Below are 72,089 nucleotides of genomic sequence, written 5' to 3'. Positions count from 1 at the left end.
CGAGCAGGTGGCGCAACTAAGCTCAAGGAGGAGCTCGATGAAGATCTTGTCCTTTGTGTTGTTTCGTTCTAGTTGATCAGTAGTGGAGCCCAGTTGGGGTCGATCGGGGATCTGTGTAGCATTTGGGGTTGTCTTCTTTTATTTTGGTACCGTAGTCGGACCTTGATTGTATCTGGATGATGTAATGTTTTATTCATGTATTGTGTGAAGTGGCGATTGTAAGCCAACTATGTATCTCTTTCCCTTATGTATTACATGGGTTGTGTGAAGATTACCTCACTTGCAACTTATCCAACCCAATTATTATTGATGATGTCTATTCTCTTGGGAAGGATAAGGTTGGCAATGTGGTTGCCAAGTTTGTTGGTACTCAAAGTGGTTTGAAGCAAAGAACCATTTGGGTAGCCAAGCCTATTGTGACTAACCTCTTAGGACCCAACTTGGTTGGGGACCAACAAGCTCAAACTTGATCAATAGGTGATGTAGGAGGTCATTGGAGACTTGGCTACATTATGAAGAATTAAGGGTACTTCATCATTCTTATTGTCTCAAGCCAAGTCAATTGAATCATCAAGATTATATCTTATATCCAATGTGCCTCCTTGCGGTAACTTGTACCTCAATTGCTTACATTGAAAGTTACTTGCCCCCTTGCATGTTTTGGTTTTGTTCCTTGCATGTGTTTGTATATGTTGTGCTTCCAACTTGATTATCTTGAGCAATAAAGTATGTGTGTGTTGGTTTGCACATCATGTACGTGTGTGTCATGCGTTGAGCCTTTTGCATCTTGTTTATTTCTTAGTAGGCTATTGTGAGAGATTAATGGAATATCCCATTATGGGGGAGTGATGTGCTTTATGCACCTCACAATCCTATAAATGTGCGTACATGAGTAATACCATCTAGTATTGATATTTCAAGATTATCTAGTCACTATGTGGTATGTCTTCTCATGAGAAATTCAAATTCTAAATAGTCCATTAATGATCTCTTGTTGGATCCTTTAATTGCCTCTTGTCTATCTTTAATTGGTATCACATTATGGGGGAGCAATATGCTATGTATATTACTAGCCTAGAAAATGTGTACATTTGAGATATTGTCACCTAGAGTTGATATTGTTAATTATCTTGTTCCTAGGTGGCATGTTAGCTCTACAAGTTGCAAGTTGCTTTTTGTTTGGTGTGAAGATGATGTCGGATATCCTTGTTATCTACCACCGGGAATTATTCCCAAATACTTCTTGTCTTGACAATTGGTACTCACTTTTGTGGTAGAAATTTTTGATCATCTTTACATTAGCCTTTGCTTTTATTTGCCCTTTCTCTTGCCAAGGTCTGTATCAACTCCCTTTGTCTTCCATACCACTTGTGGATCTTGTGTATTTCTTGATCTTGTCTAGTGTTTTCTAGATATAGTGAAAGTGGTGATCCCACCTTGTGCATTTTGTATTCAAATGCAAATTCTATATAATGCACTAGTCTTGGGGGAGCTATCCTATTTTCTATAAAACACTCATCTTGCGATCCTTATCAAGTGTGTGTTGGTGGAAGGCAAGCTGTTTTAGTTTTGGTACTTTATGCCATCATGAAACTTTGTAGAGATCTTGGTTTGTTTGGAACCATCCTCTCTTTTGGGAGTTTGATGTCTGTTATTTGAGTATATCAATGGATATCTCATTCCTTGTTGTATCCATTATGGATATCCTCCAAGTGATGATTTATTCATTTGGTATCTTTTCTTTGCTTGGTATTTCTTTGTCTTTTGGTCTCGGTTCTTGAAAGTCTTGAGCATGCATATTTACTTCTTGTAGTTTCTTTGGCATGCTTTCCCTCTTTGACCCAATATATAGGGGAAACTCCACCAAGTCTCAAATTGGATGAGATGTGCATGAAATTCAGTTTCATATCTATATGCACATATTTATGTGGAGTTTGTCCTATGTGTTGTTGGTTCTCTAACTCTTTGGTCCCAATGAGTTTGGGTACCATTTTGTTTGTGTTGTTGTTCTAGGAACAATTGGAGATACATTGGATGCTCGGCTCACTCACAAAGAAGGTGTTGTCATCATGTGCTTATTGGAGTCGAGCTAGGATGATCAATGAACTACTATCTACCTTCAATTGGTATCTACTACATCCTTCCAATGTTAACTCGGTAACAAGTATCTTCATATTCTTCATGCACACATTTCTTGCATCAACCTTGTGTAGGTTGTATCATGGCATGTTATCCATTCTTTATTGTGACACTTGTTTCCTTTCTCAAAGCATCCCAACAATGATGTCTTGCTGCTAGTTGTGATGTCTTTGATGTTCGTGTCGTTGGAATTCATTTATATACAATAAGACCATATCTAGCCATGTGCTATGCTCTCAAGCAAATATCTTATTGGTATATGTATGACTTCCTTTTGGATATCTTGTTCCTTCGTGTTGTAACTATTTTGGGTGTACATCCTTCTTAGTAGATATATCGTCTACCTAGAATCTTATACACTTGAGAGAAGTTGCATATCTAGATGATATCCTTTCTTTCACGTCCACCTTGTCTTTCTTATGTTATTTCTTTGGTGGCTCCGTGAAAGCTTTTGCCTTGAGTGCGTGTCTTCTATCGTTGCATCTTGATGCACTCTTGTGTGTGGTGAAGATTATTTTCCTCATGCTTATCTTTACGAGGCTTTTGCCATCTTAATTGGTATCCCTCGTCTTGATGAGGCTTTCATCTTCTATCTTCACTACGGGTTGTCACAAGCATAGGTTCTTAATATGCTTAGTAGTAAGCTTGTGAACCCATTTGCTAGTTGTGTGTGTGAATGATAGGCCTTGCACCGTGTGCCTCATTCTTTCAAGACTTTATTGATGCCTAATGCTCATCCGTACATTAGTCTTCTCAAGTGCAGTGCCTTGACTCTCACACATCATTTTGGTTGAGCCCATTCTTAAGTTGCCTCTTTCACTTGTTGCTCAACCATGTGTTAGTTGCAAGTACTAGGCTTAGTTTCCTATATGCTCACTTGCACTTGTTGTAAGTTTCTATTGATTTTGGGGGAGCTATGATCCTATTTTGTGCACTTTGTATCCAAATACAAATATTCTTATGTGTGCACAAATCATGGGGAGCTTCTCTAGTTTCTTTAGAACACTCCTTTGCTCATTTCATAATATCCTTTATTCATGTGGCTCGTAGGATCTTTGGTCTAGTTGGTTCAATTGATATCCGTTGATTGCTTGCTTCAATTGGTACCTTTTGATTGCTTGATTGCTTGTGTCTCTCTTTGTTATGTCCTTGTGGCATATCATTCCTTTAGCAATCTTGGTGCCTCAATATAGTTGGTCTCCCTCCAAGTATTACCTTTGGATATGTGTATGGCATTCCACTCTCTTGTTGAGAAATACACAACTTTTGGAGGAACACCTTTTATATTGGTCTTCTTAGCTTTTCACCCATTTTGGCAATCGATGCCAATGGGGGAGAAGTTTCAGAGAGTTTTGTGGAGAAGTCTTTAGAGTTTTCTCCTTGCTTTGGTTTTGTTCCTAAGCATTTGCATCTCATACGCATGCTTCATTGGTTGTTGCATTGCATGGTGATGCATAATTCCTTGTATTAAACTCTCTTGAAAGTGATTGTCATCAATTACCAAAATGGGGGAGATTGAAAGAACATGCGGTGCCCCCATGTTTGGTTTTGGTAATTGATGACAATCTCTATGGACTAATGGTTTCCTTGAGTTATATTTGAAGGTTTTGTCCATAGGCTTTTCTTGGAGTGCATGTGTTGATTTCAAGGAGAGTTTGTGTCGACCAAGGTGTTATTCAAGGAATTATCCAAAGATTGGTCATGTGAGAGTTGAGCTTATTGCAAGCATGTCTTGAAGAAGAAGATTGTGTGATCATTCATGTCTACCTTCAATACATCATTCAAATGAAGAGAATTGGAAAGGTTCAAGGTTGATCAAGACTAAGTCAAGAGTGAATCAAGTTGATCAACTCACAAAGCGCAGAAGATGTACCGAGAGGGATCAAGTGATCCCATGGTATGGTAAGAATTGTCAATTACGCTTTGTGTACTAACCCATGGTCTTCGTGAGAGTTCTTTGTGGGGTTAGGTTGCGGTGTGCAAGTTCAAGTGGAGCATCACGAAGAGATCAAATGCTTGAAGCTTGCCGTACTTTGTGGTTATAATGGACTTGTGAAGATGTGCGGAAGAGTGGCTCACCCATAGTGGAGTATGGGGGAGCAATCAACTAGTCTTCATCGAGCCAACACAATCAAGAAAGGTGGTCCAACTTGAGGAAGTCAAGATCGTCATCATCTAGCTCAAGTGGACTATGTGCAAGGCAAATGTTTGCCCTTTATAGGTTTTCTATTTTACCGGTCTCATAGTGGTAGTTGGGAGACCGGGTTGTAGGATCGATTGCCGTACTATCAAGGGGGGCTCTCTAGGGAGTAGCTTGATCGTATCATTAGTCGAGAGCTCAAACCATTGCATCTTTGCATCATCTTTCTTGGTTCTTGTTTGGTTCCATTTGTGAGTCTTAGAGCTTATAGTCATCTTGATGACAAGCTTGAGTTCATCGAAAACGGAGTTCGCATGCATCTTCTATGATGTTTTCGGTGTTGGAGGTTTTACCGATCTTATCCGAGGAAGGGTTCTCACCATTTTATTATGGTCCTTTTCTCATTTGCTTCTTATTGATATTTCTCTCAAGATTGTGTTAGCCCTTGTCATTAGCTTTCCAACAAACTTGGTTTCATTGAATTCGGAGCTCGTATGCGAAAGTTGTGGCTGTTTTGATATTGCCTGTTTTACACAAAGAGGTTGTACCGCCCCATGGAGAGGTTGTACCGCTTGACCGGTACAACCGGTGTTTGGAGCGGTTGTACCGCTCCAGAATTGGTCCGGAGGTTGTACCGGTCATGTACCGCTCTACCACCGGACTGGTCTCTGTTGTGGTGCGGTTGTGGGCCGGTTGTACCGCTTATTGCCTGTTACCGGTTGTACCGGTGCTCATAGAGGTTGTACCGCTCCTATGTTATTCTGTACATAACGGGCAGATTCGTGGGGACCTATTTAAGGGAGTCTTCTTCCCCAATGGTTCCCCATCTCTTGAGCTCGTTTTTGTCCCCATTGTTGACCTTCTTTGAGCTTGCTAACTCTCAATCCCTCCATGGATTCTTGCTAGTTTTTGAGGGAAAAGAGAGAGGAGATCTAGATCTACATTTCCACCAATCACTTTCTCCTCTATGTGAGGGGAACCCCTTGGATCTAGATCTTGGAGTTCTTGGTGTTCTCCTTCTTGTTCTTCCTCTCATTTTCCTCCCTAGCATTAGTTGCTCCAGTGGGATTTGAGAGAGAAGGACTTGGGCACTCCGTGTGCCCTTGCCATTGCATTTGGTGCATCGGTTTGAGTTCTCCACGGTGATACGTGGAAGTGAAGTTTGAGAAGCTTATTACTCTTGGGTGTTTGGGCACCCTAGAGCTTGTTCCTCTTGGGTGCTTTGGCGCCCTAGACGGTTGGTGTTGTTCGGAGCTCAATCATTGTGGTGTAAAGCTCCGGGCAAGCGTCGGGGTCTCCAATTAGGTTGTGGAGATCGCCCCGAGCAATTTGACGGGTACCGGTGACCGCCCCCAAGGGTTGCCAAAGTGTACGGGTTCGGTGACCGCCCCCAAGGGTTGCCATTTGTACGGGTTCGGTGACTGCCCTTAAGGGTCCCTTAGTGGAATCACGGCATCTTGCATTGTGCGAGGGCGTGAGGAGATTACGGTGGCCCTAGTGGCTTCTTGGGGAGCATTGTGCCTCCACACCGCTCCAAACGGAGATTAGCATCCACAAGGGTGTGAACTTCGGGATACATCGTCGTCTTCGCGTGCCTCGGTTATCTCTTACCCGAGCTCTTTACTTATGCACTTTACTTTGTGATAGCCATATTGTTTCTTGTCATATATCTTGCTATCACCTAGTAGTTTATCTTGCTTAGCATAAGTTGTTGGTGCACATAGGTGAGCCTAGTTGTTGCAGGTTTTGTGCTTGACAAATTAACCGCTAGGTTTATTCCGCATTTGTTCAAGCCTAAACCGTAATTATTTTAAAATGCCTATTCACCCCCCCCTCTAGGCGACATCCACGATCTTTCAGCCACATCGTGGGCATTACACATGGTCTAAGGAAATGATACTTGACATTAGAAAAGCTCTAGCGAACGAACTACACGATCTTGTGCTATGCTTAGGATTGGGTCTTGTCCATCACGTCATTCTCCTAATGATGTGATCCTGTTATCAATGACATCCACTGTCCATGGTCAGGAAACCACAACCATCTATTGATCAACGAACTAGTCAACTAGAGGCTCACTAGGGACTTGTTGTGGTCTATGTATTCACACATGTATTACGGTTCCCGGTTAATACAATTATAGCATGAAGAATAGACAATTATCATGAACAAGGAAATATAATAATAACCATTTTATTATTGCCTCTAGGGCATATTTCCAACAAGGCCATCACACTCTCCGCTTCTGACAACTGTGTCATACCGCCGCTGATGCCGTCGTCCCCTGTCAAGCTGTGACGCCCCCGATTCAACCGTACACTAATCATACACACAAATGTGTATGATCAAGATCAGGGACTCACGGGAAGATATCATAACACAACTCCAGACACAAATTAAAATAATACAAGATTCATATTACAAGCCAGGGGCCTCGAGGGCTCGAATACAAGCTCGATACACAAGCGTCAGCGGAAGCAACAATATCTGAGTATAAACATAAGTTAGACAAGACTATCTTAAGAAGGCAAACGCAAAAGCAACAACGATCGAAAAGGGAAGGCCTCCTGCCTGGGACCTCCTAACTACTCCTGGTCGTCGGCAGTCTCCACGTAGTAGTAGGCATCCTCCGGGTAGTAGTAGTCGTCGACTGGGGTGTTCTGCTGCTAATCTGAGTGTGTGGTCTGTGTTACCCCTTCAGTGTTCTATTAATGGTCAAGCCTTGATTCGGTTTTGATCTGCATTGTGCTTGTGCACCTGAGTAATGTAATTTTTTGATTATATAAGCATAACCCCAGGGGCCCTTAATCCAAGCATGACTTGCAACCTACCTACCTGCAATAGAAAAATATATAATCTATACAAATTGCAGCATAGATATGTGCAATGTGATCTATAATCCATTCTGCGGTGTGCCAATGTAGTTCTAGTATGCCAGTGTAGTTTAGTTGATGATGATTGCTTACTTAGTTCACTCATGTTCAAATTGCAACAATGTGTGTTCTCAATAGTCAGCCATGAGTTATTGAAAATGTTTTTGATGATTTGCTCCTTGTCATACACAACAGGTGTTGGGGAACGTAGTAATTTCAAAATTTTCCTACGCACACGCAAGATCATGGTGATGCATAGCAACGAGGGGGGGAGTATGATCTACGTACCTCGTAGATCGACAACGGAAGCGTTTGGTTGATGTAGTCGTACGTCTTCACGGCCCGACCGATCAAGCACCGAAACTACGGCACCTCCGAGTTTTAGCACACGTTCAGCTCGATGACGATCCCCGGACTCCAATCCATCAAAGTGTCGGGGAAGAGTTCCATCAGCATGACGGCGTGGTGACGATCTTGATGTACTACTGCTGCAGGGCTTCGCCTAAGCACCGCTACAATATTATCGAGGACTATGGTGGCTGGGGGCGCCGCACACGGCTAAGAATAAGATCACGTGGATCAACTTGTCTGTCTCTAGGGTGCCTCTGCCTCAGTATATAAAGGACCAAAGGGGGGAGGCTGGCCGGCCACATAGGGCGCGCCAGGAGAGTCCTACTCCCTCTGGGAGTAGGATTCCCCCCCCCCAATCCTAGTTGGAATAGGAATCGCGGAGGGGGGAAAAGAGAGAGAGGGGCCGGCCCCCTCTCCTTGTCCAATTCGGACCAAGGGAGGGGAGGGGCGCGCGGCCCACTATGGGCTTCCTCTTCTCTTTTCCACCAAGGCCCATTAAGGCCCATCTAGCTCCCCGGGGGGTTCCGGTAACCTCCCGGTACTCCGGTAAAATCCCGATTTCACCCGGAACACTTCCTATATCCAAACATAGGCTTCCAATATATCAATCTTTATGTCTCGACCATTTTGAGACTCCTCGTCATGTCCGTGATCACATCCGGCACTTCGAACAACCTTCGGTACATCAAAATGCATAAACTCATAATATAACTGTCATCGTAACCTTAAGCGTGCGGACCCTACGGGTTCGAGAACAATGCAGACATGACCGAGACATGTCTCCGGTCAATAACCAATAGCGGGACATGGATGCCCATATTGGATCCTACATATTCTACGAAGATCTTTATCGGTCAGACCGCATAACAACATACGTTGTTCCCTTTGTCATCAGTATGTTACTTGCCCGAGATTCGATCGTCGGTATTCCAATACCTAGTTCAATCTCGTTACCGGCAAGTCTCTTTACTCGTTCTGTAATACATCATCCCGCAACTAACTCATTAGTTGCAATGCTTGCAAGGCTTTAAGTGATGTGCATTACCGAGAGGGCCCAGAGATACCTCTCCGACAATCGGAGTGACAAATCCTAATCTCGAAATACGCCAACCCAACATTTACCTTTGGAGACACCTGTAGAGCTCCTTTATAATCACCCAGTTACGTTGTGACGTTTGGTAGCACACAAAGTGTTCCTCCGGCAAACGGGAGTTGCATAATCTCATAGTCATAGGAACATGTATAAGTCATGAAGAAAGCAATAGCAACATACTAAATGATCGGGTGCTAAGCTAATGGAATGGGTCATGTCAATCACATCATTCTCCTAATGATGTGATCCCGTTAATCAAATAACAACTCTTTTGTTTATGGTTAGGAAACATAACCATCTTCGATTAACGAGCTAGTCAAGTAGAGGCATACCAGTGACACTTTGTTTGTCTATGTATTCACACAAGTATTATGTTTCCGGTTATTACAATTCTAGCATGAATAATAAACATGTATCATGATATAAGGAAATAAATAATAACTTTATTGTTCCCTCTAGGGCATATTTCCTTCAGTCTCCCACTTGCACTAGAGTCAATAATCTAGTTCACATCGCCATGTGATTTAACAGCAATAGTTCACATCACCATGTGATTAACACCCATAGTTCACATGGATATGTGATCAACACCCAAAGGGTTTACTAGAGTCAGTAATCTAGTTCACATCGCTATGTGATTAACACCCAAAGAGTACTAAGGTGTGATCATGTTTTGCTTGTGAGATAATTTTAGTCAATGGGTCTGTTACATTCAGATCCATAAGTATTTTGCGAATTTCTATGTCATCAATGCTCTGCACGGAGCTACTCTAGCTTATTGCTCCCACTTTCAATATGTATCTAGATCGAGACTTAGAGTTATCCAGATCTATGTCAAAACTTGCATCGACGTAACTTTTTACGACGAACCTTTTTGTCACCTCCATAATTGAGAAATATTTCCTTATTCCACTAAGGATAATTTTGACCAATGTCCAGTGATCTACTCTTAGATCACCATTGTACTCCCTTGCTTAACACAGTGTAGGGTATACAATAGATCTGGTACACATCATGGCATACTTTATAGAACCTATGGTTGAGGCATAGGGAATGACTTTCATTCTCTTTCTATCTTCTGTCGTGGTTGGGCTTTGAGTCTTACTCAATTTCATACCTTGTAACACAGCCAAGAACTCTTTCTTTGACTGTTCCATTTTTGAACTACTTCAAAATATTGTCAAGGTATGTTCTCATTGAAAAAACTTATCAAGCGTCTTGATCTATCTCTATAGATTTTGATGCTTAATATGTAAGCAGCTTCATCGAGGTCTTTTCTGGAAAATTCCTTTCAAACACTCCTTTATGCTTTGCAGAATAATTCTACATTATTTCCGATCAACAATATGTCATTCACATATACTTATCAGAAATGTTGTAGTGCTCCCACTCACTTTCTTGTAAATACAGGCTTCATCGCAAGTCTGTATAAAACTATATGCTTTGATCAGCTTATCAAAGCATATATTCCAACTCCGAGATGCTTGCACCAGTCCATAGATGGATCGCTGGAGCTTGCATATTTTGTTAGCACCTTTAAGATTGACAAAACCTTCTGGTTGTATCATATACAACTCTTCTTTAATAAGTCTATTAAGGAATGCAGTTTTGTTTATCCATTTGCCAGATTTCATAAAATGCGGCAATTGCTAACATGATTCGGACAGACTTAAGCATAGATACGAGTGAGAAATTCTCATCATAGTCAACACCTTGAACTTGTCGAAAACCTTTTGCGACAATTCTAGCTTTGTAGATAGTAACACTACTATCAGCGTCCGTCTTCCTCTTGAAGATCCATTTATTCTCAATTGCTTGCCGATCATCGGGCAAGTCAACCAAAGTCCATACTTTGTTCTCATACATGGATCCCATCTCAGATTTCATGGCCTCAAGCCATTTTGCGGAATCTGGGCTCACCATCGCTTCTTCATAGTTCGTAGGTTCGTCATGGTCAAGTTGCATGACCTCCAGAACAGGATTACCGTACCACTCTGGTGCGGATCTCACTCTGGTTTACCTACGAGATTCGGTAGTAACTTGATCTGAAGTTACATGATCATCATCATTAGCTTCCTCACTAATTGGTGTAGTAGTCACAGGAACAGATTTCTGTGATGAACTACTTTCCAATAAGGGAGAAGGTACAATTACCTTATCAAGTTCTACTTTCCTCCCACTCACTTCTTTCGAGAGAACCTCCTTCTCTAGAAAGGATCCATTCTTAGCAACGAATGTCTTGCCTTTGGATTTGTGATAGAAGGTGTACCCAACAGTAACTTTTTGGGTATCCTATGAAGACACACTTTTCCGATTTGGGTTTGAGCTTATCAGGATGAAACTTTTTCACATAAGCATTGCAACCCCAAACTTTAAGAAACGACAACTTTGGTTTCTTGCCAAACCATAGTTCATACGGTGTCGTCTCAACAGATTTAGATGGTGCCCTTTTAACGTGAACGCAGCTGTCTCTAATGCATAACCCCAAAATGATAGTGGTAGATCGGTAAGAGACATCATAGATCGCACCATATCTAATAAAGTACGGTTATGACGTTCGGACACACCATTATGCTGTGGTGTTCCATGTGGCATGAGTTTGTGAAACTATTCCATATTGTTTTAATTGAAGACCAAACTCGTAACTCAAATATTTGTCTCCGCGATCAGATCGTAGAAACTTTATTTTCTTGTCACGATGATTTTCCACTTCACTCTGAAATTCTTTGAACTTTTCAAATGTTTCAGACTTATGTTTCATCAAGTAGATATACCCATATCTGCTCAAATCATCTGTGAAGTTCAGAAAATAACGATACTTGCCATGAGCCTTAACACTCATCTGACCGCATACATCAGTATGTATCATTTCCAATAAGTCAGTTGCTCGCTCCGGAGAACGGAGTCTTAGTCATCTTGCCCATGAGGCATGGTTCGCAAGCATCAAGTGATTCATAATCAAGTGATTCCAAAATCCCATCAGCATGGAGTTTCTTCATGCGCTTTACACCAATATGACCTAAACGGCGGTGCTACAAATAAGTTGCACTATCATTATTAACTTTGCATCTTTTGGTTTCAATATTATGGTTATGTGTATCACTACGATCGAGATCCAACGAACTATTTTCATTGGGTGTGTAACCATATAAGGTTTTATTCATGTAAACAGAACAACAATTTATTCTCTTACTTAAATGAATAACCGTATTACAATAAACATGATCAAATCATATTCATGCTTAACGCAAACACCAAATAACACTTATTCAGGTTCAACACTAATCCCGAAAGTATGGGGAGTGTGCGATGATGATCATATCAATCTTGGAACCACTTCCAATACACATCGTCACTTTACCCTTAACTAGTCTCTGTTTATTCTGCAACTCCCATTTCGAGTTACTAATCTTAGCAACTGAACTAGTATCAAATACTGAGGGGTTGCTATAAACACTAGTAAAGTACACATCAATAGTATGTATATCAAATATACTTATGTTCACTTTGCCATCCTTCTTATCTGTCAATCACTTGGGGTAGTTCTGCTTCCAGTGACCAGTCCCTTTGAAGTAGAAACACTTAGTCTTAGGCTTAGGACCAAACTTGGGCTTTTTCACTTGAGCAGCAACTTGCTTGCCATTCTTCTTGAAGTTCCCCTTCTTCCTTTTGCCCTTTTCTTGAAACTAGTGATCTTGTCAACCATCAACACTTGATGCTCTTTCTTGATTTCTACCTTCATCAATTTCATCATCATGAAAAGCTCGGGATTCGTTTTCGTCATCCCTTGCATACTATAGTTCATCACGAAGTTCTACTAACTTGGTGATGGTGACTAGAGAATTCTATCAATCACTATCTTATCTGGAAGATTAACTCCCACTTGATTCAAGTGATTGTAGTACCCAGACAATCTGAGCACATGCTCAGTAGTTGAGCGATTCTCCTCCATCTTTTAGCTATAGAACTTGTTGGAGACTTCATATCTCTCAACTTGGGTATTTGCTTGAAATATTAACTTCAACTCCTGGAACATCTCATATGGTCCATGACGTTCAAAACGTCTTTGAAGTCCCGATTCTAAGCCGTTTAAGCATGGTGCACTAAACTATCAAGTAGTCATCATATTTAGCTAGCCAAACGTTCATAACGTCAGCATCTGCTCCTGCAATAGGTCTATCACCTAGCGGTGCATCAAGGACATAATTCCTCTGTGCAGCAATGAGGATAAACCTCAGATCACGGATCCAATCCGCATCATTGCTACTAACATCTTTCAACACAATTTTTCTCTAGGAACATATCAAAATAAACATATGAAAGCAATAACGCGAGCTATTGATCTACAACATAATTTGCAAAATACTACCAGGACTAAGTTCATGATAAATTTAAGTTCAATTAATCATATTACTTAAGAACTCCCACTTAGATAGACATCCCTCTAATCCTCTAAGTGATCACGTGATCCAAATCAACTAAACCATGTCCGATCATCACGTGAGATGGAGTAGTTTCATTGGTGAACATCGCTATGATGATCATATCTACTATATGATTCACGCTCGACCTTTCAGTCTCCGTGTTCCGAGGCCATATCAGTATATGCTAGGCTCGTCAAGTATAACCCGAGTATTCTGCGTGTGCAAAACTGGCTTACACCCGTTGTAGATGGACGTAGAGCTTATCACACCCGATCATCACGTGGTGTCTGGGCACGACGAACTTTGGCAACGGTGCATACTCAGGGAGAACACTTCTTGATAATTTAGTGAGAGATCATCTTATAATGCTACCGTCAATCAAAGCAAGATAAGATGCATAAAAAGATAAACATCACATGCAATCAATATAAGTGATATGATATGGCCATCATCATCTTGCGCTTGTGATCTCCATCTCCGAAGCACCGTCGTGATCACCATCGTCACCGGCGTGACACCTTGATCTCCATCGTAGCATCGTTGTCGTCTCGCCAAGCTTGTGCTTCCACGACTATCGCTACCGTTTAGTGATAAAGTAAAGCATTACATCACGATTGCATTGCATACAATAAAGCGACAACCATATGGCTCCTGCCAGTTGCCGATAACTCGGTTACAAAACATGATCATCTCATACAATAAAATTCAGCATCATGTCTTGACCATATCACATCACAACATGCCCTGCAAAAACAAGTTAGACGTCCTCTACTTTGTTGTTGCAAGTTTTACGTGGCTGCTATGGGCTTAAGCAAGAACTAATCTTACCTACGCATCAAAACCACAACGATAGTTTGTCAAGTTGGTGCTGTTTTAACCTTCGCAAGGACCGGGCGTAGCCACACTTGGTTCAACTAAAGTTGGAGAAACTGTCACCCACAAGCACCTCTGTGCAAAGCACGTCGGGAGAACCGGTCTCGCGCAAGCGTACGCGTAATGTCCGTCTGGGCCGCTTCATCCAACAATACCGCCGAACCAAAGTATGACATGCTGGTAAGCAGTATGACTTATATCGCCCACAACTTACTTGTGTTCTACTCGTGCATATAACATCAACATATAAAACCTAGGCTCGGATGCCACTCTTGGGGAACGTAGTAATTTCAAAATTTTCCTACGCACACGCAAGATCATGGTGATGCATAGCAACGAGGGGGGGAGTATGATCTACGTACCTCGTAGATCGACAACGGAAGCGTTTGGTTGATGTAGTCGTACGTCTTCACGGCCCGACCGATCAAGCACCGAAACTACGGCACCTCCGAGTTTTAGCACACGTTCAGCTCGATGACGATCCCCGGACTCCGATCCAGCAAAGTGTCGGGGAAGAGTTCCGTCAGCACGACGGCGTGGTGACGATCTTGATGTACTACTGCTGCAGGGCTTCGCCTAAGCACCGCTACAATATTATCGAGGACTATGGTGGCTGGGGGCGCCGCACACGGCTAAGAATAAGATCACGTGGATCAACTTGTGTGTCTCTAGGGTGCCTCTACCTCAGTATATAAAGGACCAAAGGGGGGAGGCTGGCCGGCCACATAGGGCGCGCCAGGAGAGTCCTACTCCCTCTGGGAGTAGGATTCCCCCCCCCCCAATCCTAGTTGGAATAGGACTCGCGGAGGAGGGAAAAGAGAGAGAGGGGCCGGTGTCGTGGTTCTAACTCTGACAGTGATGTAGGGGGGTATGTATGGAGAGGCTAGGTCTCAGCTATTGGGAAGTTGTAAACACACCAAGATGTACGAGTTCAGGCCCTTTGCGGAGGAAGTAACAGCCCTACGTCTCGGTGCCCGGAGGCGGTCGATTGGATTACTGGCGTGTGAATAACAGGGGTGCGAACCCTTCATACTGAGGAGGGGTGGCTTATATAGAGTTCGCCGGCCCCCTCCTGCCCTCAGTAATGCAGGGTTTAAGGTACATTTAGGGTCGGGCGTTACTGGTAACGCCCCTAATAAAGTGCTATAATGACCATAAAGACTACTCAATAGCCGACCATTTGCCTGCGGAGTGACTTTAGGTCTTCTGGCAGTCGAGTGGTTGGCTTCGTGGTCGAGTGATAGCTTCTTGGTCGAATGTCTTGAATCCGTCGAGTGGGATACCTTCAAGTCGATTGAAAGGTGACTTCCTCTAGGGACGTCCTTGGGTAGGTCTCTTTGGATGGGTCCGTGCCCCTACCCTAGGTACGTAGCTTCATCATTAGCCCCCGAATGGATCGAGGTTTTGAGTGGGGAAAGAGTTGGGGAACTCCCCGACTGGCTCTTTGGGCTACGTGAGTGCCTCGCTTCGGGTCAATCGTCACGGATGACGTTGCCAACCTTTTTCAGTTGCCGTGATCCATTCCAGGCCTTTCGTCGAGTGAATTTCTTTACTTGTGACATACCGAGTGCCGGCGCGGGCGGGGTCTTCTGTTTTGACAAGTTGTTCTGCGGCCCGCGAATGTCGCGGGATTCGGATTTTGGGAAGCGCGCGGGACGGGAGTGGCCGCAGTAATCGGAAGCGATAAAGCGGAGGCTCCTCGATCCTCGCGACGCCTTCTTCGCCACGTACTGCGCGTGCGTCTGCTGCGGGATTTGACTGGATAGCCTGGGCCTACCAGTCAGCCACTCGGAAGCGGTCCCTTATAAGTTGCCGGCTCGGGGTTTCCAAGCCGTGCGCTCCTTTCTGCTTTCTTCTTCCTCTCTTCCTTCGCAAGCCCTTCCGCCACCTCCGTTCTCGCCCCAGCGCAGCAGGCCCGTGCGAGACTTCGCCGGCGACGATGACGAAGGGCAAGACCTCCGCTCTGGAGCGCGCGAAGAAGGCGGCGGCGCAGGGGAAGGGGAAAAGATCTGCTCGGGGCGGATCCTCCTCTAGGACTGCTCTGCCCAAAGGTTGGATCCAGGGCGACTGGATGCCGTCGGTGCTCTGGCAAGAGGACCTCGACGACATGGTCGAGGGGGGAGTCATTCCCCACAAAGCCGCGCGTCTCCCGGGGGGAGAGATCGAGCCTCAACCCCGCGATGGTGAGTGCGTGCTCCTAGCCACCCATATCGACCGAGGGTTTTCTCTGCCACCCCATCCTTTTTTCCGGAGTTTCCTGAATTTCTTCAGAGCACAGCTCCATCACTTCACTCCCAACTCCATCGTATACCTCGCCGCTTTCATTTCTATGTGCGAGGCCTTCTTGGGTTGCCGCCCCCACTGGGGACTCTTCAAGCACATCTTTACCTGTCGCTCTCAGTCGGTCAAGAAGGCCAAGTCGAGTGACGAGAGGACGCAGGTGATCCAGTTGTGCGGGGGCTTGGCGATCCAGATGAGGGGGAAGAGCTGTTTTCCATCCATTACTTTCCCGGAGTCGGTCCATGGTTGGCAGGCGACTTGGTTCTACTGTCAGGACCAGGCGACCCCAGGACAGTCGACTGGTCTTCCTCCTTTCTCCCTCGACCGAGCTGAAAAACCCGCTTCTCTGAAAGTGGCACCGGAGGAAAGGGCCCAAGTCAAAGTGTTGGTCGGTCGAGTGGTTGAGCTCGTCCGTGAGGGTGTGACTGGGATGGACCTGCTGGAGGTCTTCCTCCAGAGGCGCATCCAACCGCTCCAGGCCCGTGACCACCCGATGTGGTTGTACTCGGGTCTCGATGACACCACTCGGATCCACCCGGAGGAGGTCACCGACGAGATGCTGGAGGGGTGGCTGTCGAGCATCACGGGGAACAAAGACAACCCCCGAGGAGCCAGGAGGGTAACTCCACTCGACAGCTCGTATGAAGTGGACCAGGTATGTCTTTATGCTCCCGACTGAAATCTTGTTTTCTGCATTGGTCTTCTTTGTGTTGGTCGATTGACTTTCGTCTTGTCTATTGTTTTCCAGGCGACCACCGAGATGTACTCGACGCCCAACGGGGCTCAGGAGCCAACTGAGGAAGGGGAGGCGAGCGGAGGTGAGAGTGGGGACGACCAAGGCGAGTGGGAGTCCGACGGTGAAGGGGAGGGAGACGACAACGTCGACTCCAGCGAAGAGGAGGAGGAGGAGGTCGAACCCCCTCGCCCAGAGGGGCGGTCCAAGCACACACACGACCCAGCGCGGGAACGTGGCAAGGCGACTGCTTCTGTTGGGCAGTCGTCGAAATGCCCTCGGACCTCTTCCCCTATGCCAACTGGAAAGGTTCCCAAGCACCCACGCACGACGCTGTCCAAGCCGCCCAAGGCTCTGCCCAAGATGAAGATAGCTGTCCCTACCATTTCCGGGTAATAATAAAACTTGCTTTCCTTCGTCGACCATGGACAGATCCTTGGTCGATTCATTGAGCCAACTGACTAGCTTTCGGGATTTCCAGCGCTGCTACTTCTGAGGTCTCCGCCAAGGACGACGACCAAGAGATGGAGGATGCTGTTACCTCCAACCCTGGTACGATCACTAACGTTCTGCCTTGAGTCGACTGATCATTTATTGCAACTTTGGTCGATTGAATGTTTCCTTTGTAGCCCCTCCTCATGTTATCGACCTCCCGGATGACGACGACGATGGTCCGTTGAGGGTGAGGAGGCATAAGAAGGCGTCGGCTGACAAGGCCCCCCACTCCGCTCCGGCGTCCGAGCCGTAGCTCGGGATGGTGGTGACACCGCTCGGGCTTCTGTGACCTTCGCTGTTCCTCTGGCGAGTGCGCGGCCCTCGTCGTCGACTGCAGATCCGTCTTCGCTTTTTGCCGCATACCCCGTCCCTGAGGACCAAGCGGCTGCTGCCAAGGAGGCTATACGCCAGGCGGGGATCATGATGGAGCAAGTGAAGATGGCTCGGGAGGCCAGCCAAGCAGCCTATGACGCGAGTTTGGCTCTTCAGAGCAACGTCCAGGTCAGTCGACTTCAACACTTGTTCTGTTATGATATGCTGTTTGAAGAGTCTCTTTTCCGAAGATCTTTTGTATCTGTATCTGTACACCCACTGGGTGTGTCTGCCAATCCTTGGACGAGTGGGGGCACGCTGAGTGCACCCACTGGGTGTAGTCCCCGAGACTACGGTGGACTGCTGGCAGTCGACTGTAGTCTTTACATTGTGTTGCTGTAGCTGTATTTCTTCACTCGGTTTGGTCGGGCCAGGTCGAGTGGAACCTTTTTTTTGGTCAAACCAGTGGGGGCACGCTGAGTGCACCCACTGGGTGTAGTCCCCGAGACTACTGTCGAATGTTTTTTGATTCGGCTGTGGTCTTAGAAACGTCACCATTGTCTCTTAGTTACTCGGAAGCAACTTATCTTGGACGTCTGTCGACTAATTTTTCTTTTTACAGAAATCTTGCGAACTTGTAGCTCGCTATACTGAGTTGGAGAATCAGCAGATCCAGCTCAACCTTAGCTTGAAGCTTCCTCAGGAGAACTTGAAGAAGGCGCAAGAAGAAGCAAAAGGTATGGCTGGTGAGGTTCTCCATTCTTAACGGGTGACTTTTCTTTCTTGTCCATTCTTGATGTTCGTTCCACTCGACGCGCCACAGATAAACTGGAGGAAGCTCTGAAGAAGAAGGACCAAGATCTTGCAGAGGCACAGAAGGAGGCCTCGAGCAAAACGAAGCTCGCAGAAGAGAAACTGGCTTCGGTCGGAGCTCTTGAACAGGAGAACTCCAGACTGAAGACTGCTCTCGAGGCAGCTAATCGAGACGCCAGTCGACTGAAGAAAGAGAAGATGGCGCTGCACGACAAGGTGGGTGAGCTGTCGGGGAAGGTAAAAGATCTGGAGGCTTATCTCGGTGGACTCGCCAAGAAGCTGTTTGTCATGCTCGAAGGTAATTATTCCAACCCGGCTGTCTTGTAGTTGTCGAGCCTGCGTACGGCCACCGTCTTACCCTTGAATCGTGTTTGCAGAATTCTGCCAGAACTTTGAAGAGGAGACCAGTCGAGTGGAACCAGGCTTGGACCCTGTTAACTCTCTCGTGAAGGACGAGGTTGCAATGAACGTGCTTCGTCTGGAGTCTCGTACTGCCAGCGTCGTTGACTATCTGGCTCGGCTGAAAGTTGCGATGTCGCGGATCAACGCATCACTCTGGCCTGGGACGACGCTTCAAAACGACCTCGAGTCTCTGATGGCTCGACTTAACGAAGTCCCAGGTCGAGTGGCGGAATGGAAGAAATCTTCTGCTAGATGTGGTGCTGATGTCGCTCTGTCCCTGGTCCGCGTCCATTGCAAGGAGGCGCGAGAAGAAAAGCTGGCGTCCATCCAAGTTTCCAATACCAGGAAGCACAGCTTTCAAGACTTCATGGAGACCTTCATCGCTGCTGCCACCCGTATTGCCGATGGGATCGACTTGGATGAGTTCGTCGCCCCTTCCAGTCCTCCTCCTGAGGAGTGAAAACTTTAAATTTACCTCGGAATGCCGAGTGGATTTGTAACCGTTTAAACTCTACCTTAAATTTGCCTCGGGATGCCGAGTGGACTTGTAACAGTTAAACTCCGCCGAGCCGAGGGCTCGAGTACTTTGAGGTCTGGGACCTTTTAGGCTTTATCTGAACTTGATTTCTCATTGGATACCTTCATGTTTTGATTCGTCGAGTGGAACTTGATCTTCACTCGGAATAACCTTGTATTTGCGGCGCAACTCCGAAGGCGAAGGTAGCAGTCGACTTGCGCCTCATCGTCCTTTCGGATTGGGTTGTGTCTGTACTTAGGCGAGCACTGGGCAGCAGCTAAGTCCCCAAGTGGGAGGTTTGCTCTCACTCGATAGGATTTTTAAATACTTAGGCGAGCGCTGGGCCGCAGCTAAGCCCCCGAGTGGGAGGTTTGCTCTCCACTCGGTAGGGTTTTCAAACTTAGGCGAGTGTCTGACCGCAGCTAAGTCTCTTAGTGGGAGAACTTAGGCGAGTACTGGACTGCAGCTAAGCCCCCGAGTGGGAGGTTTGCTCTCCACTCGGTAGGATTTTTCAATACTTAGGCGAGCACTGGGCCGCAGCTAAGCCCCCGAGTGGGAGGTTTGCTCTCCACTCGGTAGGATTTTCAAACTTAGGCGAGTGTCTGACCGCAGCTAAGTCTCTTAGTGGGAGAACTTAGGCGAGTACTGGACTGCAGCTAAGCCCCCGAGTGGGAGGTTTGCTCTCCACTCGGTAGGATTTTTCAAACTTAGGCGAGTGTCTGACCGTAGCTAAGTCTCTTAGTGGGAGAACTTAGGCGAGTACTGGACTGCAGCTAAGCCCCCGAGTGGGAGGTTTGCTCTCCACTCGGTAGGATTTTCTAAACTTAGGCGAGTGTCTGACTGCAGCTAAGTCTCTTAGTGGGAGAACTTAGGCGAGTACTGGACTGCAGCTAAGCCCCCGAGTGGGAGGTTTGCTCTCCACTCGGTAGGATTTTTTCAAACTTAGGCGAGTGTCTGACTGCAGCTAAGTCTCTTAGTGGGAGAACTTAGGCGAGTACTGGACTGCAGCTAAGCCCCTGAGTGGGAGGTTTGCTCTCCACTCGGTAGGATTTTTTCAAACTTAGGCGAGTGTCTGACTGCAGCTAAGTCTCTTAGTGGGAGAACTTAGGCGAGTACTGGACTGCAGCTAAGCCCCCGAGTGGGAGGTTTGCTCTCCACTCGGTAGGGTTTTTTCAAACTTAGGCGAGTGTCTGACCGCAGCTAAGTCTCTTGGGAGAACTTAGGCGAGTACTGGACTGCAGCTAAGCCCCCGAGTGGGAGGTTTGCTCTCCACTCGGTAGGATTTTTTCAAACTTAGGCAAGCACTGGGCTGCAGCTAAGCCCCCAAGTGGGAGGTTTGCTCTCCACTCGGTAGGATTTTTCAAACTTAGGCGAAACGGATTCGCAGCTAAGTCACCCACTGGGGGATTTCGTATGTAAACAAAAGTGACAGCAATTATTGGAACACTCTTGCCTTTGATAAGAACGAACTGCAGAAATTTTTCTTATTACATCTCTTCCAAGGGAGAACTCAAGTGTAAAAGGGGCGGAGTAGTTCTGCATTCCAAGCTCGTGGCTCGTCGATCTGGTGATCAACATTGTAGAGGTGATACGCTCCATTGTGAAGGACTCTGGTGACGATGAAGGGGCCTTCCCAAGTGGGAGCAAGCTTGTGCGGTTTCTGTTGATCCACTCGGAGGACCAAATCTCCTTCTTGGAAGGCTCGACTCTTCACATTCCGGGCGTGGAATCGACGCAAGTCTGGCTGATAAATGGTCGATCTGATCATGGCCATCTCCCTCTCTTCTTCTAAGAGGTCGAATGCGTCTTGCCGGGCTTGTTCTGCTTCATCTTCGGTGTAAAGTTCGACTCGGGGTGCGTTGTGAAGAAGATCGCTCGGCAGAACTGCTTCGGCTCCGTAAACCAGAAAGAATGGGGTTCTTCCAGTCGACCGGTTAGGGGTTGTTCTTAATCCCCATAGAACTGACAGAAGCTCGTCGACCCAGGCACCTGCCGTGTGCTTGAGATCACGCATCAGTCGAGGCTTTAGTCCTTTGAGAATCAGACCATTTGCTCTCTCAGCTTGTCCATTCGACTGGGGATGGGCGACCGATGCGTAGTCGACTCGAGTGCCTTGAGAGGCGCAAAAAGCTCTGAACTTGTCCGAATCAAAGTTTGACCCATTGTCAGTGATGATGCTATGCGGGACTCCATATCTGAATGTTAGCCCTCTGACGAAACTGATAGCAGTGCAAGCATCAAGATTCTTGATGGGCTTAGCTTCAATCCATTTGGTGAATTTGTCGACTGCCACAAGCACATGAGTGAAACCGCTCCTGCCTGTTCTCAGTGGACCAACCATGTCTAGTCCCCAGACAGCAAAGGGCCAGACGAGTGGAATGGTCTTCAGGGCTGATGCAGGCTTGTGTGACATGTTGGAGTAGAACTGGCATCCTCCACACTTGTCGACTATCTCTTTTGCCATCTCATTTGCTCTTGGCCAGTAAAATCCCGCTCGGTATGCTTTAGCCATAATGGTCCGAGAGGACGCATGGTGACCACAGGTTCCCGAGTGGATATCATCAAGGATTATCTGACCCTCTTCTGGTGTTATGCACTTCTGACCGATTCCAGTCGCGCTCTCTCTAAACAACTGTCCTTTTATGACTGTGAAGGCCTTGGATCGGCGGACGATCCGTCGAGCCTCTTCCTCTTCCTATGGGAGTTCTTTCCTTAGGATATACGCGATGTACGGTATTGTCCAGTCGGGAGTGATTGTCAAGACTTCCATGATTAGGTCGACCACAGTAGGAACTTCGACTTCAGTCGGATCTGTGGCACTTTTCGGCTGCGAGGCTTCTTCTGTAAAAGGATCCTCTTGGACTGACGGCGAGTGAATGTGTTCCAGGAACACGTTGCTGGGAATGGCTTCTCTCTTGGAGCCTATCTTTGCCAAATCGTCAGCTGCCTGATTTTTCAGTCGGGGGATGTGATGAAGCTCTAACCCCTCGAATTTCTTCTCTAGCTTTCTCACTGCATTGCAATATCCAGTCATTGCCGGACTTCTGACGTCCCACTCCTTCATCACTTGATTAACCACCAAATCTGAGTCGCCATAGACCATGAGGCGATGGACGCTGAGTGAAATGGCCATGCGCAACCCATACAAAAGTGCTTCATATTCTGCTTCATTATTGGAGGAATTGAAGTGAATCTGGAGAACACATCTGAGCTTATCTCCTCAGGGGGAGACTAGGACTACCCCAGCACCGGAACCATTTAGCATTTTAGACCCATCGAAGAACATGGTCCAGTGCTCCGAGTGAACTTGAGTCGGAAGTTGCTGTTCAATCCACTCGGCAATGAAATCTGCGATTGCTTGGGACTTGATAGCCTTCTTTGCTTCAAACTTGATATCTAAGGGAAGGAGTTCAATCGCCCACTTGGCCACTCGACCAGTTGCATCTCTGTTGTGCAGAATCTCTGACAGTGGGGCGTCGCTGACGACTGTAATGGAGTGGTCAGAGAAGTAATGTGTAACCTTCTTGGTGGTCATATAAATCCCATATACAAGCTTCTGGTAGTGGGGGTATCTTTGTTTTGAAGGGGTCAAAACTTCAGACACATAATATACTGGGCGCTGAACTCTGAAGGCGTTTCCTTCTTCTTCCCGCTCGACCGTGAGTACTGTACTGACAACTTGTCCCGTGGCCGCAATGTACAGCAGCAGACGCTCTTTGCTGATTGGGGCAGCAAGCACCGGCTGGGTGGAGAGCAGGGCTTTGAGCTCTGCAAACGCTGCGTCAGCTTCTGGAGTCCACTCGAACTTGTCAGACTTCTTCATCAGTCGGTAGAGAGGCAACGCCTTTTCACCGAGACGAGAAATGAATCGACTCAGAGCGGCCAAGCAACCTGTAAGCTTCTGGACATCGTGTACACGCACAGGGCGCTTCATCCGGAGTATGGTGCCAACTTTCTCGGGATTGGCGTCGATTCCTCGTTCGGAAACGAGAAAACCGAGTAACTTTCCACCTGGAACTCCGAATGTGCACTTTGATGGATTGAGCTTGATATCATATCTTCTGAGGTTAGCAAAGGTTTCGGCAAGGTCAGTCAGTAGGTCGGAACCTTTCCATGACTTAACCACAATATCATCCATGTATGCTTCTACGTTCCGACTGATCTGGGTGAGCAAACACTTCTGAATCATCCTCATGAACGTGGCTCCAGCATTCTTGAGGCCAAAAGGCATGGTGACATAACAGAAGCACCCAAATGGGGTGATGAAAGCCGTTTTGATCTCGTCGGGTCCATACAGACGGATCTGATGGTACCCTGAATAAGCATCTAGAAAAGACAAACGCTCGCACCCCGCGGTCGAGTCCACTACCTGGTCGATGCGGGGGAGAGGGAAATGATCTTTCGGGCAGGCCCGATTGATGTGTTTAAAGTCAATGCACATGCGAAGTGACTTGTCCTTCTTGGGGACCATGACAACATTGGCGAGCCACTCGGAGTGGTAAATCTCTCGGATGAACTCCGCTGATAAGAGCCGAGCCACCTCCCCGCCAATAGCTTTCCTCTTCTGGACGGCGGACCGTCGAAGATGTTCTTTCATAGGCTTGAACTTCGGGTCGACTCGTAGACGGTGCTCAGCCAGCCCCCTGGGAACTCCAGGCATGTCAGAAGGCTTCCATGCGAAAACGTCCCAGTTCTCATGGAGGAACTGGATGAGCGCTTCTTCCTATTTGGAGTCGAGCGTCGTCGAGATGTGAGTCGGAGCAGCGTCGGGGTCGGTCGGGTGAATGTGAGCTGTCTTAGTTTCACCGGAGGACTGAAAAGCAGATTCTGAAGCAGGCTTCTTGGCTCGCAGCAATTCACTCGAGTCAGCAGTCTTCTGGTACTCTTACAGCTCAACAACTGCCATCTGAGCATCAGCGATCTTTGAGCCTTTCTGAAAACACTCTTCTGCTTTCTTTCGGTTGCCTGTAACAGTGATTACACCTTTGGGGCCAGGCATCTTCAGTTTGAGGTACACGTAACATGGTCGAGCCATGAAGCGTGCGTAAGCTGGCCTGCCCAGAATGGCATGATAGGCACTTTGGAAGTCAACAACCTCGAATGTCAACTTTTCCTTGCGGTAATTCTTTGAATCACCGAAAACCACATCAAGAGCAATCTGGCCGAGTGACACGGCCTTCTTCCCAGGAATGACTCCGTGGAAGCTCATGTTACTGGTACTGAGTCTGGACGTCGGAATGCCCATCCCTTTCAATGTTTCAGCATATAGTATGTTCAAGCCACTGCCACCATCCATCAGGACTTTGGTCAGTCGAGTGCCTTCGACAACTGGGTCGACCACCAAAGCTTGCCTCCCAGGGGTGGCAATGTGCATAGGGTGATCGGACAGGTCGAATGTGATGGCAGTCTGCGACCACTTCAGATAACTGGGTGTCGCCGGAGCAACCATGTTCACCTCACGGTTAATGACTTTCAGTCGACTTTTGCTTTCGACATCAGCAAAAATCATCAGGGTGGAATTGATTTGGGGGTATCCATCGTCGCTATCTTCCTTGTCCTCGACTCCGTCCGACTCTTTTTCCTTATCTTTGGGCTGTTTGCCTTGAAACTGCTGGATTAGGAGCCGGCACTGTCGAGTGGTATGCTTTGGGTAAATAAAATTACCCTCTTCATCTTTCTTGGTGTGGATGTGACATGGCAGATCCAAAACATCGCTTCCATCCTGATCCTTGACTTTCTTGGGCTTCCAGGTGCCCTTGGGTTTTCCCTTGAAGTTTCCCTGGGCTACGGCCAGGGCCTCCCCAGGAGCGGCTGGCTCGGCCTTCCGCTTCTGTTTCCGACTGGGGTTTCCTCCGGTTTCTTGGGCGACTGCCTTGTGCTTGCCACTCCGGAGTCGGTCCTCGTCTTCACCATTAGCGTACTTGGTGGCAATCTCCATCATCCGATTCAGAGACATCTCTCCAGTTCGACCGAACTTCAGATTCAACTCTCTGTATTTAACGCCTTCCTTGAAGGCACAAACTGCTTGATGGTCTGGCACATTCTCAACCGAGTGATGCAGTGTGATCCACCTCTGGATGTATTCCCTCAGAGTTTCATTCGGCTTCTGCACGCAAGACCGCAACTCTGTAAGGCCTGCAGGTCGCTTGCATGTTCCTTCAAAGGTTGTGACAAACACTCGGGAGAGGTCCTCCCAAGTGTAGATGCTGCCGGGTGCCAACTGATTCAGCCACGCTCTGGCTGAGCCCTCTAACATGAGAGGCAAATGCTTCATGGCCACCTCATCATTGCCAGCGCTGATCTGTACAGCCACTCGGTAATCTTCGAGCCAGTGTCAGGCTTAGATTCGCCGGTGAACTTGCTGACCCCAGTCGCCAGCCTGAAGTTGGGAGGAATCACTGCGGCTCTGATGGCTCGACTGAAACACTCTGGCCCTGAAGCACGTGCTCTGCTGCTGGCAGGCGCATCTCTGTTGTGGCCCTCTCGATGAGCTATGTTCCTGTCAACCAAAACTTGAACGAGGATGGATCTCGCATCAAAGCCTGGGTCTCTGGGGCCGACTGGAATCCTCTGCCCAACACTATGAGGGCGTCTGTCATCTTGCCGTCGAGGCGCATATGACCCACTCCTCGGGGGAGGGGTTGGCACTCGACGTCGATCATCACGGTCGAATCGGTGATCATACTGCTCATTCCTCCTGTACTGATCATGCCGGTCACCACGTCCCTCACGCCTCGGTGGCGATCTCGGGCTGTGAGCCGACTCGACTGTATCTGTTGCGACGGATCGACTGTGGATCCTGTTCCGTGACTGAGAGACAGCGGAATTCTGGTTTCCCGCCGCCCGGAGCAGCGCTCTGATCTGCAACAAGCCCCTGCCCGCCTCCGACTGGGAGGGCTGAATTGATTCTGCTATACGGGCCGCAGCGGCCAAATTCTGAACTGGGGTTCGGTATACCTGCGGCGGCGGGAAGAGCTGACGCCGACTGGACTCGGGAGCTTGCTAACGTCGACTGGACTCGGGAGCCCGCTGACGCGCTTGCTCGTCGAGTATCCGCTGGAGATTCTCCAGTCGAGTGCGCTCGGCCAGGTTAGCCAAGCGCGCGTCCTCCAAGGCCCGGGCCTCGGGGGTTTCTCCGACAATAGGAGTGTGGAGCGCGTCCATGTTCCGACGGCGAAGCTCCTCTCGCTGCAATGATGTGAGAGGTTCAGGGAGATACTCATCGTGGGGATGCGACGGGTCGCCCCCACCCGCGCCTCCATCAGCGCGCGGGAAACCGGGAGGACTGTGCGTCCCATCGACCGCCAGAACCTCAGCCGCTGGGTCGCTGCTGTCGCACTCGGATGCGGTCTCCACGGAGCCAGTTGACAGGTCGAACAGGCCGCAGAGGGATTCGTCGGGCTCGATTGCCGCGACTTGCGGGGTGGCCGACTGGCGAGCCACGGCATGCCTCACCCACCTCTGAAGTCTCGACCGACCGGAGCGCTTACGCCGGTGGGAGACAGAGCGAGGAGACGATACGGGGGCCGACCGGTACTGGGTCGACGGCTGCCGCAGGAGGACGCCACGAACGCATGCACGGAAATGCGTCGCGCCGCGGACGGGGAGCGCATCGATGTCGAGTGGTGCCTCCTGGAGCCAGGCGGAGTCGTCGGCGATAAACGTGAGCGCGCCGAGACGGATCTCGCGGCCCTCCACCAAAACTCCGCACGAAACCATGATCAAAGGGGTCGAAAAAATCGCAACTTCTCCAATTAGGCGCTAAGATTCCTGCCCCACGGTGGGCGCCAACTGTCGTGGTTCTAACTCTGACAGTGATGTAGGGGGGTATGTATGGAGAGGCTAGGTCTCAGCTATTGGGAAGTTGTAAACACACCAAGATGTACGAGTTCAGGCCCTTCGCGGAGGAAGTAACAGCCCTACGTCTCGGTGCCTGAAGGCGGTCGATTGGATTACTGGCGTGTGAATAACAGGGGTGCGAACCCTTCATACTGAGGAGGGGGGTGGCTTATATAGAGTTCGCCGGCCCCCTCCTGCCCTCAGTAATGCAGGGTTTAAGGTACATTTAGGGTCGGGCGTTACTGGTAATGCCCCTAATAAAGTGCTATAATGACCATAAAGACTACTCAATAGCCGACCGTTTGCCTGCGGAGTGACTTTAGGTATTCTGGCAGTCGAGTGGTTGGCTTCATGGTCGAGTGATAGCTTCTTGGTCGAATGTCTTGAATCCATCGAGTGGGATACCTTCAAGTCGATTGAAAGGTGACTTCCTCTAGGGACGTCCTTGGGTAGGTCTCTTTGGACGGGTCCGTGCCCCTACCCTAGGTACGTAGCTTCATCATTAGCCCCCGAATGGATCGAGGTTTTGAGTGGGGAAAGAGTTGGGGAACTCCCCGACTGGCTCTTTGGGCTACGTGAGTGCCTCGCTTCGGGTCAATCGTCACGGATGACGTTGCCAACCTTTTTCAGTCGCCTTGATCCATTCCAGGCCTTTTGTCGAGTGAATTTCTTTACTTGTGACATACCGAGTGCCGGCGCGGGCGGGGTCTTCTGTTTTGACAAGTTGTTCTGCGGCCCGCGAATGTCGCGGGATTTGGATTTTGGGAAGCGCGCGGGACGGGAGCGGCCGCAGTAATCGGAAGCGATAAAGCGGAGGCTCCTCGATCCTCGCGACGCCTTTTTCGCCACGTACAACGCGCGCGTCTGCTGCGGGATTTGACTGGATAGCCTGGGCCTACCAGTCAGCCACTCAGAAGCGGTCCCTTATAAGTTGCCGGCTCGGGGTTTCCAAGCCGTGCGCTCCTTTCTGCTTTCTTCTTCCTCTCTTCCTTCGCAAGCCCTTCTGCCACCTCCATTCTTGCCCCAGCGCAGCAGGCCCGTGCGAGACTTCGCCGGCGACGATGACGAAGGGCAAGACCTCCGCTCTGGAGCGCGTGAAGAAGGCGGCGGCGCAGGGGAAGGGGAAAAGATCTGCTCGGGGCGGATCCTCCTCTAGGACCGCTCTGCCCAAAGGTTGGATCCAGGGCGACTGGATGCCGTCGGTGCTCCAGCAAGAGGACCTCGACGACATGGTCGAGGGGGGAGTCATTCCCCACAAAGCCGCGCGTCTCCCGGGGGGAGAGATCGAGCCTCAACCCCGCGATGGTGAGTGCGTGCTCCTAGCCACCCATATCGACCGAGGGTTTTCTCTGCCGCCCCATCCTTTTTTCCGGAGTTTCCTGAATTTCTTCGGAGCGCATGTATTACGGTTCCCGGTTAATACAATTATAGCATGAACAATAGAGAATTATCATGAACAAGGAAATATAATAATAACCATTTTATTATTGCCTCTAGGGCATATTTCCAACAAGGCCATCACACTCTCCGCTTCTAACAACTGTGTCATACCGCCGATGATGCCGCCGTCCCCTGTCAAGCTGTGACGCCCCCGATTCAACCGTACACTAATCATACACGCAAATGTGTATGATCAAGATCAGGGACTCACGGGAAGATATCACAACACAACTCCAGACACAAATTAAAATAATACAAGCTTCATATTACAAGCCAGGGGCCTCGAGGGCTCGAATACAAGCTCGACACACAAGCGTCAGCGGAAGCAACAATATCTGAGTATAAACATAAGTTAGACAAGACTATCTTAAGAAGGCAAACGCAAAAGCAACAACGATCGAAGAGGCAAGGCCTCCTGCCTGGGACCTCCTAACTACTCCTGGTCGTCGGCGGTCTCCACGTAGTAGTAGGCATCCTCCGGGTAGTAGTAGTCGTCGACTGGGGTGTTCTGCTGCTAATCTGAGCGTGTGGTCTGTGTTACCCCTTCAGTGTTCTATTAATGGTCAAGCCTTGATTCGGTTTTGATCTGCATTGTGCTTGTGCACCTGAGTAATGTAATTTTTTGATTATATAAGCATAACCCCAGGGGCCCTTAATCCAAGCATGACTTGCAACCTACCTACCTGCAATAGAAAAATCTATAATCTATACAAATTGCAGCATAGATATGTGCAATGTGATCTATAATCCATTCTGCGGTGTGCCAATGTAGTTCTAGTATGCCAGTGTAGTTTAGTTGATGATGATTGCTTACTTAGTTCACTCATGTTCAAATTGCAACAATGTGTGTTCTCAATAGTCAGCCATGAGTTATTGAAAATGTTTTTGATGATTTGCTCCTTGTCATACACAACAGGTGTTGGGGAACGTAGTAATTTCAAAATTTTCCTACGCACACGCAAGATCATGGTGATGCATAGCAACGAGGGGGGGAGTATGATCTACGTACCTCGTAGATCAACAACGGAAGCGTTTGGTTGATGTAGTCGTACGTCTTCACGGCCCGATCGATCAAGCACCGAAACTACGGCACCTCCGAGTTTTAGCACACGTTCAGCTCGATGACGATCCCCGGACTCCGATCCAGCAAAGTGTCGGGGAAGAGTTCCGTCAGCATGACGGCGTGGTGACGATCTTGATGTACTACTGCTGCAGGGCTTCGCCTAAGCACCGCTACAATATTATCGAGGACTATGGTGGCTGGGGGCGCCGCACACGGCTAAGAATAAGATCACGTGGATCAACTTGTGTGTCTCTAGGGTGCCTCTGCCTCAGTATATAAAGGACCAAAGGGGGGAGGCTGGCCGGCCACATAGGGCGTGCCAGGAGAGTCCTACTCCCTCTGGGAGTAGGATTCCCCCCCCCCCAATCCTAGTTGGAATAGGAATCGCGGAGGGGGGAAAAGAGAGAGAGGGGCCGACCCCCTCTCCTTGTCCAATTCGGACCAAGGGAGGGGAGGGGCGCGCGGCCCACTATGGGCTGCCTCTTCTCTTTTCCACCAAGGCCCATTAAGGCCCATCTAGCTCCCTGGGGGGTTCCGGTAACCTCCCGGTACTCCGGTAAAATCCCGATTTCACCCGGAACACTTCCGTTATCCAAACATAGGCTTCCAATATATCAATCTTTATGTCTCGACCATTTCGAGACTCCTCGTCATGTCCGTGATCACATCCGGGACTCCGAGCAACCTTCAGTACATCAAAATGCATAAACTCATAATATAACTGTCATCGTAACCTTAAGCGTGCGGACCCTACGGGTTCGAGAACAATGCAGACATGACCGAGACATGTCTCCGGTCAATAACCAATAGCGGGACATGGATGCCCATATTGGATCCTACATATTCTACGAAGATCTTTATCGGTCAGACCGCATAACAACATACGTTGTTCCCTTTGTCATCGGTATGTTACTTGCCCGAGATTCGATCGTCGGTATTCCAATACCTAGTTCAATCTCGTTACCGGCAAGTCTCTTTACTCGTTCTGTAATACATCATCCCGCAACTAACTCATTAGTTGCAATGCTTGCAAAGCTTTAAGTGATGTGCATTACCGAGAGGGCCCAGAGATACCTCTCCGACAATCGGAGTGACAAATCCTAATCTCGAAATACGCCAACCCAACATTTACCTTTGGAGACACCTGTAGAGCTCCTTTATAATCACCCAGTTACGTTGTGACGTTTGGTAGCACACAAAGTGTTCCTCTGGCAAACGGGAGTTGCATAATCTCATAGTCATAGGAACATGTATAAGTCATGAAGAAAGCAATAGCAACATACTAAACGATCGGGTGCTAAGCTAATGGAATGGGTCATGTCAATCACATCATTCTCCTAATGATGTGATCCCGTTAATCAAATAACAACTCTTTTGTTTATGGTTAGGAAACATAACCATCTTCGATTAACGAGCTAGTCAAGTAGAGGCATACCAGTGACACTTTGTTTGTCTATGTATTCACACAAGTATTATGTTTCCGGTTAATACAATTCTAGCATGAATAATAAACATGTATCATGATATAAGGAAATAAATAATAACTTTATTGTTGCCTCTAGGGCATATTTCCTTCAACAGGTTTCCATTGTGGTAACTATAGTGGTAACTAAGTACCTGTAGTCAGCCATGAGTTTCAGTCTTCTTCCTGACTTACCACGGTGCCCTCTATAGTGGTAACTAAGTATCTCTAGTATGCACAAAAATTGAGTTGTTCTGTACTTCCTTGATGCTAACGTGCACTGCAACTTCAAGATCGATAAGTTCTGCCTTGTTAAGAATGTGTTGTTTATGTTACACTTTGTGCAACTCGTTCTTGTTCTACTTTCACTTGGAGTGTGTTGACCTATGATAGTAAAGAAGCCTTAATTCAGTTTTTGAGACAGCTTAACCCAAGCATGAGTTCCTGCCAACCTGCAATAGGAAAAAAATCTATAGTTTATTCAAATAGCGGCATAGATATGCTTTCCATTCTGTAGTGTGCCAGTGTAGTTCCAGACTTCTAGTTGATTTCCATATTGCAGGCCATATTGGTATGTTGATCTAACTGGTCTGTGTCTTCCATCAGTCAGCATGAGTTCAGCTACAAGGTGATCTCTAAGTGTCTTTTGAATAGGCTTAGGCCTCTTCTAGACGACATTATTTCTCCTGAGCAGAGTGCTTTTATTCAAGGAAGGATGATCACGGATAATGCCTTGATTGATTTCGAGTGTATCCACTACATTAAGCAGGAAAAAGATCCCACAAGAAGGTGTTGTGCTTACAAATTGGACCTGTCTAAAGCATATGATAGGGTGGATTGAAGCTTCTTGAGGCAAATGATGCAAAATTTGGGGTTTGCACATCGATGGATAGACTGAATAATGACCTGTGTCACATCGGTGCGATATTCTATTAAATTAAATGGGACCCTCTTAGATTCATTTGCACCGTCGCGTGGGCTACGGCAAGGTGATCCTCTCTCTACATTTTTATTTTTGTTCGTTACAGACGGTCTCTCTGCACTACTGAGGAACAGGGTGAATATGGGAAATATTACACCAGTTAAAATTTGTCAGAGGGCGCCTGGTATCTCACATCTCTTATTTACGGATGATACCCTTATGTTCTTCAAGGCCTCTCATGCACAAGCTCAAGAAGTTAAGTCATGTTTGAATATGTATGCATCTGCCATAGGACAATTGTTAAACTATAATAAATGTTCAATCTTATTTAGGGATACATGCCCGTTACTGGTTCAAGAGGAAGTAAGAGAAGTCCTAGCTATCCCAATTGCGGGCATTCATGAGAAGTACTTGGGTCTACCAACTCCGGATGGGCATATGTCAAAAGGAAAATTTCAAAATCTTCAAGCTCGACTTCTGAAAAGGCTAATCCAATGGGGAGATGGTCATTTGGCTCAACCTGGTAGGGAAGTGTTGATAAAATCAGTTGCACAAGCATTGCCCACTTATATTATGGGGTCTTTAAGCTTCCTTATTCAGTTTGTGATGATCTAACTAGCTTGGTTAGAAACTTTTATTGGGGAGTGTCTGAAGGCAAAAGGAAGGTCCACCGGAAGGCTTGGTCAAAGCTGCAGCAGCCTAAGTGTAAAGGAGGTGCCGGGTTTCGAGACTACCGTATTTTTAATCAAGCACTATTGGCCTGCCAAGCATGGAGACTAATCACAAAGCCGGAGTGTCTGTGTGCTCAACTGTAGAAGGCTCGCTATTATCCAAGTGGGAAGTTGGAAGATACTGTTTTCACGGACAACGCTTCTTCTACGTGGACAACTATTTCTCATGGTCTAGACCTTCTAGAAAAGGGATTAATATGGAGGATCGGCAACGGACAGAGTGTCTGTATCTGGCGTGACAATTGGATACTGAGGCCTTTTTCTTACAAGCCAATTTCTTTGCAGGGGAGATGCCGTATGAGATATGTATCACAGCTCCTGAACGCCAATGGATCATGGAATGGTCAACTTTTACGTTCAATCTTTTTGCCATGTGATGTCTTGGAGATTTTGAAAATTCGAGCATCCCCGAGATAGAGTGCGGATGTACTAGCTTGGGGTCCAGGAAAATTTGGTGTTTTCACAGTTAAATCTGCATACGAAATGGCGTTTGATGAGTCATGCCGTGAGATTGCCCAAGGCTCCAGTTCTGCACCAGAGGGGAGGCGAGCCTGTTGGAAATTGATTTGGGGAGGTATGTCTGCACCAACGGTTAAAAACTTTGCCTGGAGAGTTGCTATAAATTCACTTCCATCCTGGCAGAATAAATATAAGAGAGAACTAGAAACTTCAGATGTTTGTCCTATTTGTGGTACTGAACCGGAGGATAGTTTCCATGCACTATGCCGATGTCCACTAGCAGTCCAGTTGTGGGACTGTATGAGGGAAGTGTGGCGCTTGCCGAATCTTAAGGAAGTAATTAACACTAGTGTAGAATGGCTACTGGATGTCTTGTATCCATTGGGAGATGTTCAACGAACCATGGTTTTGTTTACCTTTTGGAGAATATGGCATAACCGTAATGAGGTGACACACAACAAGACCCCGCCACCGATGGATACATCCAGACGTTTTTTGTGCAGTTACATGGACTCCTTGATCGCAATGGCCCAAGACTATGGTTGTGATCCTGTGAAAGGTAAAGTTGTATTATCTTATGCTCCAGTTGTGAAATGTACGTATGAAATATCAGATGGTACACATCCTACAAAGTGGTCTCCTCCACCCGCTGGTTGGGTCAAACTTAATACAGACGGATCATGGACGGAGGACGGTAAAGCTGGAGCTGGTATGGTGCTTCGTGATGATCGCGACAATATCATATATTCATCCTGCAGGGAACTCTTCTCATGTCGAGATGCCTTAGAAGCAGAAATAAGTACATGCATGGAGGGTTAGCCATTCAGCATTCGGATCTCCCAATTTGCATTGAGATGGATTCGATACTAGCGGTGAACATGTTGAATGACAGTGGCATGAACAGGTCTGTTTATGCGGCGCTGGTGCAGGAGATCATGCATTTGAAGTCTCTTCGTATGACTCGTATTACTCATATCAATCATGGTCAGAACTGTGTAAGTGATTTTCTAGCTAAATTTGCTAGAACTGTAGTTTGGTTGGGCTCTAGCCTCTAAGAAGTCATTGAGTTATGTAAGAAGGATTGTACGGTTGATGCTTGAGTAATACTCCCTTCATCCCAAAATAAGTGTCTCAAGCTTAATATAATTTTGTACTAAAGCTACTATAAAGTTAAGACACTTATTTTGGGACGGAAGGAGTATAAGTTTTTACCCGAAAAAAAGCATGAGTCCAGCTGGCAAGATCAAGGGGATCCCAGGTGCTGTCCGCAATGTCAGCTCCAAGGCGAGGAAGAACCCTATGAGGAAGTCCTTCCTCAACACGGACGCGAAGCACTCCACTAAAAAAAGCCCACGTACGCGGAGATGGTTCAGGACCACCGCGCCACCATTGAGGAACCCCAGGAGGCGGGGCCGGTTGTCGTCAACGCCGGTGGCCAGCAAGGAGGTGACAACATGGCCCAGGTGGTCGTGAACGCCAGCGTGAACAACATGGTGCCCGTCCATGCCGGAGAGGGAGCAGCGGTCGTCAACCACGAGGACGACGAGGCAGAGCCGGTCATGGCCGACGCGAGGGCCGGCACATGGTGGTGGTGCACCATTCTGTGAGTTCGCTTGGTCTCCATGGTCGAACTCGCGCGGTAGCAAAGGACTTGTAGTTCCTGGACGTGGTATCTTCATTTGAGTGCGCTTTGGATTCTTTCCCTTGCATTACCGTTACGGTGTAGCAACTTATGTGACATGTGAACTCAGTTCAATCACTATTTGTGTGGCTCTGTATGGACAAAACGTCTGATATGATGCGCTTGACCTGACGGCATGTGCTGGCCACGGCCATCTTCCGTGCGTTATTGATCATCAGTATATTCTATCACTATGAATATTAGATAATACCCCGCGCGTTGCTGCGGGAATTTTTAGTACTATATAGGAGAATTTATGGAGTGAGAAATAGCAAAACTTCTGAAAGGAAATATAAATATATGCCTATTTGAACATTTGAATGGTATAAAGAGTCATACAAATTAATATATTGTAGAGTATCTCTATACTTGCATAATCAAAAGAATGCGTTGCCAACATTAAGAGAACTAACATATATTGGGATGAAAAATTTCTCATAACAATTCAAGATAATATTTGTTAGTAAGCATGTAGTAGGGCTATAGGCACCATACAGTTAAACTAAATTTCAGAGAGAATGCAAGCATGTTAATAAGAGTACTTCACATTTCCTTTCATTTGTCAATCACACAATTGTATCACTCGAGTAATAGAACAAAACGAACCATAAATTCAGAATGGAATACCTGAAAATGAACAAATTACCTGAAAATTATATGATATATGTTGTGAACTTGTGATTCTACAAAAGAATCTGCCGAGGGCAATAATAGTACATGTTAGAAGGGAGAGAGGGATTGGTGTAATGTTCGTTGTATTGCTTGAGCCTCGTGCGCATATATATAGGAGTACAATCATCTACTTGGAGTACAAGACAATCCAGAACAAATTCTAGTCTATCTCGCCTTTCCTAATAAACATTATACTCAACATCCCCCCGCAGTCACAACGGTAGCGACGCAGACGGTGAGACTGGATAAGAATCCGAAGGCAAGCCGACGAAACCCCCCCCCCCCCCCCCCACAGTCGTAACGGTCGACGCATCGCAGAGTCGTGACTAGAGTGGCAACCGACGAGGTTGCTCAAGCAAGGTGGTAGCCCTTTGTGCCGTTTGTCGATGTAGCCGAGAGCGTGGGTGGTGGAGCCGTGGTCGAGGTAGCCGTATGACGAATGTCGTGGTCGATGTCGAGTCGGGGTGGCTGGTGTCGAGGAAGTCGTCGTGGAGCCGCGGGCGCAAGAGGGCGCCAAGTTAGCATGGGCGCAGTGGTGTCGAAGTAGGGGTGCACCGAGAAGAAAATGTTGTTGACAACGCGTCGCGGCGGGTTTGCCAAGACCGGGGACACATCGTGAACGAAGACACGCACTGGTGTTGTCAGCACCGGGCATGCGTAGACGGACGAAGACGAAGTTGACGAAGCGCCGACCAGGCTTGCCAGGCCCGGGGACACGTCGCGGATGAAGGCACGCATCGGTGTTGCCAGCACCGGGCATGCGTAGACGAGGGACCTGCACGAGCTATACGCCATGTCGGAGAAGTCAGAGGGGCCAGCAGAGAAGAACTCGATGACGATTGCGACGTCCATCGGTGCGGTGCCGATGTCACCAATGGTGGTCGGAGTAGACGAAGTGGTCGGGTAGATGACGGCGACGCTGGCGACGGGCTGGTGCTGGTGTGATTGGCAGGTGGCCGGCGGTTGGAGGAAGAGACTCAGCTTGGCGCGCTGTTGTGGCTGCACCGCAGCCGTGCAGACGGCCAATGCACTACGGTCGCCGGGGCGGCGGCCCCAGGCAGGAGGGTGGCGGCGGGAAGCGCTCGATTGACACCACTTCGCGACGACCGCGAATGGTGAGTTGGACAACAAGAGGTGTTGCGGCGGTTGCCGTGTTGGCCACACGCATGATGTTTCTAGAGCATGACTATGGCGCGACCGCATATGATAGTCGCATGAGAACTACCGACGCCCAGGAGGTGGTGCTTCAGATGATAGAGACAAGCGGAGAGGAGTCAGGCCCCGCAGGCGGCGGCGGCGATGGCTTCTTTTCGTTGCAGCTACAAGATCATGGATGGTCCGATCCTGCTGGTGGCACTGGAAGCGGCGATGGCCTCCGCACGTCGCAGTGGCACGAACGACAATGGTTGTATGCTGTGAGGGCTAGACATGGTGGTGGTGGATGCGGCAGTCTCCGTTGGTCATCACGGCGGCCCTCGACAACCCCTACAAAGAGATCAAAGGGCGCAACGATGCGAATGAAGGCCCTGCGGCTGCAACGCAATAGGTGGTTGCTGACAATGTTAAGAGAATTTTCTTCTAGAGTGAGAGGAGCGGCTATCACACTAGGAGATTCATGGCGCCGACATCAGTTTCGGACACAGCGAGAGGCGCGCTGGTGGTTATACGCCGACATCTAGCACCTGCGTAGCGGCTTTGATGGTATGCTGGATGATGCAGTATGACTTGCACCGATGTGGAGTGGTAGAGGCTATTTCCGCACCGAGACATGGATGGCCACCTGACAGCCATGGTAGTGTCTAGGTGGAAGCCATCCCACCAATTTTCCAGTGCCTTCTTGGCCTGGCATGGAGTATCGGCAGATGTGACTATCAATCAATCGATGATCAAGATACCGACTGAAACATCACTTCATCCGGGGTGAAAACTCTTGTACTGGCTTTTAATGGTCGGGCTCGGCGACGAAGATCCTACGTCATTATTTTGTTGAAGACGTTGTCTACTTATTGTGGTGCTAGTCTTCATTGGCCGGTCAGCAATCAGGATGAAAATCCTTATCCAGTCCGTCTTCGGCCGGACGTGGCGACGATGGCGTGAGGACGATTATCCCTTCTTGAATGTGTTGTTGTGGAAGAAGTTGACTTAGTCTTCGGTGTTTCTTTCATATCTTGTAACAGTTTGGTTATGGTTCATTTTGTTTCGTACTCCGTTTAATAATTAATAAATATGGCTGTATGCATCGTATTGATGCAGAGGCCGGGGTTTCAACCTTCTTTTTCAAAAAAAAGTTCATCCTGGCTAACAATTAGTAGTACTGACTATAATAATCAACCTTTATATTAAATGAGTTACTCGGTTGTATGAGTGGCTGCCTTGGCAGCAGTGTTTTAGAAGAATTTCAGAAGGCGTGAATGGTTGTCAAGAGTCTTGCGAAAGGTAACAACTTGCAAGCTTCAGTAAACTTCTCTAAAGCAGTAACATAAAAAACCTGCAAATTGTTCCATCAAATTTTAAGCATAGCCAACCAGAGCTGACACTATACATGGATGATGATCCACTTTCAAAGTAGAACAACCTTAAGAAGTTGGCTATAGCCAAACAGCAGCGAGAAGAACAACCTAAACCCTAGTACTCCAATAAGAAGCCCATTTACGCTCAAGGAACCCCACGATGTGGCGCCGGTTGTCGTCAACGCCGGTGGCCAGCAAGGAGGCGACAACATGGTCCAGGTGGTCGTGAACGCCGGAGTGGACAACGTGGTGCCCGTCCACGCCGGAGAGGGAGCAGCGGTCGTCAACCACGACGGCGACGAGGCCGAGCCAGTCATGGCCGACGCGAGGGCCGGCACATGGTGGTGCACCATTCTGTGAGTTTGCTTCGACTGCGTGGTCGAACTCGCGCGCGCGGTAGTACCAGGAACTAGTAAGTGGACTTAGTTTCAGGACGGAGTATCTATCACGTTTTCATTTGATTGCCCCTTGGATTCTTTCGTTGGCATTAATTACAGTTACGGTGGACCAACTTATGTAACCTGTGAACTTGGTTCAATCACTATTTCTGTGACTCTGGATCGGCAAAACATCCGATATGCTGCGCTTGACCTGACGGCCTCCTATGGTGCTGGCCACGGGCCCACGGCCGTCACCCGTCAGGCCAAAAAAGCGTGTGGCATATATGATCCTCGCCTCCTTCATCGCCTTCGTGGCACGCCCCGCCGGACGCTACATCGCGTACAAGCGCACCCTGGCGCGTCATCTCCTCCCGGAGATGGCCTGCCTCCGTGACTGTGGGCTGCAGCCCACCATCTTGCCGGCGACGCATCGGGCCACGAAAAGCTCCAGCGCGCATCATTTCTCCTCGTGGACGCCCAGCTCCAAGAAGTCTGTGCGGTAGCCGGCGAGCGCCATATACACGGGGCGAAAGAGCGCAACGAAGAAGGGATCGAGCCGCTCCGTCATGGTGGCACCGATCGGCGCCGCTGCCGCCGGGGAACCGACCGCGGCGTTGCCGACGAGGCGGACCTCGCGCTCGAACTCCGGGTGGAGGAACCAGCAGCAGAGGCTCTGATCACCACCACCGCCCGCTCCCCGACCTCCCTCCAGAACCCCTCGTGCATGGTCGGGTCGCCGCTGCACGCAGAACCAAAGCCGGCAGTAAGATGAAGCACGTTGTCAGATTGAAAATACCTTACGTAATCACGCACTGCTATAAAACACAGAACGCGAACACGCACAGCTCGAGGTTAATGACGGCGTCGGACGGCTCCGGCGGCGCCGCCGACGTACCGCCGTCACCCTCGCAGCAGACACCTTCTCACGCGACGCGTCACCCATTTCTTGGGCTGCTGGTGACCGTGACCGGTGGTTTTATGTCCGGCAGGGCCTGCGACAGCGACTGTCGGCACGAACATGCATGTCATGCGTGCGAGCAGAGCACGCACACACGCGGACGGCGGGATGAGAAGAGGTGGATGCCCGGCGGGTGTCCTCATCTCGACTGCCTCGACGAAGGAACCCTCCGAGCTGGAGGCACGACCGCATGGCATTCCTGATCTCGGTGTCTATGGCGTGGGTGAGCGCGGAATTGATGCTGGCCTTGGCCACCATGGCGTTCACCGCCGTCAGCAGCAGCATGGTCCTGCGCGACGCGATCACCGTCCCGCTCCTCGGCGACGAGGTTCAGTCCCAACGCGATGTCCCCGGACACGCGCGAGAACAACCCTCTTTTATTTAGCGGGAAGCGTAGCACGACGGCTTCATCGGGGGAGCGCGCGACGGAGTCGCCGGAGACGCGGACCTGTTGCTCTCTGGGTTGGGGGGCGGGTGGCGGTGCGCTCGCGCTGCCCGTCGAACTCCACCTCCACAAACGCGTTGCAGGTCGCCGCGCCGTCCTTGGCGAATAGCTCCTCCGTGTGCGCGACTTCCACGGCCAGCTTCATCGTGCTGGCGATCTAGCTCGGCAACCAGCAGCAGCCCGAGGTACGCCGACCTCCTGGAGCCAGCGCAGCCCCACTCCATCGGCCTCAACCTGCAGCTCTGGCACACGGCGCATAGCGCGTCGTTGCTGCCGTTCCCGTGCATTGCAAAAGACCCCCAGCGGCGACGGCGCGGCCACTGGGTCGGCGGAGCAGGCTCATGTCTGGACGGGAGGGAGAGCAGAGGAAGAACTGATCTGTTGCGGGCTGGTCTGTTGACCAGGCGGAAGGATGGGAGCACATGAAATTTCCCCGAGGAGGAGAGAGCGAGGGGATTGCGTCGTTTTTGCAAAAGACCCCCTAGTTCCCTGCGTATTCAAGCGGCTGAGACGATGTGGCAGCCAGCGCCCATGTGGATCGACTTGATCAATCAGCACATATTTAGAGCAAATTGTATTTTGGACCGTATGTGAACTCCCAAAGCAAGTTTAAGGATAGTATTTCGGGTATTTTGAATTACGGGGGCTAAAGTAACCATCAACGAAGTTATAAGACCTAGAATGAATTTTTCTCATACATTTAATAAGTTATGATAACGACATCAGATTCTACAAGGAGACAAAGACACACATTTGACATCTTTTGCACTTGAGCAACATAAGTGCAACAACAGAAGAAAGAAAAATACATCATAGAGATGGAAGGCCGGACGATGCTTGCCTTCTTGATCACATCCTTCAAATTGATGGTATTTAACCATGAAGGTCCCTCGTTGTCCAACTCTGCTGATAAGAAGCAAACAGTCGGAAATGAGCAACGAAATAGCATATATCAGTAAAGTGGCACAAATATGATGAAAATATTGGAATGCTTCAGAGAGTATGCTATATGGAACTTCAAAACCAATACAGTTGGACTTTCTCAATTTGGATTTATAGAGCAAAAGATATGTATTTTCTACAGTTATCAAATGTCAAATTTAGACTTATATTAGCATGGCGCTTAATTGAATGATTGGAGAGAGATGACGTACATTACAAGCAACATATAAGACGGGACAATGTATTTGATGCTTACACAATTCAAATCAACATTTTTGGAGTCATAGAACAAAATATGTGGATTTTAGAGTTTAATGTGACATTTCTACGGTTTTAGCAAATCAATGAAACAGTATGCCCTTGTCAACATTAATGATCATAAACAAAGTTTTGTTATTCATTTTTAATTTTTTGTGAGGAAACAATAAACAAAGTTTTACGGAAATGGTAAATCCCGAACTTTCGGGATCTGACCATGGCAAATCGAACGATTTCGATGGCAATTTTAGTGATGTGGGGATGACAAATTTAGTTGACACACATGATAATTTTTTGCTAAAAAATAAACTACACACAGGTTTGCCATGCTTGACAACTAGATTTGTCATCTTGTGTCACTAAAATTTTCATCAATAACGTTTGATTTACCATGGTCAAATCATGAACGTTCTGGCGTTATCAGGGTCCAAGTTTTAATGGGTATAGAACAAGTTAAACCATAAATTTACATGTAAAGATAATTTCTTTGGAGTTCGGATGATTTACCTATGGATATTACAAGTTCTATCAAATTTGAAGCATTTTTTTTTATTAAATATCTAAGGTGGCTGAGACAAACTATTTGTACATAGAAAGATCTAGCCTTTGACAATGAAATATTGGTCCAGGGCTCAATTTATTATCAGTTATGCAAACATGGATTCATTTTCCATTCCTTTTGGGCACTTACAAACCGAAATCAGGCAAGGAGAGTTACGGGCATCTCACGGATCAACAAGGCTAACTAATCTTCTCCTCCCCCCTTTCTAAAAAAAACTAATCTTCCCCCCTCCCACCCCCCCCCCCCCCTTTCAGTGGGGGTGGGGCCCACCTCTCTCTAATCTCCAATCAAAACCATCCACCGAATCAGTCCATTGAATCCGTAAAAATCATTGTGTGCGTAGCATTGCTCAGTTAACCAGCGACCACACGCCGGCGAACGCGTGCTCACTGGAACCACGCACTGGAACCACGTTCCTGGGTGCCTGAGCACCGGCCGCTCACACCGATCGACAGGGCGGGAGGTCGCGAGCGCAACCGCGTTGCCCTGGGGACCGATTGCCGGAGTCACGGCACAGTCGCTGGCGGCGACGGGCGATCAGGGAAAACGTGGCAGGACCAGGCCGGGGCCAAAGAGGTCTCCAACTCCGGGGAGTGGTCGGTAAGGCATGTCGGAGCTCCAGGAGGTCGATGCGGCCACCAGAAGCTCTTGGGGACGACAGCCGCAAGGAGCTCCACGCCCATGCGATGGTGGCGCTCGGCAGGAGGTGGGTAAGGAGATGACGCGCGGTCAATTCCGTCAGCGAGCGTCTACGCCGGCGCTCTGAAATCTGAATGCCGGAGAGCACGAGCAAGATCGGTCGGCCAGCCTGCGCGGTCACCGGTGACGGTGGCGGCGAGGCCCTGCTCGCTCCGTTTCTGGCGGAGGACTCCGGATCTGGGGCGGAGGCCCTTGGCGCGGCGGCGGCGCCCTCCCGGCTGGCGGCATCCATGGGTGGTCCTAGCCGGCGTTCCCGACCACGCGGGCGGTGGGACAGCGGCGGGTGGTGGCTGCGGCGTGGAGATCTCCCTCGTCGTCAGATCTGAGATTCAACTCCCGTCCCCTTCAGCTCCCTCATCCCCGCCGGTTCCAGCAGCTTCGGTCGCCGGAATGATGTGGATGGGTGCCCGGTGGTGCGGTTTTGGGACCATGGAAAACCATTTGTCGGCTGGTCCGGCCCGGCGGCAGCGCCGCCCTTCCTCCTTGAAGGTGCAGCTGAGATCCCAACCCTATCCGCCCCCGTTCCCCTCCCGGGTGAAAGCCCAAAATCCTTCTTGGATTGGGCGGTGACGGTGCGCTGCGTGTCGTGTTCTCCTTGGAGGCTCCGCCTGGGGAGTGTGCGTTCGGGTGGGGGCGGCAAAGGTGGAGTTTTGGGTGGCTCTGGTTATCAGGTGGCTGTGGTTGGTCTGGCTCGCAGGGAAGTCTGTCCCCGCTCCCCTCAAGTGCGGTGCTCCTCTGCGGTGGCGTGTTTGGCTCAGCTCCGGCGGTACGGCGTTTGTGATCCGGCGGTAGGGGATAGGGTTCCTCTTCCCGGTAGTAGCAGCACGTCCCTGGCCGTGGACGCCCGGTGTTTCTCTTCAGCGGCCAATGACTCCTGCTCCTCGTCGTTCTGCGGCCTCTCCTGATGTCCTTGCTGCTCGTTCTTCAGTGGCTCCTCCCGGTGGCTTTCCCGCTGTTTTTCAGGTGTCCTAGGTTGCTTCGGTGTGTCAGATGAGGTGTGATCATGTCCTAGGAGGTTGTGCTCTGTGACTGTTCCAGGACTCGAGGTCGGCATCTCTCCTGCTCTAGGGTGAGCGTCTCTCATGTCCGTCGGCGGCGCCTTTCGATCCAAGGCGAGAGGGAAGGGTCCCTCTACGGCGAGAGCGAAGGAAGATGCTTGGTTTCCTCCAACCTTGGACTCCGTCATGTCCACAACTCCACTCTATTTCTTCAGGTCCTCGCTGTGCTCACGCTGCTCGCAATTCTTGGTTCTTGTTTGCTGCGGTCGGCGGCGTGTACTAGCTTGGGCTTCCTTCTTTTTGTTTTGAGCTACTATTCTGCGTTGAGTTGTAAGCTTCCTAGGGTGCTTTTTTGTATCGTTCGGCCGATGTGCTTGTTATTGTGTTGTAATTCCTGGCCGGTTGATGGCTTTATTAATTCAAAGCCGGGTTCATCACGAGCCTTCGTTCTAAAAAAAAAAGATCAGAGATGAGTACCTGAGGAGAATGGGCTGGCGAAGGGAGGACTCCTAATCGGTTGAGTGACCAGGTCGGCAGGCTCACGATGTCAAATCAGAGTTTGAATTCGAACTCGAGTTGCCCACACGGGTTCCGATCGAACTCTAGCAAGAATGTCGCCCTCATAATAAATAATCTCAAATCCAGAAGCACTACTACACGTAACAATACTCCTAAGTTCTATTTTTGGTACTGCCGGTTTTGTAGGTATGGAGAATAAAGTAACCTCCAATCGCAGCAGGTGCGTTATTGGTGCTATGTTAGAGCATCTCCAACAGCCGCGCTAAATTAGCGCCGCGCCGCAAATTAGACCGTTTTAGCACGCGCACAACGCGGCGGGTCGCTTTAGTGGGCGCGCAAAAACGGCGCGCATGCTATAACGGGTTGGGCGCGCGGTTGAAAACACTTACCCGCGCGGCGTTTTTCGGGCGCCAGCTACAGCGCGCGGCACACTCGAGCGCTCGCGCCGCACTCTCTCCTCTCCTCGTCCTACGCCCCGCGCGCGCCGGCGCCGGCGCCCTGCCACCCACCCATGGACGCGCACACCGGCGCCCCGCTCACCCCGCTGTACAGCCGCGACCCCCCCCTCCCCCCCCGCCGCCGCCGCCGGAAACCCTAGTGCGGGAAGCACTGGCCTCGGCGCCATGGGTGGCGGTGGCTCGGCGCCATGAGAGGCATGGGTGGCGGTGGCGGTGGCCTCGGCGTCATGGGAGGCATGGGTGGCTTCGGAGCCATGGGAGGCATGGGTGCACCTCCGGCCGCCATGGGAGGCATGGGTGCACCTCCGGCCGCCATGGGAGGCATGGGTGGCTTTGGAGCACCCTTCGACGCTATGGCCGCCATGGGAGGCATGAGTTTTGCTTCTCCCATGGGAGGCATGGGTGCACCTCCGGCCACCATGAGTGCAATGTCTTTCGATGTGCCTTCTCACACACATTCCCATGAAGATGCCGTTGAAAATCTTGCCAACACCGTCGGAGCTTCACATGATGCGGTGCGTGATGCGATGCGTGATGAGGAGAGGGAGGAAGATTCATCTTCGAAGGCGGAAGAGTCGTCTTCAGAAGATGAGGACGAAGACGAAGACGAGGAAGATGAAGATTGGTGTATCTTTCATGTCTTGAACTTTAGTTTGCATTTGAACTTGGTTGGATGAACTTGTGGGCATGATTTTGAACTTATGGGCATGAACTTTTATTCATCAACTTGTTTGTGTCAAATTTCACATGTTCATTTTTGTCCAAAATATCATATATGGAAAATGCCCGGCGAGTCGTGCGCGCTGTATTTTTGCACTCTGCAGGAGCGGCGCGCGCGCGCTGCATTATAGCGCGGCTGCTGGAGCCAGCGTAGGCGGGCCGCAAAACCAGCCACAGCGCGTACGGTAAACAGGTTTTTTGCGCGCGGCGCTTAGCGCGGCTGTTGGAGATGCTCTTATTTTTGGGTATATTTATACTTCGTTTTCCAATTTCATGAAGTAGGAGCTAATATTTTAAATCTCATGTCCCATAACCTAGGATCAAGCAAACGAAGAATCCAAGAAAGATATCTTTATTCCTTATCAAACAGAAGGTTGGATCTCTAGTTTATCAAAGACACAAACTGATCAGACCAAAGAAGTTGTTTAGGCTGTGTATTCATGATGAGTTTGGCACAAGGGCATTGAGCAAACCTGCGGTGATACTTAGATCGACCACACTACATCATGAAATAAAGCTTCGCACAGCAAGGCGGAACATCCTATGGATTTATCGTGTGCACAAAGTTCGTACGTGGACATCTTATAAGGAAAATATTCAGGTGATCTTCAGACTGCGCCACATATTTGACCATGCAATTCGTAGGTACACCGAGCACCGTTTGGAAGCTGGATTGTTCTATTTGGTCTCCGATATGGATGATTTTACGCACACGGTTAGTAGTCACCTCTACGGTGGCACTGGCAGTGAGTTCTTGAGAGATTTGTGGAGAAAGAAGAGACTGGAGCACAAGATGAGACAAACTAACAAGGAGGTATGCAACTGTTCTGCAAGTGCACAGAGATCCAATCTGTGTGATAGAAAACTTTCCAGCATTGTCGCCAAGACATTGAAATTGTGTAGCATGAGGCACATATTTTGCTTGTTACTTGTAATTTTCTTGGCTTTCCTGATAGTATATATGTAAATGAGTGTTAATTTGGGTTGACTCGATACGATTGCTACGCTTTCTATAGAGCATGGATGCATTCTCTCTTTCTCATGGATCTCGTTAATTTGCTGATCGCCAAGTATTTCCATGCATCGCTAGAGTTTTGGGCCGCATTATCCTTTTTTGGCAGATTAAATAAAAAGCGAACGGTGGAGATAAAGTAACATCAATAGGTCTCGCCAGGATATTGGATTGTGCTAGTGGTCCGAAGAAATTACTGGATTAGTCCGGACTAATTAACTATGCTAGTAGTCGTTGACCCAAGTCCCTCGACATGGAGATGTATTTGCAGCCCATAAAATCAAACGTATAAGTTGTTGATCATAGTTGCATCACGACTATGAGTGCTTCCTATTGAAGGGAGATAAAGAAAATCCTAGTCACTCCACACCACTAATAGAACGGTCAGCACGCCAGGTCCACTGGGGATGCTGGCGATCATGACTAGAGATGTATTCGTAGTGGGTGTCGTCAGGTCCGCCGGCTGTGTACCGTACCGGGTCCGCCGGGCGTGGGTACGACCAACTGCTGGGTACTGTGGCACGCCTCGCCAGGCGTGATGGAACGGTTAGCGCCGCACTGCTACAGGGCCGTGCCCCCAGGACACCGCCCGCCCCGGGCGGGAACATGGGAGCGCGGCTGTCGCGCCCGCCGGGGCCGGCGTAAGGGAGGGGGCACTGTTGCCATGATTGCTTGTCTCGTGTGTTGACTTTTTGTGGACGGCCGACATGCGCTAGCTGGCTGGCCGGGTTCCGGCACCCGGCCGGCTCACACTGGGGAGCCGGCCAGGGGCGAGCCAGATTGAGGTGCTTTGCCTGCTTTGATGTTTTTGAAAGAGATCCAAGTTCCGTTGTCTGCTCGGGGTCCATCTCCCGACAAATTGTTTGGTGTTGTGGTTATGGTGTGCTGCTCTCACGGGTTGGTGTGTGTCCGAATCCCATATTTGCCATTAATTTTTTCCACTTAGTGCGAGTGGTACGCAGGCCATGGTGTCTGCTAGTTTAGATCATCTCTGGCAGACCCTTTGTAACGCCGCGACCCGCAAAATAACTGACAAAATACGGGTCCGCGTGAAAAATTCTGTTTGACCAGACTTCGTAAATGCGTCCGGACCGTAATTTTTTTTGCAGGGTGCGGCATAATTCCCGTCCCAACCCGTGAAAATGCGGGTTCTCCCCTCGGCCCGTCGGCGCCCTGTATATAGCGAGAGCGGTTGGTGGGGGGTGGATTTCAGCCCGCGCTTTTCCCCACCCCCCGCGGCCGGGTTGCCACCTACAATTCCGGCCAAACTAGTCGGCAGGATCACGCCGGAGGGCCGCCACATGCCCGAGCTTGCCCTCCGCCACTTCCTCTTGCATCGGCAGGCCAGAAAGTTGCAGATCGGCGGTTGTTTGACACGGCCGGATTTGGCGTTTTCGGCCACCGGTGGCTGCGCCAAGTCATGGATTGGTCGGAGAGCAGCCAGCGCAGCCCCGACAAAGCCCCAACGCCGCATGCAGGTACGGGTTCGTCCTGTAGCTACCACCGCCATCGGTTTGCCGGCAAGGATTCGGCCGGCCGTCCGCCGGGCTCGGTGCTCGGCGCTCGCGCAATGGCTCGCTGGCTCGCCGATGCCACTAATACAGTGCGACGACTGCACGCGGACAATGGTGCGGCTAACTTCTGGCACGCCGAAGCACTCCGAATGGGTGTTCTTCAAATGTGAAAACGATGGGGTACGTGTTGTTTCCATTCGGCTTTGTCATTGTATTCTTCGGTTCAATTGCGATATCTCATTTTGAACATCGTCATGTGTGTAGGAAGATGGATGCTCATTTTGGTTGTGGGAAGGAGAATACATTGATTTATTGATGGAAAGAAACTTAATAGATATTTGTGCACTCCTTAGTAGAATTGAGGCTAATGATGCGGCTGCATGTGCAATTAGAGAAGAAAGTAGAGGGGAAGCAACGTCTACTATTTAGAATCAAAGAAGAAGAATAAAGAATGCAAGATCAAGAATCCGCAAATCAACAATGAATGCATGGAGAAGATATTGCTCCAACTAGTGAGAGCAGTTATAGGAGTTGGATATCTTGTAAAATGCATAATTGTGATTCTTGGCTTTTTGTCTTACTATTCTAGCAAATATTTGTGAATTACTATGTATCCAATGTCGTTGAAAAGAATAAAAAAAGTAAAGAAATGTATTTTTATGTGTGAAATTGAAATGCAAATTTCGGATTTGCGGGTCGGCGGGGGTGGCGCCCGAGCAGACCCCGTAAAACCGACCTGTAAAAGAGCATATTCTACGAATATGTTTATCTACATATCCGTTTTGCGAGGTTTGACTCTGCCGCCGCCCGCGCCGGCCCGCAAAGCCATTTTTTCACAAACTGTAAATGCGTTTTGCAGATCGACGTTATACGGGATCTGCTAGAGATGCTTTTAGGCCCTGTATCAGCCTAAATGGGCCGGACGTGCGACAGGCAATAAGTAGCGCGGGCTATGACCCAGCCGTTTACCAAACACAAGCGAGTTCACGTACGAAGAAACACATGAGACGGATGAAAATTAATGTGATAAAAAATACTTCTCCCTTTTATAGCACGGTAGGTATAGATAACATTATATGGATTGTTACAATGCACTCTACTATGAGCATTCACAATCTACATATTTTTTGAGCCAATATAGATGGGCTTCTAAGTGCTCCTCCAATGATTGTAGTGACATGCTAGCGGACAGTTTTTGAGCTTGTGTCGTCCACCAGCATGTACGTGGGGTTAGTAATAGAATGCATGCGAGGAAACATAATCTCTTTAATTGATTTTTATACCCTATCTTAGAGATTACACAAAATAATTTTATCTTGATGTAGCACACAATTCAAGATTAAGGATTTACTTGCTCTATATCATGGAGGAAGGAAGTTGTATGTGGGTAGTTGGACGAAGGCGTGATGGGAAGAAAACCGAACAACCAACAAGGAGGGTGGAATGAAGCGAGTCGGTTTTAAGGAGGGCGGGGGAGTAAAAAACTAGGTCGAATGGGTTGATGGGAGGTGGAGGCCATAGACCGAACTCTCTTTTAATAGTAGAGATCGTAGCCAAAGATCACACATACTCGGGGAAATCAAAAGATCATGTACCGAGTAAGGAGTCATGTGTTCGTGGTTTAAGATGGAGTCGAGTGGCAAAGCCAAACTTTCCCTAACTCGGCAAAGACGGCAACTACCATGATGGAAGAAGAAGGTCCCCTGTTGGCATAGAGTTATTGACAAATATTAGACCACAGTGAAGCGCCTTCGTCCTCAATGTCGATGGGCATTTTAGTTTCCAGATGCACGCGAGATAATTCAGGAGATCCGTTGCGAGCACCAACTCCTAGCCAAAGAGGAGGGTGATTCATCGTGTTTGCCCATAACTGACGTGGCCCTCCTCGAAGAGCGCGAAGCCATGACGGCTGCATGAGCAGGCGCGGTGACCCTCGCCCTGAGGTGCAAGAGGTTGCCGCTGTCAGTGCATCACTGGACTAAAAAGGAACAATTACACATGCAAATTCACAAGGAAAAAAAATATGATTCACGCCTGATGGCAAATGTAGTAGAAGTCAACAAGGAAACAACGATCTTTCATAGATATACAATCGCCAAAGCTAAGGAGATCACAAGCACCAAGTAAAACAAATATCCCATGCCACACAATCTCAATGTTCTGACGGCTATGAAAGAAATATTTCTGTACTCTGATACGTAAGATTCGGAAACACGTAAACATGGGCGGGGCAAGCACCCCAAGAAAGCACTATTTTAATATGAATTGTTTATTATGGAATATCAGGGGTATCACTACCCCAGGAAAGAGAACATGTATCATTGATACCCTAACTAAGACAAATGCTAGTATAGTTGCTTTCCAGGAAACCAAGAAAGAAGAGCTTACTACTGCCTTTCTTAAGTCCATTAGTGGAAGCAAGAATTTTCTTTGGCATCATCTCCCTGTTGTAGGCACTGCTGGAGGTGTTTTGGTTGGTGTAGATGCAGATATCTTTGAGGTTCTGCAATGGACCTCACTGAATTACTCTGTGTCTTGCAACCTGAAAGTTAAATCTAGTGAGACCTGTTTTAGAGTTATAGCTGTTTATGGGTCCCCATATGAGGAGGGTAAAGATGCTTTTATCTCTGAACTCCATAGCCTCTTTGTAGATGACCAAACGCCCACTCTTATAGGGGGAGATTTTAATCTAGTTAGATACCAGCAAGATAAAAGCAATGGTAATATTAACCATCAATGGGCTGATAAATTTAATGCCTGGGTGGAGATATGGGGTCTTCTAGAAATTAGGATGTCAGGTAGGAAATTCACTTGGGCTAATAACCAAGAGAATAACATCATGACTACCATAGATAGGATTTTTTTGTGCACCACTGAGCTGGAGGCTATGTTCCCCCTATGCACCTCCCAAGCTCTCCCTAGAACTGGGAGTGATCATACTCCCCTTCTATGGGATTCAGGGTTGGGGAGCAGTCCCAGGGGCTCTAGTTACAAATTTAAAAAATGGTGGTTGCTACATAAAGATTTTAAAGAATTGGCCATCAAAAACTGGACAGTTCCAGTCAAGAAAGGCAAACCAATAGATGTCTGGCAAGAGAAAGTTAGAAGATTCAGGAAATTCTCCAAAGGATGGAGTAAGAATGTAGAAGCAGAAATTAGGAAGAGGAAAACTGTCCTCACAAGAGTATGATGAGTTGGATATCAAATCTGAAACAACTTGTCTCTCTGATGTAGAGAATGTTAAGATGAAGAATATTCTAAAAAAGCTTAGATATATCTGGATTAAAGAGGAAACCAAAGCTAGACAAAGATCTAGGGATAGAGAATACTAGAGGGAGACAGGAACACCAAATACTTCAATGCTGTAGCCAACCAAAGGAGGAGGAAAAGCCTTATTCATTCCCTTGTTGGTCCTACCTCAGACACAAGGGAAATGCTTAAAATAGCCTCTGATTTCTATAAAGATCTCTTTAAGAAGGAAGATAGAGGAGGTTTCAATTTAAGTCAAGATTTTTTCTCTGATGAGGAAAAAATCTCTGAGGATAATAATGAAACACTCCAAGCTCCTTTTTGTGAAAAAGAGGTGAGGGATGTCATCTTTGGTTCATACTCTGAAGGAGCACCAGGACCAGATGGCCTATAATTTCTTTTCCTTCAAGAATTCTGGGAAGTTATTGAAGGAAATATGCCCTAGAGGCAATAATAAAGTTATTATTTATTTCCTTATAATCATGATAAATGTTTATTATTCATGCTAGAATTGTATTAACCGGAAACATAATACATGTGTGAATACATAGACAAACAAAGTGTCACTAGTATGCCTCTACTTGACTAGCTCGTTAATCAAAGATGGTTATGTTTCCTAACCATGAACAATGAGTTGTTATTTGATTAACGGGATCACATCATTAAGAGAATGATCTGATTGACATGACCCATTCCATTAGCTTAGCACCCGATCGTTTAGTATGTTGCTATTGCTTTCTTCATGACTTATACATGTTCCTATAACTATGAGATTATGCAACTCCCGTTTACCGGAGGAACACTTTGGGTACTACCAAACGTCACAACGTAACTGGGTGATTATAAAGGAGTATTACAGGTGTCTCCAAAGGTACATGTTGGGTTGGCGTATTTCGAGATTAGGTTTTGTCACTCCGATTGTCGGAGAGGTATCTCTGGGCCCTCTCGGTGATGCACATCACTTAAGCCTTGCAAGCATTGCAACTAAATGAGTTAGTTGCGGGATGATGTATTACAGAACGAGTAAAGAGACTTGCCAGCAACGAGATTGAACTAGGTATTGGAATACCGACCATCGAATCTCGGGCAAGTAACATACCGATGACAAAGGGAACGACGTATGTTGTTATGCGGTCTGACCGATAAAGATCTTCGTAGAATATGTAGGAGCCAATATGGGCATCCAGGTCCCGCTATTGGTTATTGACTGGAGACATGTCTCGGTCATGTCTACATTGTTCTCGAATCCGTAGGGTCCGCATGCTTAAGGTTACGATGACAGTTATATTATGAGTTTATGCATTTTGATGTACCGAAGGTTGTTCGGAGTCCCGGATGTGATCACGGACATGACGAGGAGTCTCGAAATGGTCGAGACATAAAGATTGATATATTGGAAGCCTATGTTTTGATATCGGAAGTGTTTCGGGTGAAATCGGGATTTTACCGGAGTACCGGGAGGTTACCGGAACCCCTCGGGAGCTAAATGGGCCATGATGGGCCTTAGTGGAAAAGAAAAGAGGCAGCCCTACATGGGCCGCGCGCCCCTCCCCTCCCTTGGTCCGAATTGGACAAGGAGAGGGGGCCGGCCCCTCTCTCTCTTTTCCCCCCTCCACAAGTCCTATTCCAACTAGGATTGGGGGGGGATCCTACTCCCAGAGGGAGTAGCACTCTCCTGGCGCGCCCTATGTGGCCGGCCAGCCTCCCCCCTTTGGTCCTTTATATACTGAGGCAGAGGCACCCTAAAACACACAAGTTGATCCACGTGATCTATTCCTTAGCCGTGTGCGGCGCCCCCAGCCACCATAGTCCTCGATAATACTGTAGCGGAGTTTAGGCGAAGCCCTACTGCTGTAGTACATCAAGATCGTCACCACGCCGTCGTGCTGATGGAACTCTTCCCCGACACTTTGCTGGATCGGAGTCCGAGGATCGTCATCGAGCTGAACCTGTGCTCGAACTCGGAGGTGCCGTAGTTTCGGTGCTTGATCGGTCGGATCGTGAAGACGTACGACTACATCAACCAAACGCTTCCGTTGTCGATCTACTAGGTATGTAGATCATACTCCCCCTCTCGTTGCTATGCATCACATGATCTTGCGTGTGCGTAGGAAATTTTTTTGAAATTACTACGAATCCCAACAGTGGCATCAGAGCCTAGGTTTTATATGTTGATGTTATATGCACGAGTAGAACACAAGTGAGTTGTGGGCGATATAAGTCATACTGCCTACCAGCATGTCATACTTTGGTTCGGCGGTATTGTTGGATGAAGCGGCCCAGACCGACATTACGCGTACGCTTACGCGAGACCGGTTCTCCCGACGTGCTTTGCACAGAGGTGGCTTGTGGGTGACAGTTTCTCCAACTTTAGTTGAACCAAGTATGGCTACGCCCGGTCCTTGCGAAGGTTAAAACGGAGTCAAATTGACAAACTATCGTTGTGGTTTTGATGCGTAGGTGAGATTGGTTCTTACTTAAGCCCGTAGCAGCCACGTAAAACTTGCAACAACAAAGTAGAGGACGTCTAACTTGTTTTTGCAGGGCATGTTGTGATGTGATATGGTCAAGACATGATGCTGAATTTTATTGTATGAGATGATCATGTTTTGTAACCGAGTTATCGGCAACCGGCAGGAGCCATATGGTTGTCGCTTTATTGTATGCAATGCAATCGCGATGTAATGCTTTACTTTATCACTAAACGGTAGCGATAGTCGTAGAAGCACAAGCTTGGCGAGATGACAACGATGCTACGATGGAGATCAAGGTGTCACGCCGATGACGATGGTGATCACGACGGTGCTTCGGAGATGGAGATCACAAGCACAAGATGATGATGGCCATATCATATCACTTATATTGATTGCATGTGATGTTTATCTTTTATGCATCTTATCTTGCTTTGATTGACGGTAGCATTATAAGATGATCTCTCACTAAATTATCAAGAAGTGTTCTCCCTGAGTATGCACCGTTGCGAAAGTTCTTCGTGCTGAGACACCACGTGATGATCGGGTGTGATAGGTTCTACGTTCAAATACAACGGGTGCAAAACAGTTGCACACGCGGAATACTCAGGTTATACTTGACGAGCCAAGCATATACAGATATGGCCTCGGAACACGGAGACCGAAAGGTCGAGCGTGAATCATATAGTAGATATGATCTACATAATGATGTTCACCAATAAAAACTACTCCATCTCACGTGATGATCGGACATGGTTTAGTTGATTTGGATCACGTAATCACTTAGAGGATTAGAGGGATGTCTATCTAAGTGGGAGTTCTTTAAGTAAATTAACTGAACTTAAATTTATCATGAAACTTAGTACCTGATTAGTATCTTGCTTGTTTATGTTTGATTGTAGATAGATGGCTCGTACTGTTGTTCCGTTGAATTTTAATGCGTTCCTTGAGAAAGCAAAGTTGAAAGATGATGGTAGCAATTACACGGACTGGGTCCGTAACTTGAGGATTATCCTCATTGCTGCACAGAAGAATTACGTCCTGGAAGCACCGCTGGGTGCCAGGCCTGCTGCAGGAGCAACGCCGGATGTTATGAACGTCTGGCAGAGCAAAGCTGATGACTACTCGATAGTTCAGTGTGCCATGCTTTACGGCTTAGAATCGGGACTTCAACGACGTTTTGAACGTCATGGAGCATATGAGATGTTCCAGGAGTTGAAGTTAATATTTCAAGCAAATGCCCGGATTGAGAGATATGAAGTCTCCAATAAGTTCTATAGCTGCAAGATGGAAGAGAACAGTTCTGTTAGTGAGCATATACTCAAAATGTCTGGGTATAATAATCACTTGATTCAATTGGGAGTTAATCTTCCAGATGATTGCGTCATCGACAGAATTCTCCAATCACTGCCACCAAGCTACAAGAGCTTCGTGATGAACTATAATATGCAAGGGATGAATAAGACTATTCCCGAGCTCTTCGCAATGCTGAAAGCTGCAGAGGTAGAAATCAAGAAGGAGCATCAAGTGTTGATAGTCAACAAGACCACTAGTTTCAAGAAAAAGGGCAAAGGGAAGAAGAAGGGGAACTTCAAAAAGAACGGCAAGCAAGTTGCTACTCAAGAGAAGAAACCCAAACCTGGACCTAAGCCTGAAACTGAGTGCTTCTATTGCAAGCAGACTGGTCACTGGAAGCGGAACTGCCCCAAGTATTTGGCGGATAAGAAGGATGGCAAGGTGAACAAAGGTATATCTGATATACATGTTATTGATGTGTACCTTACTAATGCTCGCAGTAGCACCTGGGTATTTGATACTGGTTCTGTTGCTAATATTTGCAACTGGAAATAGGGACTACGGATCGAGCGAAGATTGGTTAAGGACGAGGTGATGATGCGCGTGGGAAACGGTTCCAAAGTCGATGTGATCGCAGTCGGCACGCTACCTCTACATCTACCTTCGGGATTAGTATTAGACCTAAATAATTGTTATTTGGTGCCAGCATTAAGCATGAACATTATATCTGGATCTTGTTTGATGCGAGACGGTTATTTATTTAAATCAGAGAATAATGGTTGTTCTATTTATATGAGTAATATGTTTTATGGTCATGCACCCTTGAAGAGTGGTCTATTCTTGTTGAATCTCGATAGTAGTAACACACATATTCATAATGTTGAAGCCAAAAGATGCAGAGTTGATAATGAGAGTGCAACTTATTTGTGGCACTGCCGTTTAGGTCATATCGGTGTAAAGCGCATGAAGAAACTCCATACTGATGGACTTTTGGAACCACTTGATTATGAATCACTTGGTACTTGCGAACCGTGCCTCATGGGCAAGATGACTAAAACGTCGTTCTCCGGTACTATGGAGAGAGCAACAGATTTGTTGGAAATCATACATACAGATGTATGTGGTCCGATGAATATTGAGGCTCGTGGCGGATATCGTTATTTTCTCACCTTCACAGATGATTTAAGCAGATATGGGTATATCTACTTAATGAAACATAAGTCTGAAACATTTGAAAAGTTCAAAGAATTTTAGAGTGAAGTTGAAAATCATCGTAACAAGAAAATAAAGTTTCTACGATCTGATCGTGGAGGAGAATATTTGAGTTACGAGTTTGGTGTACATTTGAAAAATTGTGGAATAGTTTCGCAACTCACGCCACCCGGAACACCTCAGCGTAATGGTGTGTCCGAACGTCGTAATCGTACTTTACTGGATATGGTGCGATCTATGATGTCTCTTACTGATTTACCGCTATCGTTTTGGGGATACGCTCTAGAGACGGCCGCATTCACGTTAAATAGGGCACCAACAAAATCCGTTGAGACGGCGCCTTATGAACTGTGGTTTGGCAAGAAACCAAAGTTGTCGTTTCTGAAAGTTTGGGGCTGCGATGCTTATGTGAAAAAACTTCAACCTGATAAGCTCGAACCCAAATCGGAGAAATGTGTCTTCATAGGATATCCAAAGTAAACTATTGGATACACCTTCTATCACAGATCCGAAGGCAAGACTTTTGTTGCTAAATTCGGAAACTTTCTGGAGAAGGAGTTTCTCTCGAAAGAAGTGAGTGGGAGGAAAGTAGAACTTGACGAGGTAACTGTACCTGCTCCCTTATTGGAAAGTAGTACATCACAGAAACCTGTTTCTGCGACACCTACACCGATAAGTGAGGAAGCTAATGATAATGATCATGAAACTTCAGAACAAGATACTACTGAACCTCGTAGATCAACCAGAGTAAGATCCGCACCAGAGTGGTACGGTAATCCTGTTCTGGAAGTCATGCTACTAGATCATGATGAACCTACGAACTATGAAGAAGCAATGGTGAGCCCAGATTCCGCAAAGTGGCTTGAAGCCATGAAATCTGAGATGGGATCCATGTATGAGAACAAAGTATGGACTTTGGTTGACTTGCTCGATGATCGGCAAGCAATTGAGAATAAATGGATCTTCAAGAAGAAGACTGACGCTGACGGTAATATTACTGTCTACAAAGCTCGACTTGTCGCAAAAGGTTTTCGGCAAGTTCAAGGGATTGACTACGATGAGACCTTCTCACCCGTAACGATGCTTAAGTCTGTCCGAATCATGTTAGCAATTGCCGCATTTTATGATTATGAAATTTGGCAGATGGATGTCAAAACTGCATTCCTGAATGGATTTCTGGAAGAAGAGTTGTATATGATGCAACCAGAAGGTTTTGTCGATCCAAAGGGAGCTAACAAAGTGTGCAAGCTCCAGCGATCCATTTATGGACTGGTGCAAGCCTCTCGGAGTTGGAATAAACGTTTTGATAGTGTGATCAAAGCATTTGGTTTTATACAGACTTTTGGAGAAGTCTGTATTTACAAGAAAGTGAGTGGGAGCTCTGTAGCATTTCTGATATTATATGTGGATGACATATTACTAATTGGAAATGATGTAGAATTTCTGGATAGCATAAAGGGATACTTGAATAAAAGTTTTTCAATGAAAGACCTCGGTGAAGCTGCTTACATATTAGGCATTAAGATCTATAGAGATAGATCAAAACGCTTAATTGGACTTTCACAAACCACATACCTTGACAAAATTTTGAAGAAGTTCAAAATGGATCAAGCAAAGAAAGGGTTCTTGCCTGTGTTACAAGGTGTGAAGTTGAGTAAGACTCAATGCCCGACCACTGCAGAAGATAGAGAGAATATGAAAGATGTTCCCTATGCATCAGCCATAGGATCTATCATGTATGCAATGCTGTGTACCAGACCTGATGTGTGCCTTGCTATAAGTCTGGCAGGGAGGTACCAAAGTAATCCAGGAGTGGATCACTGGACAGCGGTCAAGAACATCCTAAAATACCTGAAAAGGACTAAGGATATGCTTCTCGTATATGGAGGTGACAAAGAGCTCATCGTAAAAGGTTACGTTGATGCAAGCTTTGACACTGATCCGGACGATTCTAAATCTCAAACCGGATACGTGTTTACATTAAACGGTGGAGCTGTCAGTTGGTGCAGTTCTAAACAAAGCGTTGTAGCGGGATCTACATGTGAAGCAGAGTACATAGCTGCTTCAGAAGCAGCAAATGAAGGAGTCTGGATGAAGGAGTTCATATCCGATCTGGGTGTCATACCTAGTGCATCGGGTCCAATGAAATTTTTTTGTGACAATACTGGTGCAATTGCCTTGGCAAAGGAATCCAGATTTCACAAGAGAACCAAGCACATCAAGAGACGCTTCAATTCCATCCGGGATCTAGTCCAAGTGGGAGACATAGAGATTTGCAAGATACATACGGATCTGAATATTGTAGACCCGTTGACTAAGCCTCTTCCACGAGCAAAACATGATCAGCACCAAGGCTCCATGGGTGTTAGAATCATTACTGTGTAATCTAGATTATTGACTCTAGTGCAAGTGGGAGACTGAAGGAAATATGCCCTAGAGGCAATAATAAAGTTATTATTTATTTCCTTATAATCATGATAAATGTTTATTACTCATGCTAGAATTGTATTAACCGGAAACATAATACATGTGTGAATACATAGACAAACAAAGTGTCACTAGTATGCCTCTACTTGACTAGCTCGTTAATCAAAGATGGTTATGTTTCCTAACCATGAACAATGAGTTGTTATTTGATTAACGGGATCACATCATTAAGAGAATGAGCTGATTGACATGACCCATTCCATTAGCTTAGCACCCGATCGTTTAGTATGTTGCTATTGCTTTCTTCATGACTTATACATGTTCCTATAACTATGAGATTATGCAACTCCCGTTTACCGGAGGAACACTTTGGGTACTACCAAACGTCACAACGTAACTGGGTGATTATAAAGGAGTATTACAGGTGTCTCCAAAGGTACATGTTGGGTTGGCGTATTTCGAGATTAGGTTTTGTCACTCCGATTGTCGGAGAGGTATCTCTGGGCCCTCTTGGTGATGCACATCACTTAAGCCTTGCAAGCATTGCAACTAAATAAGTTAGTTGCGAGATGATGTATTACAGAACGACTAAAGAGACTTGCCAGCAACGAGATTGAATTAGGTATTGGAATACCGACGATCGAATCTCAGGCAAGTAACATACCGATGACAAAGGGAACGACGTATGTTGTTATGCGGTCTGACCGATAAAGATCTTCGTAGAATATGTAGGAGCCAATATGGGCATCCAGGTCCCGCTATTGGTTATTGACTGGAGACATGTCTCGGTCATGTCTACATTGTTCTCGAACCCGTAGGGTCCGCACGCTTAAGGTTACGATGACAGTTATATTATGAGTTTATGCATTTTGATGTACCGAAGGTTGTTCGGAGTCCCGGATGTGATCACGGACATGACGAGGAGTCTCGAAATGGTCGAGACATAAAGATTGATATATTGGAAGCCTATGTTTGGATATCGGAAGTGTTCCGGGTGAAATCGGGATTTTACCGGAGTACCGAGAGGTTACCGGAACCCCCCAGGAGCTAAATGGGCCATGATGGGCCTTAGTGGAAAATAGAAGAGGCAGCCCTACATGGGCCGCGCGCCCCTCCCCTGCCTTGGTCCGAATTGGACAAGGAGAGGGGGCCGGCTCCTCTCTCTCTTTCCCCCCCCCTCCACAAGTCCTATTCCAACTAGGATTGGGGGGGGGGATCCTACTCCTAGAGGGAGTAGGACTCTCCTGGCGCGCCCTATGTGGCCGGCCAGCCTCCCCCCTTTGGTCCTTTATATACTGAGGCAGAGGCACCCTAGAACACACAAGTTGATCCACGTGATCTATTCCTTAGCCGTGTGCGGTGCCCCCAGCCACCATAGTCCTCGATAATACTGTAGCGGAGTTTAGGCGAAGCCCTACTGCTGTAGTACATCAAGATCGTCACCATGCCGTCGTGTTGACGGAACTCTTCCCCGACACTTTGCTGGATCGGAGTCCGGGGATCGTCATCGAGCTGAACGTGTGTTCAAACTCGGAGGTGCCGTAGTTTCGGTGCTTGATCGGTCGGATCGTGAAGACGTACGACTACATCAACCAAACGCTTCCGTTGTCGATCTACTAGGTATGTAGATCATACTCCCCCTCTCGTTGCTATGCATCACATGATCTTGCGTGTGAGTAGGAATTTTTTTTGAAATTACTACGAATCCCCACAAGTTATCAAGCAGGATATCATGGCCCTGTTTGATGACTTCCATGCAGGAAATCTTGACATTTATAGGTTAAACTTTGCTATGATTACTCTCATCCCTAAAGAGGAAGATGCTACTGAAATGAAGAAGTTCAGACCTATTAGTTTGCTGAATTGTATTTTTAAGGTTTTTACTAAGGTGCTAACTAATAGGCTGGCTACTCTTATGAATTTCCTAACCTCTAGCAACCAGTCAGCTTTCATAAAAGGGAGATTCATCCTTGAAAGTGTAGTGACAGCTCATGAAGTTTTGCATTCTACTTATCATTCTGATAATTCAGGTCTTGTTCTTAAATTAGATTATGAGAAAGCATTTGATAAGGTCAACCTAGATTTCTTGACGGAGATTCTCCAAAAAAGAAACTTTGGTCCTGTTTGGACCAAATGGATTTATCAAATTACTCACATGGGGCTCTGTGGGAGTCAAAGTCAATGGGGTTGATAGTGACTTCTTTGTAACCAACAAAGGACTAAGGCAAGGAGACCCTATATCTCCTTTACTTTTTAATATTGTTGTAGATGTGCTAACTAGAATGCTCATTAAAGCAGCTTCTCATAACCTGATAAAAGAGCTTTGTTCTGATCTTATCCCTGGTGTTGTGATATGTCTGCAATATGCAGATGACACTATCCTCTTCATGGACAAAGATGAACCTAAAGCTGCTAACCTGAAAATGATCTTGACTTGTTTTGAGAGAGTATCAGGTATGAGAATTAACTATGCTAAGAGTGAACTCATTCCTTTAGGGGTTGAGTGGGAAGATTTAACCAACTTTGTGAATACCTTTGGATGTACTGTTGGTACATTTCCAATAAAATACCTAGGGATTCCTCTACACTATGATAAACTGAGGAGGGAAGATATCCAACCTCTTATTGATAAGATTTTAAAGAGGTTGGCTGGCTGGAGAGGAAAGCCACTGTCCTACTCTGCTAGACTAACTCTCATTAAAGCTTGTTTAGCTAGTATTCCTATATATTTGTTGTCCTTCTTTAAGTTTCCTAAATGGGCCCTAGATTTGATTAACAGTCAGCTAGCTCATTGTCTTTGGAGTGACTTTAAGGGGAACAGGAAGCTTCATCTGGCCAATTGGCACCTAGTTTGTATGAAGAAAGAACATGGAGGACTTGGGATCCCTAACAACAAAGATCTTAACCTGTGTTTACTGGGTAGCTGGTTCAAGAGATATGCCCAAGATGAGGGCAAAATCTGGAAAACCATTGTAGACAACAAGTATATTAGGAAAGCTCCAAATATATTTGCATGTAGGCCACAGGCCTCCTCCAATTTTTGGCAAGGGGTTATGTGGGCTACCAAAGCTCTTAAGTTTGGCTATAGATGGGTAGTAGGAAATGGTAGGAAGATTAGATTTTGGGAGGATATCTGGTTTGGAACCTCCCCACTCTCTGTTCAGTTTTGGCCTTTATACTCCATCTGTCACCAGCAATGTGTGACAGTTTCTGAAGTTTGGGACGGGAGTAACATTAAACTTACTTTTAGGAGGATATTTACCCCTACCATGATGGAAGAGTGGTACTGCCTTGAACAAATCATAAAAGAGATTGTGCTCAAAACAGATGATGATGCAATGGTCTGGCAGTATGAATCCAAGGGGGTCTACTCTTCTAGCTCTCTGTATGCTATAATTAATTTTAGAGGGGTGAAACCTGTCTATATCCCTTCTGTTTGGTCCATTGTTGTGCCTCCCAGAATCCAGGTTTTTCTCTGGCTCCTGGCGCATAATAAACTTATGACTAAGAACAATTTTCTTAAAAGGGGGATAGATAGGAACCCTGACTGTCTTTTCTGCTCTGAACAGGAAACTGTAAATCACTTGTTTTTTGACTGTGTGGTTGCAAAAAACGTCTGGGGTGCAGTCTCCTCGTTTCTTTCCATAGAAGTAGGATCTAGCTACTTTTCCATTGCCAAATTTTGGCCTGCTAACAAGAAACATGAAGTACTCAATGCTTTTTGTGCTTGTGTCTTGTGGAGCTTGTGGAAAACTAAAAATAAACATGTTTTTGACAACGCAATCTGGTCTGATGTTAAACAGATCTGGTGGCTGGTCTGGAGGACCCTCAAGAGGTGGATGATTCTGTACACCAAGGACTCGCTCGAGAAAATGCAGGGGATACTTCACTGGATATCCTGCATACTCAAAAGCCCACTCCAATTGAGTTTGGAGTGAAAAGGAACTTGATGAGCACTGGAGGTGCCACTCATGCCTCTTCCTACTCCAAGCTTAATTTCGGGGCTTGCAAAGAGGGGTTCCAGAGTCCAGACTCTTCAAGGCCGAGTGATCCACCATCAAAAAATGCGGTCCAAGTGATTTCGAGTCTTGCGTCACCTCTCGACTGGCCTGGCACACCAACTCAACCCCTCAAGAAGATGAAGGGGGCCTTATAGAGCATATCAAGGAGGTCTGCAAGATGCTTGATGCAGAAGACGGGAGGATGCTGGCGGATGCATGTGGAATGCGGATCTCACTTCTGTAGTGTTCATCAGTTTTAGTGTTTTCAGGGTTTGGGGAGTTGGATTTCTGAACCTGTAATAGGCTGCAGGCCTTTTGTTCTTTACCTTGTTTATTTTTTGCTCTTTCAGAACATGCGTTTTTGAGGCATGCATGGTTGTTGGGAGTGGCTTGGTTTCATTTATTTTGAATGGAACCGAAGGGCGACAAACCCCCGTGATGATCTAAAAATAATAATTCGGAAACACGTGTAGAACACTCGTGTAACTCCGGTTTTTTCTCTCTCATGCTGCGCTCGAGTCTCTTTTTCGTCCACAGAACTTTTAAGAACTCACCATCTCCATAGAGGTAACTGCTAACTATGAATGTCAAATGTTTTCTGTCCGGGACCAAATAAAATAATCCGATTTCAAAGCGGCGCTCTCTGTACTTTGCAATTGCATGATTTATAATGCATGACAGTTTTCCAATGGTTCCGTAATTTTCTATAAAATCCGGCCATGAATTGATCGACCACACCTCAATCCACGCAAAAATCCTCCATCTCTCATTACATAGCTCCAATTCGTGGCGCAGTGCCGTTGATTTAAGTACAGCTGCAGGTTTAGCCAATGCCCTCATGCCATACTCGTCACGAACACATAGCCTGAACGTCTTCTTCGGCCTGATAACCTTGTGGTCTTTTCCAAAAACTAGAGATCCGACCTTCTGTTTCAAAATAAATAAGAACGCCTTCATCGAAATCTTTGGTTGGCGTTTGATCCTGGGTATGACATGAGCATCCTAAATTAATGCATCACATGATTTCTCAAAGAAAACAAAACCCTTAGGAGCTAGTAGTATATGCAAGTAAGCAAAAGAAGTGTACTAGAGTATACATGCATGAACAGCTAAAAGAAATATAGAAACACAAATAAACAACCCTCGTTCGCATGTACCTGCAGCTGCCAGCGACGGTAGTAGTCTTCATATGCATCATGCAAAGAACCCGGCGAATTGATGGAGGACTAACTAGGAAGCCCTCGTCTACTAATAGTCCTACGCGTGGTAGGTTAGTTTCTTTCTTTTTCTTTTTAGGGGAGGTTAGTTTCTTTCTTTTTCTTTTTATTTTTGACGGGGAAATATTTGGAGCTTTTATTCAACAATCGAAGCCCCTGCAGAATCTGCAAGGAGGCTAGTTACAATGATACCAGGGGCAGAGTCAAACCAACATTCTGTTACATCCAGTGTGCTTGCATGTCTAGCACATAGGTGAGCAGGGTAGTTGGCTGTTCTCGAAATATATTGAATACAGAAAGACTTAAAACTATAAGAATGCTCCAAAATTTCGGACAGGATGGGCGCCACAACAGTCCTATCATCAGGACGCGAGTTCCAGAGATTAACGACATCCAGGCAGTCGGATTCTATCACGACTTTCTCATAACCCCTGAGCTTAGCAAATATGACACCGTCCCGGATTGCTAGGGTTTCAGAGATAAGAGGGTCGGTAATCCCCTGATAAGGTTTACACCATGCAGCTCTGAAAGTGGAATGGGATCGAGCAACTCCTCCCACCCCTCCTCTTCGAGCTTCCAATGCAACACTTCCATCAGTGTTTATCTTGACCTCCCCCTCCTCAGGTGGCCTCCATCCATGGCCCGGAAGCAGCCGGGCCTGAGCCTTTGGTAGATCAAGCAAAGCTAAAGTATCTTTGGTCATTTTCATGGACTGTATTGGGTCGAGGACACCTTTATCATGAGTTATATTATTTCTAGACGTCCAAATAGCCCACATGATCGTCACCAGTTTGGCTCGATCGGACTCAGAGAACTTGGGATCACAAATGATATCCTTTGACCATGTTAGAGGGTGTAGGTCAGGTCGGTTTACCCCAAGCCAAACCGGAGCTTGAGTCCAAAACCCTCTCGCGTGGGAACAATTCAACAATGCATGCATCATGTCTTCATCTTCATGCTGACAAATTTTGCACTGGCTCACTGTTGCTATATGTCGATATTTGAGTGTGGATTCTACTGGCAGAATACCTCGTAAAACCCTCCACCAAAATACTCTCACTTTTGGCAGAACCTTCAGTTTCCATAATGTGGTCCATAACTGTTTCTCTGTCGTTGATGTTTCGACTACCGTCCCTTCCTCTAGAGCCAAATGCTCGTTCTGAGTCACGAGAGCGCGGTAAGCTGACTTGACAGTGTATGAACCAGATCTCTCCAAAGCCCATACCAAAATATCATCACCACAGCCAATCCTTAGGGGGATGTTCAGAATGGCGTCTGCATCTGATGGTATGAAGTTCTCTCTCATTACCTGATCTTTCCAGAGCCAAGTTCCGGGTCGATAAGATCAGACACTTGCTGTAGATGCGCATTACCAATGTGAGCAACCGGAGTCATAGTTCTGGTATCAGGGATCCATTTGTCCTCCCAGATAGAAACGGTCGTGCCGCTTCCAATGTGCTTAAGCAAGCCCGATTTCAACGCTTCCCTGCCTGCGATTATAGCCCTCCACACAGCAGAAGAAAACTTAGGTGCAGTAGCTTGCAAGAAATCACAGGAGTGGAAATATCTTCCTTTCAAGACCCGCGAACACAGAGAGTTGGGATTCATCATCAAGCGCCACCCATGCTTGCCGAGTAGTGCTAAATTAAAGAGTTGCAAGTCTTTGAATCCCATCCCTCCTTTAACTTTTGGTGCAGCCAAAGAATCCCAAGATAACCAATGTAAAGGCTGGCGATCAAGGTTACTGCTCCACCAGTATTTGGCCATAAGCGAGGCCAACTTCTTACACACTTTTTTCGTTAGCTGGAAGCAAGACATATTGTATGTGGGAATTGATTGGGCGACTGCTTTAATCCTGACTTCCCTTCCAGCGCATGAAATAAGTCTCTCTACTCCACCTTGGAGTTTTGACCGAATCCTCTCCCCGATGTGGTCAAAAGTTCCTCCAGTAATTCGACCGACAGCCGTTGGAAGGCCAAGGTAGCGTTCACCAAAAGCTTCCACTGAAATATGCAGTGTTTGCTTTAGTAAAAACCTTGTAGGATCAGGAGTGTTTGGGCTAAAAAATATTGCACTTTTTTCTTTATTCACTGCTTGACCAGAACACTCCTCATAGATGCGAAGAATCTCATTCAACCGATGAGCACTCTGCACCTTAGCTTGCAGGAAGATCAGGCTATCGTCCGCAAAAAGTAAATGATTGATCCAAGGACATCGATAGCTAACACGTATGCCTCTGTCAATATAAGTCCCTCCATAGAAATTCAGCAGTGAAGTGAGGCCCTCGGCACAAAGCAAAAACAAGTAAGGTGATACGGGGTCACCCTGACGGAACCCCCTGGAGGGAGAGAAGAAAGGGAGAAGCTCGCCATTTACTCGAACAGCAAACCGCACTGAAGTTACGCACTTCATAATGAGACGAACAAATTCCAATCCAAACCCCATCTTTAGCATAATCGCTTCGAGGTAGTGCCACTCGACGCGATCATAGGCTTTCATCATATCTAACTTAATAGCACAAGCAACATTTCCTCCCTTCTTCCTTCGCTTCATGGCATGCACGCTTTCATACGCGATTAAGACATTGTCTGTTATCAGGCGAACCGGGACGAATGCGCTCTGCTCCGGTCCAATAATATCATCCAAAAACTCTCTCAGCCGATTAGTGATCACTTTGGCAGCAACTTTATACAGGACGGAGCAAAGAGAGATCGGGCGATATTGGGAAATCTTTTGTGGAAAACGTACCTTGGGTATTAGGGTAATGGATGTGTCATTCATACCCGCTGGCAGTTCCCCACCATTCAAGAAATCAGGCACCGCTGGAATTATGTCATCCTTTAGGAGATTCCAGTGCCGCTGAAAAAAACCCGCGGTGAAACCATCGACTCCTGGGGCTTTTGACGGTGCCATTTGAAACAGAGCTTTTTAACTTCTTCCGCCGTGTATGGCTTTTGCAGCTCGTAATTCATCCGGTCCGTAACTCTGCTGGGCACAAACTCGAGCAGATCTTCCATCTGCCGAAAACCTTGAGACGTATATAAATTTTCGAAAAAACTTTGGACCTCTTCCCGATCCTCCTCAGGAGTGGTGCACATAGTACCATCCGAGCGTTCAAGTTTCTCGATCCGGTTCATGCGCTTACGCTGAGACATTTGGGCATGGAAATATCCCGTGTTCCTGTCTCCTTCACGCAGCCATGGTACTCTAGACCGCTGTCGGGCCCAAATCTCTTCTTGGTGCATGGCAAGTCTCAACTTCTTCACAATCGCCTTCTCCTCCTCGGACGGCCCACTGCCCACAGATCGACTCTGCAGCTGTGTTAGTTGTTCACGTAACTTACGTATTTTGCGAGCAAGACAACCAAACTCCCTTTTACCCCATGCAGATAACTGTGTCTGTAAGTTGTTCAGGGCCTCAACCACGCCACCTAGGCCGTGCCAACCCGACCCCTTCTGCCAAGAGTCTAGGATGAGCTGGTCATAATCCGCATGTGTCTGCCACAAGTCCTCATATCGAAAGGGTTTGGGCCCTCGATGTACACTGGAAGTTAGATTTTCCCTTAGATCTGCTAAGACAAAACAGTGATCTGACTCCGCAGCAACAATGTGCCGAACTTTGACATTTGCAAATAAATCAGTAAGAGCTGTGTTGCCAAAGGCTCTGTCCAGCCGGGCTTTAACATTTGATCGACCCGACTGCCTATTATCCCATGTATATTCCATGCCTGACCAGCCCAAGTCAACCATTGCACACTCATCCATTACTTCCTGAAACGCTTTCATCTGCCACTCGGGTCTTGGTGAGAGAGAAAAGTGTTCGGAGCCGAATAACGTTTCGTTAAAATCCCCAATGCACATCCATGCTTCATGCCGGATAGCAAACAAAGTTCTCATGAATCTCTAGCTGTGGCATCTATCTTCCACGCGCGGAGCTCCATAGAAGCCTGTGACACGCCATTTTTTGGATGTATCATTTTTCCTCTGCACCATAACATCGATATGGGCAGAACTATAATTTCTAAGCTCAACATCTAGCTCAGCAGACCAGAACAAGAGAGTTCTGTAGATTCTTCACTCTCTTGGCTGAAATTTTGGTCTCCATAAGAAATAAGAGACCGGGCCCTTCCTGCTTCACAATGCTGCGAAGCTCCCGAACTGCCTCGGGGTTCCCAAGCCCCCGACAGTTCCAGCTGAGGCAACTCATCATTCCCGGCGGGGCTGCTCTGCAGCCGCCGCCGAACATCCTGAGTTTTGAGAGTTAGTGGGAGTCGGTTTTTTCTTTTTGGTTTCTGGCTCCCTCCCTGACTCCTTCTCATCACCATCCGAACGTACCTCGCCCACTTTAAATACCACCACAACATTTGTGGTTTCATTCATTTGTGGTTTCTGCGGTTGATCAGTCGGAGGCAAAGTGATCTGTCGATAAACTTGCTTCGTTCCATGAGGGCCCCCCTTTGTCTTATTCCTCTGATCATGCTTCTTTTTAGGCGAGTTAACCTCTAGACTGGGATCAGCTCTAGCGTTTGTAGCACGAGCATCTTTAGTGCTACTTTGGCTAGACTGTTGCTCCTTGGACGAGCTATCATTAGACACACCTTTTTTCTTCTCCTCTGGCGCTCTCAGGCTTGTTTTAAAAGGTAGCTCACCCTTTTCATCACGCGTACCAGGAGTCGGACAATGAAGGTCAGAATGTCCCAGTCGCCCGCATGAGAAACAGAAATTTGGTACTTGCTCATATTGAATATCATACCAGTCCCTCCCACCTCTTGCTGCAGAATCAATTAAGATCCACCTGCGAAGAGGCTTTCTTACATCAATGGTAACCCTAGCTCGCAGGTACCCACCAACTGGGTCGAATTGCACAGATGATGCATTCTTATCGATTTGTTTGGCCACTGCTTTTCCCATCACATCATTCCGCAAAGAACCCGGCGAATCGATGGAGGACTAATTAGGTAACCCTCGTCTACTAATACACCTACGCGTGGTAGGTTAGTTTCTTTGTTTTTCTTTTCTTTTTTTGTAGGTTAGTTTCTTTGTTTTTCTTTTTAGGGGAGGTTAGTTTTACTATTGGAGTAGTATAATCATTGGACGCGTATGCACAGGAAAACCAACGTACACACGCACGCCCGTGGCGCATCCAAACCAACGCACATGTACGGCGTGGCCGATCCCAATAGGACCACCGGAACAGCACAGCGCACGTCGATATTTTTTTAATCTATATATCTATATCTATACTTACCAAAAGTTCTGAAAACTAAAAAAATGAAATAAAATGTTTAATAATTTTAAATGCTTGTGCATTCAAAAAATGTTTGCGGTTTTTAAAAAATGTTCGCATATTCAAAAGATGATTGCGATTTTGAAAAAAAATCTTCGGAAAATCAAAAAATGATCATGATTTTTATAAAGTTCGTGTATTAAAAATGTTAGTGAAATTGAAAAATAATTCGTCACTTCAAAAAGTTCATGAATTGTAAAACATCCTAAAAATTCAAAAACAATTCGTGACCTACAAAATAGTTTATTGATTCATAAAATTTTTGCTGATTCAAAAAAAATCATGCATTTCAAAAAGATTCGTTAAATCAAAAAATGGTTGTGAATTTCAAAAATTGTTCCACCAATTTCCAAAAAATGTTCGTTTATTCTAAAAATGTTCGCTGGTTAACGAAAACGTTTAATTTTTTTCACAATTTTAAAAAATGTTTGCAAATAGTATAAAATGTTCAAGATTTTAGATTTTTTTTCAAAATCTGTAAAAATGTTCATTAATTTGAAAAATGTTCATGTTTTAACATATGTCCATGGGTTCAAAAAAATGTTCATGATTTTCAAATCTGTTCACGATTTCATGAAAATGTGAGTGATAGTGTATCTGGGTGATGCAACAAAATGTGGTCATGGCCATTGAAGATTATAAAAAAAATTCGTACCGTTGCAACGCACGGGCCGTTTTGCTAGTCTATATCTATATCTATACCTACCTACTAATAAAGTACAGAGCGTTTCTGCCCGTCCAACGTTATATGTTTTATAAAAAAGCCCTTGATTTTTTTAAGTAACCCGTGGTCCAACATTAAGTGTCCTTTCTCTATTGGGTTTTGGCCCAACAGCGACAACCGCTATCTCGTATGGTTTTAAAAAAACCTGGTTTTTCTTTAAGTACCCCGCGGTCCAACATTAAGTGCTCTTTCTCGGTTGGGTTTCGGCCCAACTACGACAACAACTATCTCGCGTGCATGACGCCAATTAGTATTCCATGTTGTAGGCCCAGTTTGCTCTGTTTTCAGCCTGTTAGGTCCCTGCCTTTTATTATTTACAAAGAATATGTAAAACATGATTATGCTATAACTTTGCAACCGTAAGTCGGATTAAAATAATTTGTGTATGTAGTATGATTCAGAAAAATGCGAGGTTTCCAACCGTCCTGTTATTTGTTTCCGTTAACCACTTTGAAATTCTGTTCAGAACATAAACTTAATTAACCTAATTAATTACTACAATGTATTTTGGGAAATGCTAACACACAATATAACTTTTATAAAATCTTTATATATATGAAATATGTTACAAGGGCCTATATGGATCGAAGAGAGTATGAATGATCGATTTCAATGGGCATATAGGAGTAATAAAGAAAGAAGAGAATAAAGGATGTGATCAGTAGGGATAAAAAGAATGGGAGATTCAAAAGAAAATATGAACGAGAGAATAACACAAAAGAATTGGTATGAATACCAAGGACGTGACATGCATGCAATGCAATAATAAAAAGGATTAAGCCGAATGATGTGGGAGGGACACACATAATTTCCGCTAGACCTTAGTGGGTGCCTCTCTGTCATGCCTGGGCATAATTCGGATGTTGTTCGGCCGTGCTAACGGATATTTTAGTGGACACATCAATTATCTCTCCCGTTATAACCCACAGATATATGTGCTAGTACTGAACGCTCTGCCCGTCCGTCGTCATACGTTAAGGCATTGATTTTTTCTTTAAGTAACCCACGGTCCAACATTAAATGCCATTTCTTTGTTGGACTTCGGCAGAACTGCGGCAGCCGCTATCTTGCGCGTCGGAGCGCCGGTTATTATTCCGCATTCAGCTGCAGTAGGCCCAGTAATATCTATTTTCAGCCCGTTAAGTCCATGGCTTTTATTATTCACAAAGAATATGTTAAACATGATTATGCTATAACTTTGCAACATAGAACGGATTAAAATAATTTGTATATGTTATTTAATAAGAAAAATGCGTAGTTTCCAGCTGTGCTACTATTTGTTTGTTAACTACTTTAAAAGTTTGTTCAGGGCATAAACTTAATTAACCTAATTAATTGCTATGGTGTATTTTGGAAAATGCTGATACCCAATATAACTTTTTTATAATCTTTCTATATGAATGAAATATGTTACAACTGCCTATATGGATTGAAGGAAGTGTGAATGATCGATTTCAATGGGCATATAGGAGTAATAAAGAAAGGAGAGAATGAATGGCATGTCCAATAGGGATAGAAAAGAACCGAAGATTCAAAAAATATGAAGGAAATAATAACACAAAGGAATTTATATTAATACCAAGGGCATGGCATGTATGCAATGCAATAATAAAAAGAAATTAATACCAAGGGACATGGGATGGGCAACATATATGCGCTGCTGCATAGTGTGCGACCATTATGTGCAACAGAAATAAGAGCGTCGACTAGTATGCAACAAACTGGGGCCGTGTCGCTTAGACGTGCACACATTTTTTTAATTAATTTTCAAGCATATGCAGAGATGGCCTAAACACAGTTAATAGAATCCTTTTATTAAGATGAGAATCATCGTACAGAAACCGTACCAAAAGTATTGTATGTGTAGCATGCTTATTAACGTACTATTGATATGAATTCCTGCTTGACCTCAGTGTGCGCCTCTATGCCGCTATCGGACACAATTCAGATACTGTTGGGCCGTACTGACGGATATTTCAGTGGACACGTCAATTATTTTTCCCGTTGCAATGCACGGGCTGCTAGTACAGTATAAAAATCAAAATCGCTCATGTACACGAGCATACACTCACCCCTATGAACGCACGTACGCACACCCTACTCATATGAGCACCTCCGAGAATTAAGCCGGCATAACATCTTGAGATTGACTAAGTAACTACGGGCGCCTCATAGTTGACGGAACGTCTCATCCCCCTAAACGAACATTGCCGACAAGTCCGAAATAAATTTAGAAAAATGCAAACACCAATGTTAAGTCTAGAACCCATGATGGGCTAAGGATATCACTGTTCTCCTAACTATCCAACCACATGTTGCGCAGGTTGATATCAACGCCAACACAAAGGCGCGGAAACTCTTTTTTTCGAAAAGCGAAATACCCCAGCCTCTGCACCTCGCGTGATGCACACAACCATAAGGGTGCTAGTTCAGGGTGCGAGAACTCCCAGGGGGGCACACATCTGTTGAGCCATGCCGGCTGCCTGATTGCCTCACGAGAGTACATCAATTTTTATG

The 72,089-nt window shown here is 46.9% G+C and overlaps 2 protein-coding genes across 2 annotated transcripts; one reads left to right on the top strand and one right to left on the bottom strand.

Annotated features, from left to right (window-relative positions):
• The first annotated feature begins 44,757 nt into the window (after positions 1-44,757).
• Positions 44,758-46,130, top strand: LOC147986026 (uncharacterized). The gene is made up of 3 exons (XM_087541839.1): positions 44,758-45,068; positions 45,268-45,348; positions 45,482-46,130. The coding sequence occupies exons 1-3, from the start codon at positions 44,758-44,760 to the stop codon at positions 46,128-46,130; spliced, it is 1,041 nt and encodes a 346-aa protein (XP_087397965.1).
• A 3,637-nt stretch (positions 46,131-49,767) lies between these two features.
• On the bottom strand, positions 49,768-63,534 carry LOC147986025 (uncharacterized). The gene is made up of 3 exons (XM_087539968.1): positions 63,503-63,534; positions 62,815-63,327; positions 49,768-49,906 (listed from the first exon to the last, which is right to left on the bottom strand). Exons 1-3 carry the CDS (start codon positions 63,532-63,534, stop codon positions 49,768-49,770), a joined length of 684 nt encoding a protein of 227 aa, XP_087396094.1.
• Between the last annotated feature and the right edge of the window lie 8,555 nt (positions 63,535-72,089).

This window comes from Triticum urartu, chromosome 2A, assembly GCF_056163025.1.
Source record: "Triticum urartu cultivar PI428250 chromosome 2A, HENAU_Tu73, whole genome shotgun sequence".
NCBI lineage: Eukaryota > Viridiplantae > Streptophyta > Magnoliopsida > Poales > Poaceae > Triticum > Triticum urartu.
The sequence above is the reverse complement of the archived record's forward strand: the minus strand, read 5'-3'. Positions and strand labels throughout refer to the sequence as shown.

Bases quoted from the DNA above. Each gene is read 5' to 3' on its own strand.
- LOC147986026 (XM_087541839.1), top strand. From the start codon at position 44,758: ATGGGAGGCATGGGTGGCTTTGGAGCACCCTTCGACGCTATGGCCGCC. The intron at 45,069-45,267 runs GTGTATCTTTCA...TGCACTCTGCAG, and splicing joins GACGAGGAAGATGAAGATTG to GAGCGGCGCGCGCGCGCTGC. The intron at 45,349-45,481 runs GTAAACAGGTTT...CCCATAACCTAG, and splicing joins AACCAGCCACAGCGCGTACG to GATCAAGCAAACGAAGAATC.
- LOC147986025 (XM_087539968.1), bottom strand. From the start codon at position 63,534: ATGAAGACTACTACCGTCGCTGGCAGCTGCAG. The intron at 63,328-63,502 runs GTACATGCGAAC...TGTCATACCCAG, and splicing joins ACCGTCGCTGGCAGCTGCAG to GATCAAACGCCAACCAAAGA. The intron at 49,907-62,814 runs ACGTGTTTCCGA...CCGCCCATGTTT, and splicing joins GAGTTACACGAGTGTTCTAC to ACGTGTTTCCGAATCTTACG.